Source organism: Quercus lobata, chromosome 8 (genome assembly GCF_001633185.2).
Source record: "Quercus lobata isolate SW786 chromosome 8, ValleyOak3.0 Primary Assembly, whole genome shotgun sequence".
Lineage (NCBI taxonomy): Eukaryota > Viridiplantae > Streptophyta > Magnoliopsida > Fagales > Fagaceae > Quercus > Quercus lobata.
Window position 1 is genome coordinate 3,847,658 of NC_044911.1, and position 59,167 is coordinate 3,906,824.

Consider the following 59,167-nt stretch of genomic DNA (forward strand, 5'->3'; position numbering starts at 1 on the left):
GGCATTTCCAAAATACTTATTTATTTTGAAAGCAAAAAAAAAAAAGACTTTTTTATAGCTCTTTAAAAGCACAAAGGATGCTTCCCAAATGCAAACAATACTATTTCTTTATAACAACTACAACAAAAGCCTAGGCATTCAAACAAGATCTACTAGTGGTAGAGAACAAGTCCAGGATGACAATCATTCAAAATAATTTGGATGTATTCCATGAAGCTAACTTCACATGAAGTCCCAGCAAAGGACATATACTGCATTGCCATTGCCATGTGAGAACAGGCAATGCTCCTAACTTGATCTGCACTGCCATTGCTTCACATAGATATGTCATATGTGAGCATAGGTGTTCAATTTGATGGTGTGTGTGTGTATGGAACGGGAGGACAGTATACACACGAGGAAACAGTCAGATACTTAAAGAAGTTTGTAAATTTATAAAATAATTAAAAAAAAAAAAAAGTGCCAAAAATTTGAATTTATACATGCATTATGGAGCATCTCCAATAGCCTCTTCAAATTTTTGTGCTACTTAAAGAGTGAACAGATTATTTTACCTTTTGTCTACTTACTTTTTCAAATACACTTTCCAACAAATTCTCTATCCTTTTTCTATCCTATTTAAATATTATTTCTTCATTCTTTTTTTAATATTTTTTTTTCAATCTTCCTTCATTCATCATAATTTTCAAATTCTCAACAAATATATTTTTTAAATCTCCCAACGGTAATATTTTTAAATTTTCCAATGATGTTTTTTTAACAAATCTAGTGGAGCACTTGTGGTAATGATATAATGAGTTGTAGAATCATCTAATTTTAATGAGAAGTGCTACGTTCTTAACATTTTTACAATATTTTCACAACAAATCATATGTGGTAAGTTGTTACTGATTTTAATTTGAACACACCACTTAAATTGTTTTTTTTTTCTCACCAGTATTAACTAGTAACAACCCATCACTTAAAATTTATTGTGAAAGTATTATAAAAATATTGTGGTAGCATTTCCCAATTTTAATTTCTTATTCTTTATTTTGTTTTTCCTTGATCTCTTTATTTTGTTTTTCATCCACATGTCTCTTTATTTTATTTTTTTCCTCTTTTTTTCTCCTCCACGCACGTATTCTTTTCCTTCTCTATCTTCACTTTTCTTTTTGCTTTTCTTCTCTACCACTCCAAGATAGACCAGATGCTCTCTCTCTCTCTCTCTCAAAGATCACCGACAGATGACAAAGGCTAAAGATTTTCTTTTCTTTTTTTTTGTTCTAATTTGATTAGTTTTAAAATTGTGATTTGAGTTTGTATTTTGATTGACATTGAGTTTAGATATGTTTGAGAGAGAGAAAAGATCTAGAATGGTTTTGTTGACACAATTGTGAATATTGAGTAAAAATTAAATATTTTAATCGGTGGTTGAATTTTTTATTCGAATTAATTCTTTTGCTCATGAACAGTAGGTCATTAGACCAAGAGAGTGATTGTTCATTAGCCAACAATTTTTTTGCTAATTTTGAATTATGAACCGAGTCAATTTCCCTTTATTGTTCTATATGGACTTTGATAATTGATTAGACCATCTCTCTAAAATGGAATTATGTAAAATTGTCCATTTGACTCTCTTATTCAAGTTGTGCACCTCTTGTTTTATTATAAACTCTTAGGTCTATATTTTCTCCTCTTTCACATATGGGTTTAGTACATAACATAGACCTTGCTTCCATAGAAAGAAAACCTTTTTACTTCTATTAGGACATATGTGATTTAATGTTAGGAACATATATCAAATTAGAATTGACTAATCCTTCGACAAAACGCACTTTACTTGTAATTAGGTAGATCTAGGATGTGTTTAATGCTTCAAGGAACAAGGTTTCAAGATCAAGTGTTAAAGTCATGCAAGTCTGTCCAAAAAACAAGTGAAGAAGTGCTGGATTTTAAAGCTCGACAGCTAGTATCTATCGAGGTTTAAAAGCTGTTGAAGCCTGATGCTCGACAGCTATCTCGACAGATAAGCTATCTATCGAGGTTTATGAAATTCATTTTTTTAGAACTGATTTCAATACAATCCGTGAATACATGTTTGGGCTTTCTTTTCTCACAATCCTAAACATATATAAGGATTGTTTTAAGGGCTGTCAAAAGTTACGCAATTGTGAAGCAAAGTTGTGTTCATGCAAATTGTGACCAAAGACAGAATTTGTCCTAATTCATCTTTCTTTTTAAGAAGCTGCTGTATTTATACACCGTAGGGTTTGTAACTAAGGAGTTTCGTGATCTTCATCGTGTGATGAACTAAAGAACTTTGCAGCCAACATCTTTCTCAAGTTGGTGAGTAAGCCACGTACTGGGATCCGCGTACTGGGATCCGCGCATTGAATTGGTTAGTCACGTACTGGGAGCCGTGCATTAAAATAAGAGATTTTCACTATAAAACAAGTCCAATTGGGTATTGGGGTAAGGGTTCAACTGTAGGTTGGTATAAGGTACTAGGATTCCTTTACTTGTAACCGCTTATTGTGATAATAGTGAATTCTCGGAAGTGGTGACATTAAAATCACCTGGTGGGGTTTTTGCCGTATAGGTTTTCCCCATTAGTAAACAAATCACTATGTCAATTTATTTTCTGCTACATATTAACTTAGTTGATTTTTTTTTGTGCTACTGCTACCACGCTTATTGCATGTTAATTGGATTAATTAATTAACTTGTCTAATTAATTGGTTAATTCATCACAATGGATCAATACATTCTTGGCCTATCAACTTCTTCTTTTCATAGATAAAATCAAAATTCAAATCTCCTTTCCTACTTGTTGCACAAAAATAAAAATTGTAGACTTGGTTCAATTTAAGCAAAATGGACAGAACCCACCTAAAAATTTGGACTAGGTTCAATTTCCACAACTTTCACTAGTCGCTATTGGATCCCACTATAGATTAATTGGGCCGCTATATTTGGACGGTATTATATATTTTCTTTTGCTGAGAAGGACAGTATTATATTGTTTCGGTAGACATCATTGTTGAACATGTACCAGGCATAAGAATCACAGATAAATATTTGAAACTCTCTAAAAAAAAAATAAAAAAATAAAATAAAAAGATTCCTTTAATTTGAACCGCTTTAAATATACCAGTACAATAATAGAACAGTAGCTGAAGAGAAACACAGAGACAAAGATGGGACGTGATGGGTATCTTCCATTGTTTGAAACAAGGAGAGCTAAGGGTAGAGTCCTCTATAGGCTCTTTGTGATTTCTGTGTTTTTGGGCATATGCTTGATTTGGATTTATAGAGTGAATCATATACCAAGAAAAGGTGAAGATGGGAGATGGGGTTGGATTGGTTTGTTTGGAGCTGAGTTCTGGTTTGGACTTTACTGGGTCCTAACTCAAGCCCACCGGTGGAACCAAGTCTATAGGTGCACCTTCAAGGACAGGCTCTTTCAGAGGTTTGTTTTTGCCTCCCTCTGATATTAACCTAATATATTTATGCATATTTCTACTTAAAAAGCATAGTATTCTATGTATTTGTTAGTTGAGGGTGAACTTTTTTTTTTTATGAAATAGTTGAGGATGAACTTGTTTCATATGTCCCTATGCATTTCATGAAAGTCTTATTGCTCAACTTTAAATGGACTGTGCTTTAGTGCAATGTACAAGCATTAAGAACTTTCTTTCGATCTGCTCCTCAAAAAAAAAAAAAAAAAAAAAGAACCTTCTTTCTACTTTTCTTGATGAAATAGTTATGATAAAGCAATTACTGGTAAATGATTGAGGATATTTTATTGAAAAGGTACAATTCCACCTCTATATATGTATTTGTCGTCACTCTTTTTTTTTTTTTTTCAAAGATTCTATCCATGAGAAGTGACAACCATGCATAGAACCAATTTATTGTCGGTACTAAATTTGCTGTGAGAACTACCAAAAAGTCAAAAATAAAATATGTGAGTCTAAAAACTTTGAAGCCGTTCTGTTTAGATACCGATTATTGCTGAAAATTAAAAATGCTGTAGTAAAATAATTTCTAAATGTGTAAATAGTACCGTGAAACCCAATTTTGAAGAAAAATTTGTTGAATTAGACAATTTGTGGGTCTTGTAAACAGTGTACAAGACCCACTATATTGGATGCAAACGCACTGAAACTGAATTTCAGCGCAATCCAAATGAAGGCTAAAAGTTTTCTTCATCATCTATATATACTTGGAACTCCATTGCCATACTTTCATATCACTTACCTAGATGAAGTAAAAGTTACGAGCAAAACGAGAAATATATATATATATATATATATATTGCAATGGGAAAAAAAGTTCAAGACAAGATAAAAGATTGAAACTTTTTTTTTTTTTTTTTTGAAAACTTTGAAACTTCTATTCGACTTGAGAATTTGAAACTACATCCTGAGCACACGCGTGCTCAATAAGGCTAGGAGTTTCCTCCAACCAAACAGCTAAGTTCCCAATCTTTTTAGCATATTGGGCTAAGATATGGGCAGGTTTGTTACCCTGCCTCTTTACATGTGAGACATCAAAAAATCTATAGGCCTAGGCTTGACGCAGGATGTTGTCCGTGATTGTCTCCACTAAGGCAGCTGTTGTTGACACTCCTTTCAAAGCATTATGCAAACTTAGGGAGTCTGTTTCGAAGGTGACCTCTCTGAATCTCATTTCCAACGTCCACTCCACAACTAATTCTATTGCTTTTGCCTCCGCACTTAATGCTGACAACAGGACAGGGATTTTCCTGCTCAGGGGTGCCATTACCTGTCTCTGACTGTTGCGAATTACCCGGCCCATGCCCAACGCTTGTTTCTCGGTGAAGGTTGCACCGTCGACATTAGCTTTATATCTCCCTTCCCTCGGCACTATCTAGTAGATTTCTTCCTTATCTCTTTGTGGAAGGACCTCATCATTGAGCAGCCCAATATTCCTCCACTTGATTGAGTGCCATCTTCAGGACCTGGTACCCCTTTTTGCCTGCCCCTCCGTGCCTCACAACATTCCTGTTTTTCCAGATTTCCCAGCATATCATTACAGTCTTTCCAGCATTCCAAATTCTTTTGGGGCATACCTTATGACATTCCAGACTATATCAATGAACTCCCAATTTTCAGCTATTATGAAAGGAAATACCATTTTGCTGCCATTCCAAACTTCCTTAGCCTTTTCACAGAACCAAAACATATGGCCACTAGTCTCCGTTGCCTTATTACAGCTCATACACAGATCATTGCTTGTGATGTGTCACTTCCTCAAGTTCATCTTGGTGGCCAGGATATCTTTGCAAGCCCTCCATGTGAAATTTCGAACTTTGTTTGGCATCCTCATGCCCTAAATTCTTTTCCACAGTAGCTTCATCATTGCTTGGTTAGAGTTTTCCCCCAGGACACCCTTTTCACTATCCTCCATAATTAATATGTAGGCGCTGCTGACCGTAAACTTGCCATTGCTTGTGCCATCCCATTTTCTCTTATCTAGGGGCAAACTTAAGCTTAGGGGTATACTTATAATGGTCTCTGTTAGGTTTTATATGTTTAGAACAATTGGCAAATCGTGAACACAAACTTGTCTAGATATAGATCTTAGAGTCTATAGGTTTTATTAGACAATGCTCAAGGTGATTCAAGTCAAGATTCAAGAACATACAAGTTGCAGGAAGAAGATTTCATAATCTGTCTGGTTCGATCGATCGAAAGACAGGCTCGACCGATCGAAAGTCGTATCTGCAAAATTTTAATTAAGCCCAAACAGCAGTTCAAGCCCATTTAGGATTAGGGTTTCTAATCTACTTCTCCCAGTATATAAAGGAAACCCTAAGCACGTTTTTGTGTGGCTTTTCAGAGAGAAAAGAGAGTGCCTCGTTTGTATTTAGGGTTTTGTTCCTAGAAAGCTCTCTTATGTCTTCTACCGGTGCTATTCCTTGAAGAATCTCAAGATCCGGTATTGTAGAAGTTGCAGCCTTCTCTTGTCATCAAAGGTGATGATGATCTAAACCTTCAAGGGTGGTCTTGGAGTCACAAACAGGAGAGTTTGTGTTGCTAAACCTTTGAGTGGGATCTCAAAGTCACAAACGGGGGTGTTTGTGTTTTGCAAAGGCCAAAGAAAGAAGGAGCTCGAGGATTCGGAGCTTGCACGTGGTCGTGTCAGTAAGTTCTACTGGTTGGTAGCAATAAGAAGTCGAGCGTGGGGGCTTGTAAGTCTTATTGTATAAACTTTGATTCTTCTAGTGGATTTGCTTTTTACCTTGAGGATAGTTAGGTTAAATCCTCCCCAGGTTTTTTACCGGTTTGGTTTTCCTGGGTTATCAAATCGTTGTGTTATTTATTTTTCCGCTATTTTATATGATATGATCTTTATGATTGTGATAACCTAGATTTGTTAAATTGGACTAAGTAACAACTTGGCTAATTACCTAGGTTAATTCAATTGTGTTTTAAGGGGTCTAAAAAACTAACAGTCTCAACTTCGTGGGGAAGGAAAACTTGCTTAATCAGGTCCATGTCCCATTCCCCAGCTCCTTCTTTGATGAGATCTTTTACCTTTGCTTCTCTGCTCAACAGTCAAGGTGGGGAGGAGATTTTGTATGTGGATGGATTTGGGATCCACCTATCCCAACAAATCTATATGTTCTCACCATTACCTACCCTCCAAACCATACCTTTCTCCACTATCTTCTGGCTTGCCATTATATTGCGCCAAGCATAGGATGGATGTTTACCCATGGCAGCATTTACAAAATCACTGGTGGGAAAGTATTTTGCTTTGAACACTCTCGAAAAAAGCAAGGATGGATGATTTTGAAGCCTTCACCCCTGCTTAGCCAAGAGAGCTAAATTGAAGCTTTTTAGGTCTTCGAACCCCATACCTCATTTGTCCTTTGGTTTGCATAGCTTTTCCCATCTCATCCATACCATCTTCCTCTCTTTTCTTTTCTGACCCCACCAAAACCGGCTAACAATGCTCCTTAGTTCATCACAAATGGCGTTTGGGAGCTTAAAACAGCTTATGGTGTATGTTGGGACCGCTTAGGCTACTGCCTTAATGAGAACTTCCTTCCCTGTGGCTGAGAGTAGCTTCTCCTTCCATACAGACAACTTTTTAGCTACCTTTCCTTTCAATTGAGCAAAAGAATTGGTTTTTGATCTCCCAATGAGTGAGGAGAGGTCCAGATATGTTTCATGTTGCCTAATTACCTGAGCACCAAACATAGTTTTAATTGTCTCTTATGTCCCCACATCCGTGTTATGGCTAAAGTAGAGGGAAGTCTTTTGCTTATTCAACTGCTGACCTAATGATTTCTCATATACCTTTAGTATTCGTGTGATTTCAAAGCTTCCTCCATTGTTGTCCTTCTAAAAATCAGACTGTCATCAGCAAAAAAAATGTGTGATATTTTCGGCCATTTCTGCAAGCCGATATGCCTTTCAACTTCTTATTTTGGACTGCTTGGTGGAGTAAGGCAGATAGACCCTCCACACAAATCAAGAATAGATAGGGTGAGAGAGAATCACCTTGGCAAAGGCCCCGGGTACGTACAATGTGGCCATAGGGATGTCCGTTTATCCGGATTGCATAAGAGACTGTCATAATGCACTACATCATCAAACCCACCCATCTCCCACTGAAACCTAGCTTGATCATGATCTTCTCCAAGCAATTCCACTCCACCCAGTTGTAAGCCTTACTCATGTCTAGCTTTAGCACTATCTCCCCAACCTTGCCCTTCCTTTTTTGGTTGATGTGAAACATAGTTTCTGATGCCACTAAGATGTTATCTATGATCAGCCTTTTTGCCACAAATGCGCTCTAGTTCTCACACACCAAGTTTGGGAGCCAAGGTTTCAACCTGTTTGCTAGAATTTTTTAGGCGAGTTTGTATGCTACATTGCACAGGCTAATTGGGCGAAAATCCTGCACTTGCTTTGGATCTTTTACTTTTGGAATTAACACTATGTGGGTCTCATTAAATTTATGAGGACTGATACCAACATTTAGGAAATCTAAAACAGTTTTAATCATGACATTACCGACTGTCGACCAAAATTGCTGGTAGAAGAGGGGGGGCATCTCGTCTGGCCCCAATGCAGTGGTGGACATCTGCTTCAAGGCCCTATCCACCTCCTCTACTCTAAACTCCCTAGTTAGGATGGAATTCATATGGGCTGACACCTTCGGGTGAATGGCATCAAGCAGTTCCACACTCACTATTGGGTTAGATGATGTAAACAATGATTCATAATATTCTAGGAAAACATTCTCAATATCCTTCACATCCTCTTGCCACACTCCATACTTATCTGTAATTACCAAAAGTATGTTGTGTTAGTACCTGCTTGATGCCTTAGTGTGGAAAAAGGAAGTGTTTCTGTTGCCTTGTTTAAGCCAAGCTATGTGTGTTCTCTAATGCCACATTGCTTCTTCCATGTCCAACATCCTGTTCAGTTCCCTTCTCGTGTTTTCAATATCTGCCATTAAGTGGGGAGTCCCTTCCTGACATTCAAGATCTTGGAGAGATTTTTGGAGTTTGGCAATTTTATTTCCGACATGCCCGAATGTTGAGGTGTTCCATGATGCCAGTACAGAGCGGCATTCCTCAAGACAACTTACATAAGGGGAATCAAAAGCTCTTGCCATGCCTCTTACCCACGCTTCCTTCACCACATGAGTGTAGGATTCTTCTTGGAGCCACATTGATTCGAACCTGAAAAGTTTCTTCCTTTGTCGTGGTGTGCTCTCTGGGGGGGGGGGGGGGGGTCTTTGAGAAGCAGGATGCAATGGTCCAATGCTAAGTTTGCTAGGTGATACAGTTGGTGTGTGGGAAAGCACTGTGCCCACCCCATTGATACTAGTGCCCTGTCTAGCCTCTCCCTAATCCAACCCCTGTCCCCAAACTTGCGGCACCATGTAAAATTCTACCCCACATAGCCCAAGTCTCTTAGTTGACTCTCATTCACGGCATTAACAAAGCAAGCCATTTGCCTAGCTGGCCGAGTGTTGCCACCTTCTTTTTCACCACCATGCATCAACTTGTTGAAGTCACCGATGCAAACCCAAGGTAATGTGTTGCCCCTTGCCAGCCTAGTGAGGAGGGACCATGACTCCTCTCTCTTGTTTGTTTCCGGGTTTCTGTAGAAGCCTGTGAGCCTCCACCTTGGGGAATCACCCTCTGGCACAATAATGGCATCAATGTAGTGCTCGGAGTAAGTTTGAATCTCCACCTGGATTTCCCTCTTCCAAAGGAGTGCTAACCCCCCACTTCTTCCTTTGCTGGGCACCACCAATCTCTCAGGTCTATCAAGAGTTTCCTGTATACCAACCATCTCAAATACAAACAACTTAGTTTCCATAAGAAAAATTAAATTGGGATCTTGTGAAGTCACTACCTTCTCTAATGCACGGACTGTTCGGCGGTTCTCAAGCCCCCGACAATTCTAGCCAAGTGTTTTCTCTATAAGCCTTATCCCAAAGTTCATTTCTATATTTTATATTGTAGTAAATCCAATGTCTTTGAGATTTATTTTATTTTATCAAGTAAATTGCAAACCAAACTTGGACCAAATTTATTGATCTTTTATTATTGAATGATGTTACATTACTTTCGCACAGTCCCACCACCATGAACATCATTTTTATTACAAGTCAATCACAATATTTCAATCTAATCAATAATGAACATTTTTTATAAAAATTGTGTCACTAAACTTGTTGATCACAAAATTGTCCATTTCATAACAATCAAAATTGTTCATGTCATAACAATCTGCGTAAAATTTATCTCACTTTATTATAATTATGAATGTTTTGCACAACAGGCATGAAAAAGAGTTGCCCAAGGTGGACATATATGTGTGCACTGCGGATCCAGTGATCGAGCCACCAGTGATGGTGATCAATACTGTTCTATCAGTAATGGCATATGACTATCCACCAGAGAAGCTAAGTGTGTATCTTTCAGATGATGGTGGATCAGATCTTACCTTCTATGCTCTCTTAGAAGCCTCTCACTTTGCTAAGTATTGGCTACCATATTGCAAGAAATTCAAGGTGGAGCCAAGGTCACCAGCTGAATATTTCAACTCAAGTGATGACCCACTTGATGCTAATCAGTCCAAAGAGTTGGTGTTTATAAAGGTAAATTAGATTGTAGCAAATGATTTTTTTTTTTTTTTTTTGGGTTTTAAAATGAAGGGCGGTGGTTCAGATGCAAGGATATATATATATATATATTAATTAAGAAGTAGTATCCAAGCGTCTGGTTAAAATACTCTAATTCCTACCTACGAAACTTTTTGCAAATCCTATAAATCAATAGTCTGATAATTAGAATTTGAGATTTTCTCTTCTCAAAAAAAAAAAAAAAAAAAAAAAGAATTTGAGATTTCCTATTTATGACACATCTTCCAAATTTATTGAGCTCACATCACAAAAACCTGTCACAATATTATAATAGTCACAATTTTGATGCTTCCTACAATAATAGTGTAGTCCAACTATTTTTATTATACTAATATATAGCAATGGAGTCATCCATGACGCATTGTGAACAAGTTGATCAAGGGCAAAGATTTGATTCACACTTTTTTTCTTTTTTTGTTTTTTGGGATAATGATCGTGTTGACAACTATATATGCATGCTGTTAAAATATTATTGTAACGGTAAGTATTATTACTATCATAGCAATGGAGCCATGCATCCAAAAGGCATTGCGAGGAAACTCATCAAGCGCGGTTTAATTAGAAAGTATAGTTTTAAGCTTGAACTGTAAATCCCTAAAATAAAATTTTGAAGTTTAAAATTTTAATAAAATTTTTAGTGATAAAAAGTTTTTATTAAAAAGTTGTTAGTGTTCGACAAAACTATAATTAGATGTTTTAATGCTTTTACGCTAAATATATGGTAACCAAACTGATTTAAAGCTTTTAAATGTAATAAATAACAATAGATAATATTATAAAAGTGTGTTATTGACTTATTATTTTACAAGTACTTATTTTTATATCTGAATCCAATTAGATCAATCAAAGGTCTAGGTGTAGAGAGGTGTTCGGTACCAAACAGTTCAAATTCCTACTAGAACTCTTTTGGGCCCTAAAGCTCTTTAAGAGACTTTTAAGTTTTAACACAGCCCACACACTCTCAAGTATATATTTATCTGTAATTGTTCTCTTACCCTGGTTGAGAGTCCATAATTTCACGAGTGATGTCTGCTATTTTTTAGATATCCATATTTTATTAAAACGTAATTGAATTATGTGTATGGACAATGTATAATAAGGAGCATGAAATAATTAATGGCCTATATTTATATTACATCTCTTGAAATAGAAAATGATTTATTATTTATCATTTTTCATTTGTTTAGGAGATAGTATTTGGATGTGAGGATTTAAAATCAAGGAATTTAAAGAAGAAATATTAGTATAAATTTCTGTAGTTTAAAGGTTTCTCAAAAAAAAAAAAAAAAAAAAAAAATCCCCATATTATCAATTTTAATATATCCATGAATATCATGTCATTAATAGAATATATATCGAATAAGAGATCTAGAGTTCAATCCTCGTCTACATTAAAAACTAATCAATATCTTGGTCTGATAATAAAGAACTATCATCAAGAATGGACACCATTGATTAAAATTGTCTCATATATATATACACACACACGTTTCATACTTTATTTAAACCATTTAAACTATTTCTGAATTTTAAATCTATCTTTTTAATTACTTCCTTTCAAATCAATTATAAAGAATTTTAACCATCAAGATTTTACTTGTCTTTTAACTGTTGACACATTGTTAATTGAAATTAATAGTCACTGCTATATCCATGTTCATGTTGTAGAAATTATATGACGAAATGGAGAATCGAATAAAAAATGCAGCCAAGCTAGCTCGAATCCCAGAAGAATTACGCTCAAAACACACAGGATTTTCTCAATGGGATTCATATTCTTCTCAACGAGACCATGACACAATTCTTCAAGTATGTTATTACTATCACATTAATTCTAAAAGACCAATGTGTAATATTATTTTTCTTTGGTCAGCATATAAAATTTGAACACATTTAGTTTTCTAGATTTGCCAAACCAAAATTCTATCTTTTTTCATAGAACATGAAAATCAAGTACGCTATACACCTATGAATTTTATAAGCACTTTCAAGCAAATCATTTTGCTTTAAGTACTGTTTAAATTTTGAACCTTTTTTTTTCAGATATTAACTGATGGGAGAGACCCCAATGCCAAAGATAAAGATGGGTTTGTGTTGCCAACTCTGGTTTATTTGGCTCGCGAGAAGAGACCCCAACATCACCACAACTTCAAAGCTGGAGCAATGAATGCATTGGTAATGTGCATTCTTGCAGACAAATGACACGCATTGTATGAAAGTATAGTTATTTTCTCAGTGAAATAAGTTAGTTATATAACCATACAATTTAGTTACATAAAATATAGGCACAGAATTCCAGACCTACTAGGAATAGTACTGCTAATCCTATGACTAATAAGACTACTAAAACAAGCATAATGATAATAATGATAGCACAATGGGCAGGCAAATATAACAGTTATGCTGACAACGTTTTCAATTCTGTAATCTTTAATATTTTCTTTCAGTGAAAGTACTCCCAAGTTTGGCACTAAACTTGAAGGCATGTTATCTTTCTCTTGAATATCCAGTCATCAACCTAAATTGTGGTGAACTTTCAAGTATCACTGATTTTTTTTCGTCTAATGTTTCACTGTGCAGATAAGAGTGTCATCAGAGATTAGCAATGGACCAATCATTCTTAATGTGGACTGTGATATGTACTCAAACAATTCACATTCTATACGAGATGCATTATGCTTTTTCATGGATGAAGAGAAGGGCCATGAGATTGCTTTTGTTCAGTTTCCCCAGAATTTTAAGAATGTTACTAGGAATGAAATATATGATGCTGCAATAAGAGTAATAAACGAGGTGGGTAAATACTTGTGGAATCAAAGAATTTTTAGATCATATTGATTAAATTGCTAATCTGGCTAAATTCTAATGCTTGGTGATAAAGGTGGAATTCCATGGTTTAGATGGTTGTGGAGGCCCTTTATATGTTGGAACTGGATGCTTTCACAGAAGAGACACTCTATGTGGGAGGAAGTTCAGTAAGGAATATAAGACTGACTGGAGTAGTTTGAATGACATAAGGAGAAAAGACAGTGTTCATGAATTAGAAAAAAAATTTAAGGGTCTTACAAGCTCTACCTATGATAAAAACACTCAATGGGGAAAAGAGGTCACTCTCTCTGTCAAACATACACACACACACACACAACAAACAGAAACACATTCTTACTTTACATATATTGATGTTTGATTGCAGATGGGCTTGCTATATGGATGTCCAGTAGAAGATGTGATAACCGGATTATCAATCCAATGTCGGGGGTGGAAATCAGTCTTCTTTAATCCATCAAGAAAGGCTTTCTTAGGAATAGCTGCAACTACACTCCCTGATGCACTTGTGCAGCATAAGAGGTGGTCTGAAGGCAATCTCCAGATTTTGTTTTCTAGGTACAGTCCTGCATGGTATGCACAGGGAAAGATTAGCTTGGCCCTTCAAATGGGATATTGCGCCTATTGTCTTTGGGCTCCTAATTGCTTGGCAACACTATATTACACTGTTATCCCTTCACTTTATCTCCTTAAAGGAATTTCCTTGTTTCCACAGGTGTGATTCCTTGCTTCTTATTTGTTACAATGTTTTGACTTTTTTTTATTTGCTTTACATTATAAGGGGGAACTGTGGGCAACAAATTCTACTTTTCCCCTGATCTTAATATTGCTATCTGAAAAATAAATGTAGGAACACCCCCCTCTCCTCCCCCTCTCCCCCCCCCCCCCCCCCCCCCAAAAAAAAAAAGTACAATATAGAAGTATAAATATTGGAAATAATAATTTACAAGTGAACATAAGAATAATAAATGTAAGAGAAATGAATGTTCACAATATTTTCACAACAAATTTTAAGTAGCAGGTTGTTACTGGTTGTTATTGTTGACGCAAAAAAGTAATCTCAGTAATAAGTTCAAATTTGAACTAATAACAACTAACAACCTATAATTTGTTGTAAAAATATTGTGGATATAGCACTTTTCTAGATATAAATGACAAAGTAAACCATAAAACTTTACATTTTTTTTTTATGCTTTTTTATAAGTAAAAAGAAAATGAAAAAAAAAAATTGTTTATATCCTTCTATCTATTCTTCTTCTTTCTTCTTTGGATAAATTACAAATTATAAACTTTGACTCATTTTTAATTTTCGTTTCAATCATTAACTCATATTTGTTTTTTAATTTAGTCATTGTGTCTAGTTCTACATAATCTAGTTATTAGTTTTAGTATTATTCACTTTCCAAAATGACATTATTTTGGTGGACTTAATGGTGAAATTGAATAAAAAGGAGAGAGAGAGAGAATTGAAAGTAGGTCAACTTAGAGGGGCTAAATTGAAATTTAGCCTCTTTTTCCTTTTTCTTTTTTATATAACATTCAAATTTATTACGTGTAACACACTTGATCAAAAGTCTTCATCTTTTTCTTTTTTTTTTTTTTTTTTTTTTTTTTTTTTTTTTTTTTTTTTGAGAAACCACTTGATCAAAAGTCTAGTTAAATAAAAGGTAAATATGATATGGTTGTAGTGAAATATTGAGGATCAGGCTACATATCATCCAGGTCAAACTCAATGTATAGAAACTGCATATTTATATTTTTAGATGAATAAAATTTCATATTTTGGTTTATTAGAAGATTATTTATAGTTCTTATTTTTATTTTTTTAAATGTATGTGATAAAGTTTTGTGTTGTCAATTCAGATCTCAAGCCCATGGTTCATACCATTTGCATATGTGATATCTGCAAAAAACATTTGTGCCTTAGCCGAGTTTCTGTGGTGTGGGGGTACAATCCTAGGTTGGTGGAATAACCAAAGGATGTGGCTTTACAAGAGAACAAGTTCCTATCTCTTTGCCTTTATGGACACCATTTTAAAGTTACTAGGCTTTGCTGAATCAGGATTTGTAATCTCAACCAAGATAGCTGACCAAGATGTGTCCCAAAGATATGAGAAAGAAATAATGGAGTTTGGAACTTCCACTCCAATGATCACAATATTATCAACACTTGCAATGATAAATTTAGTATGCTTTGCTGGGATGTTGAAAGAAGCATTGATGGGTAAAGGAATCATAAGAGTTTACGAGACAATGAGTTTGCAATTTGTTCTTTGTGGGAATTTGGTTCTCATCAACTTCCCTTTGTACCAAGCCCTTTTCCTGAGGAAGGACAAGGGTAAGCTGCCAAGCTCCTTAGCAGCCAAATCAATTGTATTAGCTCTATTGGCTTGTATCAGTTTTACATTATTGTACTAATCTTCTCAGTTTCATATGTGAAATAAGGGCTATTTGGCTCTAAGTGTGTCGTGTTCTGATTAGAACAGAGCACATATTTATATATTGATAATTTGATGTAAATTTACATGTATGGTTTTAGTTTTACACGTGGCGAATAATTCAAAAATATGTACAAGTCAAACCTGATATTTAGTGTGTGTTTGGATACAGTTTATTTTGTTAAAAACTGAAAACAATAAAATTAAATTTTTTTTAAAAAAAATTTACTGTTTGACACTGTTCATTGACCTAAATTCACTGTTCATGACCAATGAACAGTGCATAACACGCTGGTTAAAAAAAAAAGAAAACCCAAACGCAAATGTGGACGTGAATCCAAACTGACCTTTATAGAGGTACAATTTTTGCATGTCAATGTTGCATAACACCACCCCTTGATTTATGCATGAACTTATTCTGTTATTACCCCTACAAACCCTTTTTCTTTTAATAGTTATTACTCCCTACAAATTGATTGGCAAAGGAGACATCGATTTAGAGTATAAAGTGGCGAATGCATAAATTGGTACACCATTGGTGAATATGTCAGTAGGATAAACTGAACCTGAAAGACTATAGTTGACTATCCATTAACGAACAAAGTGAATACCAAATTATAAATATTGTCACTGTTATTACACTATCACTTGAATTCTAATGAATCAGAAGACTTGAAGTTCAAGAAATAGTCTTGTGGTAATAGTACAATTTATGAAGCCCTAATATGCTTGGAGCAAGGATTGGTAACCAAGTCTTGTGGTAATAGTATAATTGTCACTATTACTCATTCTCTCTCTTAGAGAGAGAGAGAGAGTAATTATTTAGTGCTCTAGGAATACAATAAATGTGTACTTCTTTCTCTTATGTAATAATGGATCTTACTAATTAAATTCATAATGGAGCTTATTATATGTTAGAGAAGGGAGTACACATTTGTTGTGAACCAAGAGCACTGAATAATTACACATATATAGTGAAGAGGGAGAGATGGGTTTGAATCACAAATATAAAATAGGGGAAATTATACTTTACCACCCTAAACTATACTCCAAATTACATTTTGCACTCTCAACTTTTCGAATGCACATTTTGCACCCTAAACTATAATCATTGTTACACTTTGCACTCTAACATCAAGTTCATTGTTAACTTGGATAGAAATCTAAAGTTTAAGGTGAAAAGTGTAATCAAGAATATAATTTAGGATGGTAAAGTGTAATTTCTCCTTTGGTTTTTTTCTTTTTCTTTTTTAAGAGATTGATAAGAAGGGCAATTTACCATTTTCATATGAAACCATGTTTTTCCATCTAAGTTAACAGAAAACTTAACTTTGAGGTGCAAAGTGTAACAAATAATATAATTCAAGGTACAAAATGTACATTCGAAAAATTTTGGATACAAAATATAATCATGAGTATAATTATAGTAGTAAAGCCTAATTTCACCTCTAAAATTCTAGAAAGGATGCCATTACCCTTACCTTAAACCTCAGCAACATTGATATTATTATCATAATAATTAGTAAATAATCTATTAAATATTCCTAGAGTCTTGTGAACCCAAGTGCTATTGAGTGGACCACCACACATTCTTGATGCGATGGTCACTCCACAAGTATAAGTGCTTATGAGGTGTGGGGGGTAAGGGTCGAGGTTCAAGTCTCCAGGAGGGGGTTTCATACACATATATACTTAGATTAGGCTAGAGTAGAAATTATATCTTGTATATCAAAAAAAAATGCTATTGAGTGGTAATGGTATAATCAAAACAGCCAATCAAAACCGTCCAACACATAGACAATCATGTGGGCCACAATGCCATTCATGCATCCCAAGTTCAGACAATCATAGCTTTTTTAAACCGTTAGACATCAAACTAAACTCAAACAGTTCCTGTTCAAAATTTTTCAGGTTTGAAACACACAAACCTAGGATTTTTGTTATGTTGCCCAAAAGGCAAACATAGGCCAAAGGGCAAAAAAATCCCACAAACCTAAGCTCATGCTCTTGTCCCCTTTGAAACACTCTCTACCAGAGTGCTTATCAGATCGTTCAAATTTTGAATTTTTGTGCCTTTTCCTTTCTGGGTTTTATCAGATTGTTCACATTCAAAGGTAAAAATTTCTACTATTTAACTTAATTTTTTGAATTTGATGTCCTATTGGGTTTTCTGAATTCTAAAATATAGAATTTTTGGGGGGGAGTTGAAGTTTAAAGGTTTCTCATGATTCTTCTTATTTCCTTTGTGTTCTCAGCCACCTAACTATGCATGAAATGAGAGCTAATTCTTGTGTTTTGAGTTTTATTATGAAAAAATTTGTTTCTTTTGTTCATTTTGTGATTATATAATTTCTCATTGTTAATTGTGGGTTCTTCTGGTTAAGCTCTTATATTCAACTAGTAAGTTACCCATGCGATGCACGAATAACGTTGTAATATTTTATATAAGATGATTAGAAGAATGTTGTATATGTATTATATTTATAGCATAATTGTTATAGACCCTTATTAGTAATGAGTTCATCATAAAAAGTAACAATTATAAATTGCACACACATATCCATTATAATTATTTAATTGAAAAAAGAAATTGGAGGAATATTATAGAATAAAAATTGATATAAAATGTGACTTTGTCTTTCTCCTTAATTCTAAAACAAAATATATATTTCAAACACCCACAGTCAATCACATCTACATAATTTACAAAGCCCACAAATCTACAACTTCCGACCTTAATATCAAAATCAAAATTGTTGTTGTCACTCAATATAAAATGCAAGCCCCTCTTCTTTGGTTGTAGCCAACTCATACGGGTTAGGATTAGATGAAACAACAATGTTAGAACTAGATAGGTGCCGTCGAAAAATTGAAGGTAAATGACATCATCTTTTGTACGTGTGTATTTGACATGGTATGACATGAAAGGCTATGGGTAGGTATATATAGTGGGGGTAGAAGTGTAAGAGGTGAAAATGGTGCATATATTAAAATGCAAAAAATTTTGAGTGTATGTGCGAGAGATGAAAAGTCTTGAAACATTGAACCAAATGATACAAAAATTATTATTTTTTAATTAGAAAAGTCTTGAAACAATGAACCAAAATGAAATAAAAAGTCAATATTTAATTTGTTCTTATTTCTAATGTGATACTTGACAATATTTTAATTCTCTTTGCATAGAATATGCCACTTGGCAGAATCTCATGTTTTCTCACATGAGATCTCTGTTATATATATAATTAGACAAAAACAAATATGTCTTGAAACATTGAACCAAATGATAAAAAAAAGTATTTATTTTTTAATTAGAAAAGTCTTAAAACAATGAACCAAAATGAAATAAAAAGTAAATATTTAATTTGTTCTTATCTCTAATGTGACACTTAAGAATATTTTAATTTTCTTTGCATAGAATACGTCACTTGGCGGAATCTCATACTTTCCCAAATGACGTCTCTGTTATACATACATACATACATATATATATATATATATATATTGATTTAATTAGACAAAAACAAATATGTCTTGAAACATTAAACCAAATGATATAAAAAATATTTATTTTTTAATTTGAAAAGTCTTGAAACAATGAACCAAAATGAAATAAAAAGTCCATATTTAATTTGTTCTTATTTCTAATGTGACACTTGAGAATATTTCAATTCTCCTTGCATAGAATACGTACACCACTTGACAGAATCTCATGCTCTCCCACATGAGGTCTCTACTTTTATATATATATATATATATATATTGAATATTAAGGTAATAGATGGTTGTTTGTGGAATTTCTATTTGATTTTCAAGTACTTTATGTTCACCATCATGAACATGAAGTATTTTTTATCAATAAAATATCTATTACTTATCAGCAAAAAATAAAAATGGTTGTTTGTGAATTTTGGAGAAAATTATATGATGCACCTTAAGTTTGCTTAAAGAGTTAAAGTTAACATTTACTACTTATATTATGCATTGGGTACTAGATATTCGTTGATTAAATTTTATGTGTCATGAGCCTTGATTCTTTTTTATTTCACAAATTCTTTGAATTTTTAAGTTTTTCGTGTCTTATTCCACCCCCTTCCCCCTTGCTATAGTGTTATCCTCTGTTATGACTTGGAAATCTCACTTTGTAATCAACAGATGACGATTGGGTTGCCGGAATTTGTTGTGTTTGTGTTGTTGGCACTTGGCACTCTTGTCAAGCCTGCAAAATGTGTTTGGCATTAGGTTTGTGATTGATAGAGAAGACTGCTCCTCTCACAATGTTCAATATGAAGTAGATACGGAGCATCTTTCTTTTGTTGTAATTAAGGTCAATGGAGCTTGGCATTATACTCCAGATGGTGTTGATCTTGTGGTAATCTTCCATGTTTCTTTGCTCAAATTTGTTGGTTTTGTTAAGTTCTTCAGTTTTTTTGCCCCTCATTTACACTTATTTACTTCAAAATATTATTAGTACAAATCGGGTGTATGATGGTGTTGATCTTGTGGTAATCTTCCATGTTTCCTTGCTCAAATTTGTTGGTTTTGTTAAGTTCTTTAGTTTTTTTGCCCCTCATTTACACTTATTTACTTCAAAATATTATTAGTACAAATCAGGTGTATGATGGTATTGATCTTGTGGTAATCTTCCATGTTTCCTTGCTCAAATTTGTTGGTTTTGTTAAGTTCTTCAGTTTTTTTGCCCCTCATTTACACTTACTTCAAAATATTGTTAGTACAAATCGGGCGTATGATGGATAGGGAAAAACTTAACTATAATTCCTTAGCTGTATTTATAGTTGCCAAAACATGAATCATATTGTAAATCAATTGTTTATTGTATTGTAATTTGTATCATGTATCATAACGTAGACAAACATTTTATAAAATTTATAGAAAAATTAATGATATATAGATATTAAAGGAATATTTATTATAAATTTGGAACATATTCTACTAATGATTAATTTCATCATCACTTATGCAATAATATTTAACAAAGTTAACTAAATAAAGCAAATTAAAATATATTTATAACTTATACATTCAAATTGGTCAATCTCAAAAGTGATGATACATGATATATAAGCTAAAATAATGTTTTCTTTCTCATCATAATCATATTCATCGATTTGTCTAATTAACCTCATCTCCATAGTCCAAGTCAATCTTATCATCATCTTCTAAAATCATTTCATCATTGACATCTTCTTCTTGTTCAACTTCTTCTTTGTCATCTCAAACATTTATTATCTTGTTGCTCTATTTCAATAACTTTTTCTTTAAAGGAAAGAGAAGACACTAACTAACTATTAATTGATATATTTCAACTCAATCATATATGATCTAACAAAACTAAACTCAAGGTTTTCCTGAAATCATATATGATTGATTTTATATTGAACTTCCTAGCAATTTCTCATTAATGTGCAAAATCAAAGAGTCCGTTAGAAAACTTCTTCCACTTGTTGCAAGGCCTAGTTTTGACAATATCCATGGTTGAAAGTACTCATGTCGTAGTTGTAGTAAAAATTGGAATAGTAAGTATAAGTACAACCACTCTACAAACAAGTTGGTAGGATGAAGTTAAACTAAGAACTCTAGATCCTCATCGCACTCACCAAACCGACGATTTAATTCTTATAACTGAGAGTCAAAAGTCATATGCATTATAAAAAATAAAAAGCCAAACACATTGCTGTCTTAGCCACAGACACAGTCATTTGAATATAAAAAAGTCAAACATTTGATATTGGAATAGTTAAACACACTCAAGTATAAGATTTGTTTTTTTTTGTTTTGTAAGTAAAAGAAATTTAACAATTTTTTTTGGGATGAGACCACTGACCGCAGAAATGGGCCAAGTAGCCATTGTATTTTTGGGTTCTAAAGCCAACTTTCAAATTTGGATGGGGGGATTTCAATTTTTGGAGGGTAGGTATAAAATTTTTGAACATAAACTCCCAAATATTATAGAAAATTAGATTTGAGGGGGGCCATGACCCTACTTCCTCCTCAAGTGGTACCATCCCTGCTTGTAGTTCTATGGTATTGCTTGATTCTTTCCATGAGTAGAATCAATTTCAAATTCCCCTCCCCTATTTGTTAACCAAAAAAACAAAAATTAATATCGACTTGGCTCCATTAATTACAATCAATTGGCAAGGAATTCTCACCTAAATGTTGGACTAGATCCCTGGTTCCCCTGGCTAAAAATATCCACAATTTAGAAAATTCATTGTTCACATTGGAGCCCAATATACTATGCATGGGGCTGCCATATATGGTTAGTATTATATTATTGCTGTAGACATCATTAATTGTTGAACAAGTAACAGGCATAATATGTTAATAATGATAAATTTACTTGCATTGAACCTTTTTAAATACCACAGACAATAGTAACTAAAGAGAGACAGGGGGCAGAGATGGGAAGTGATGAGTATCTTCCATTGTTTGAGACAAGGAGAGCTAAGGGTAAAGTCCTATATATGCTCCTTGTGGTCTCTGTGTTTGTGGGCATATGCTTGATTTGGATTCATAGAGTGAGTCATATACCAAGAAAAGGTGAAGATGGGAGATGGGGTTGGATTGGTTTGCTTGGTGCTGAGCTCTGGTTCGGTCTTTATTGGTTGCTTACTCAAGCACACCGGTGGAACCCAATCTATAGGTGCACCTTCAAGGATAGGCTCTCTCAGAGGTTTGTTTGTCCCTCTCCTCTCTCTCCATCTCACCAATGAATATGCACGTCAGCATGTGATATAAATTTATATTTGTACTTAAAAAGTTCATTTTATGTATTTGTTAGTTGAGGATGAACTTATTTCATATGTCCCTATGCATTTCGTGAAATTCTTGCTTACTTTAATGGCTTGTTTGGATTGAGGAGGAGGGAGAGAGAGTAGAGTAGAGTTACCGGAAATTAAATATACTTTAGTGTAAGGTTTACAAGCAGTAAGTATTTTCGTTGTACTTTCTTTAATAATAAGGTTGTGATCAAGCAATAACTTTTCTTTAATAGCTATTAAAGGTAAATAACTAAAGGGTCCTTTATTGAAAACGTTATACATTTATAAGGAAGTATGGCTGTCCAAGGACCCACTGGAATCAACCCACCCACTGTCACCGACCAAACCCAACCCGCCATCGACCGAATTGACTGCTCCAGCGATTAGCAATGGATTTTATTCTCCAAAATCCAAGATCAACGGGCCGAATATCGGATCTCCTCCTCTCAAATCCGAGAAACCCAATCCGACTGACCCATCTATTTTTCCGGTGAGAAGGTGTATATTTGGCATATTTTGGGATTTTTTCCGGAAGATTTAGGCTAGATCTAGTGAGATTTCACTAGATCTAGCCAAGTTCTTGCCAAAAATGGCCGAGATCTCGCTGGATCTGGTGAGATCTGACCAGATTTTTGTCGTTTTTCATCTTTTCTTCTCTGGATTCTTGTCGTTTTCCAAATAATCAACCCCGACTGATCTGCCTGACATCCATGGAAGCTCCAACCCGCCCGATCCGATCAACCACTCCGGTCCGACCGGTGGATTGGCCTATAAGGAAGCAAAACAGGGTTAGAATTCCATGTTCACCTCTATATCTGTATTTGCCATCACTCGTTTACCGTGACAAGTGAGAATTAATGAACTATGCATAGAAACAGTTTTTTTTGGGAGTGGAAAAACAGTTTTGATGGTAGTGCTATATATATATATAAGATCTTCTATTGGTAGTGCTATATTTATAGTGAGAACTACCCAAAAAACAGGAGAAGTTAAAAACTTTGTAACTATTAAAAGTGCCAATCATCTATCCCTGAAATCCATTATTTGTATTTTTATATTTTTACAGCAAAAGCTAAGTGGACTACATCTTCAGTGAATCAAGCCTGCACTCAACAGGAGTACCATCCAACTATTGTACTAAGTGATTTCATATCTAAATTTAGTAAAAGTTAACTAGAAAAAAGTGAAATTTATGCTGAAAGAAAAAAATTTAAAGAGGACCTAAAAGATTGAAACTTTCTTAACCAAAAGCTGGAAATAAAAGATGCTGTAAACCTTTTAAGTTGGCATCTTATCCTAAAGTTCATTTCTTTATTTTATAATATCAAATTGTATCCAATAACTTTTATTTATTTATTTATTTAAAATAGTTGACCAAATCCATTAATCTCAGAATTCAGAAAAGCAATACTAAGGATACACCATTTTTCATAAATTATTTCACAAATTGTTGATATGTCAAGCTCTGAGTGATGCTAATTTTCACACGATCTCACTGCAAGTATCACATTGAAAAAAAAAATGTTAAAATTTTGTGTCACTAAATTTATTGATCTCAAAAATATTATTATTATGATAATTTACATAACAGGCATGAAAAGGACTTGCCCAAGGTGGACATATTTGTGTGCACAGCGGACCCTGTCATTGAGCCACCAGTGATGGTGATCAATACCGTTCTATCAGTAATGGCATATGACTATCCACCAGAGAAGCTAAGCGTGTATCTTTCAGATGATGGTGGGTCAGATATTACCTACTATGCTCTCAGGGAGGCCTCTCGCTTTGCTAAGCATTGGCTACCATTTTGCAAGAAATTCAAGGTGGAGCCAAGGTCACCAGCAGCATATTTCAACTCAAGTGATGACCCACTTGACGCTAATCAGTCCAAAGAGTTGGTGCTTATCAAGGTAAAATTAAACTCCTTTAGTGAAAAAGAATTAATATTTTTATTCTAAAATGAAGGACGGTGGGACTCTACACGCACTCAAAGAGTTCTGAGTTGTGACACATTCAAAGAGTTGATATAATATTGTTTTGGTAGAAAACATGGTAACTATTGTTTTGCTTCTTACAATATTATAATGGCAACTATTTTATTATAGTAGCAATATATAAAGTCATCCGTTACCCATTGTGAACAGGCTGATTATGTGCAAAGAGTTGACTGGTATTATTATAATGGCAACTGTTCTTATTATAATATTTCGGTCAATTGTAATTTATGTTGTAATAACTCTTCCTTCCCTAATGTTGTTTGGGATACTTGGAAGAAGGATGTTGTTTGCTACTATACTTAACAAAACTAAGGATTTATAAATAAATAACAAATAACAAATATTTTTATTATAATAGAAATAGAGTCATTCATACGGTATAGCGATGAAGTTGATTAAGCGTGGCTTGGAATTGTTGTAGAAAGTACATTGTTAAGTTTGAACAGTAAAATTTTAGTAGAGTTTGAGCAATAAGAATTCTTTATTAAAAAGTTATTAGTGTTTAACAAACTATAATTATAAAGTGCTTTAAAGTTTTTACATTATATTGGTGACCAAATGGATTTAGATCTTTTAAATGTGAGAGAAGCGCCCCCCCCCCCCAACAAAAAAAAAAAAAGGAGAGCCTTACAAAAGTGTTTCAATTTTATATTATAAATACTTATTTTCATGGATTATTATTTTATTTTCTGGCACTTCATAGTATTCATGAAAAGGCTAAATTGAATATTGGGTAATAATTTAAAAAATAAACCCATTTTGTCCAAACTGATCTCAAAGCTCTTTAACAGCCCTTTAAAAGCTCTGCTCAAAATTTTCCTACTAACCCTAAATTAAGCTCTTTAAAAGCCTTTTCAATACAGAGCGCTCTAAAGCGTGGACTTATCTCACATCTCTTGAAATTGATGGTTATATATTATTTATTATTTTTTTAGGAAGATGGTATTTGGATGTGAGGATTTAAAATCAAGGAATTAAAAAAAAAATTTATCATAAATTCCTATATATGAATTTTAACAAAATATGATGAGTTTGTGTTTTGATGATTTTGCTCTAATACTTGTGATATGAAGTTGAAATAATATATGAAGCCTAATGATTTTATATCCTCTTTTTATAAAAATTTGAAATTTAAATCCATTCCTGAATATCATTTCATCAGAAGAATATACATACTTCCTTTGTCCCAAATTGTTAGTCCTCTATTCTATTTTGGAATGTTCTGAAGTGAAATCCTCCTTAGAAAGTAAATAAGTAATGTTTCTGTAGGGGAACAATTTGGTGGCCCAATCCCTGTCACTCAAGTCTTGGTCCAAAAGGTCCCACACAATGAATTTTTGTAGAGTATGGGCTAAAGAACTCGGTTTTAGTTTGTTTAAACGGTTTGATGCATGGGTTAAGGGAATACACAAACAAGAACAAAAATGCCACTCTGTAGAAAGGTCTCCCCAAATGATAAGGCTAAAAGCTTGATTAATAGATACCGATCAATGCAGTGAGGCTTCTCTACAGTATTCTCTCTTTCTTTTTCACCGTCCCCTCTCTTGGGGGACCTTTACATATTATATAGGCCCTCATATCATCTGAGCTTTACACTTGTTGATCATCCAAACCCCTACTTGAGCACCTGTCCCATCAGATACCCCTCTCAATTCTTTGTGAGTTGCGGTAGCCAAGGTAGCACTGTTCAGGGGTCTTCTCCTCATTAATGCGGCCAGGAGAGTAGTTGTAATGCATTTAATGTGGTGGTGGCAGCCTTTGCTGAGATATTTCGGGTTTCCTTCCTTTTTACGTATTGGGAAGATGGACTATAGTGGCTAGGATGTACCTTTGCTCCGGAATTTGCAGCATCTGAGAAGAAATTACTCCTCGGACATGTTCTCTTTGCCCTAGTGGGCCTGAATAAGGATTGCTTGGACCACGCTGACTCCTCGGACAGGCTGCATCCTCGGACGGGCCTAGGGTCTAGCCAGCCTATTATTTTGGGCCAGTCCCCACAATAGCCCCTCAAAACTCCGATTTTTGATCTCCTTTCGAGGAGAAAATCGGGGTTTTGATATTACAAAGAATGTAATTAATTAGCTCCTGATTCACACGTGTGGGGGCAGTTACTTTTGACACGCTACAATTTACGAAGCGCAACTATTTATTCCAGGCGGCTTCATGTCTCCCTTATCCAACGGCGAGGTGCGGATCCAACAGCTGACATTCTTTCCAGAATTCTTGAGCGGGAGTGATTTCCTTTTTCCCCCTGGCTATGTAAAGCCCTAAAAAGACTCGTTTTTCTTTTTTACTAGCACATAAGAAGTCCAGAGAACTCCAAAGAACTCCAGCGCCCAGAGATTCACGAACATTTCCGACCTTCACATTTCTGTAGCCGTTTCTGTGAAGCACCCTTCCTCGAAAAGATTTCCAAGCGTCTTGGTGATTGTTTGTGAGGACACCCGTAAGTTCTGCTTTCTTCGTTGCTTCAAATTTCTTCTCGGCTCTCAATTTTCATCTCGGTTTTCTTTCCGTCCCTCCAGTTTAGCTTAGATGGGTAGATTCAAGGATCTAGTAGATACCCCGGCTACCATGGAGGCTTTTAGGGCAAAATATCATATCCCACCGGGTGTGGTTCTGTAGTACTGTCCCCCAGAAGGAATATTAACAAATAGAGACGTGGGTCAAGTTGTCATTCCCATGATTACTTTTATAGAAGGAGGAATGACACTTCCCATGCGTACGATTACCCGGGACTACTTGTTCCACCATAGGTTGACACCGCATTAGTGCGCTCCAAACATGTTCAAGATATTAGGCAGCATAGATGCCCTGAACGAGCGGATGGGTCTAGACTTTACCTGGCGCGATGTGGTTCCTCTGTATGAGTGCCACTACGTCGAGAAGGGGGGTTATTATCTTAAATCTCGATCCGAGGTCGTTAGGCTAATCTCTTGCCTCCCCATATCCAATAAGACTATGAAGGATGATTTCCTCATTGCCTCAGGAGAGTGGAGCGATGGTTTTCATTGTCCAACTCGAGCAGGAATTCCAGGTGCAGCGCCTCTAGGGCCAATCCTTTAGGGAGAGGGCTTAGCTCTTTAGATTCATTTCCCCCCCCCCCCCTTTTTTTTTTTTTTTTTGCTTAAGAATCAAAAAATTTTATAACCTAACAATAATCTCCTCCTCGGCTATTTTGTAGATAGAGCTCAAGTTGCTCCTCGGCTGAGCCACGTGAACGCTCCGGCCTTGAACTATCTTTTAAGGTCAGAAATCTATGTGAACGACGACGGGCAACTACGTGCAGTTCATCTGGTTTTGGGCTACCAACCCTTATCCCAAGCTTTCCAAGACATTGGCCACGCCATAAGAGCTGGTAGTCCGAGGTTAGCTAGGATTGACGTGTCCAAGCCCAAGTTTTTGGCCCGACAAGATCTCAAGCCAATCGTGTTACCTGGCATTCGGAATCCTCCACCAGTTGCTCAATTGCCTCCACTAGACAACCTTGAAGTTGCTGTGCAAGTTGAAGGAGAGATTGAATCATCTCGTCTTTCTCTTGAGGAGGAGATAGACGAGTTCTATTTTGAAGAGGAGATTCCCAAAGCTCCTTTGATTGAGCTTTCAGACCCTGAGGGAGAGCAGGATCGAAATTCTGTGGTCGGCGCCCCAATTATTATAACCTGCTCGGAAGACTCCTCAGACGACGAGATAGATAACATGGCTTCCAACAAAGGAAAAAGCCTTCGAGAGTTGATGGCCACCCAAGGCAAAGGTCAATCATCAAAAGCGCCAACTCAGTCGTAGACCCCTCTTCTTCCTCCAGTTGCCCCTCAGCTCCCTTCTGATCTCGGCCTTAAGGTTAACCCGGACCTAAAGAAGAAAAGGCCAGTTGAAACCCCTAAGGAAGGCGAGGTGGTCCCCCCGCCCGAGCAAGCAGCAAAAAACCACCCAAGGACAGAAGAATAAAATGGCTTCCTCCGTAGAAAGCCGGGAGGAAGAGAACCGGGCCGAAGTGCACGTTAATCCACGCACTTGGAGCCCGAAACTCGAGGTAGACGGGGTCGCCATTCCCTACACTGCCTCGGTCCAAGAATACAATAGGGGCCGAACAGAATATATAGCTGAGGCCTTAGAGCAGCCAGTGCTCCTTCACCTAGACATGGAGGTCTACAGGCGATTCTCTCAGCCTGAGCTCTTTATATCCCTCAAGAAGGACCTCGCAATGGTAAAGTAACTCTTCTAACCTTTCATAAAATCATTAGACCTTGTCGCATTCTAAGATATCGTTTTGTTGTTTTGTGGGCAGATTACTTAACAGGTGTTTGTGGCCGAGGAGTACTACCGCAACAACCGCAATTTGGCTAAAGCTGAGGCTCAGTCTCGTGCTGAGGTGGAGAAATCTATAGGGTCCCTCAAGCAGGAGAATTTTGAACTCTCAGAGAAGTTCAAAGAGGCAGAGAAAGCCCGCAAGAGCGCCCTGGCCGGACTAAAGAACGCTGAAACCCAAGCCAAGGACTAGCTCCAGAAATTGTTCGTGACCGAGACCAGCCTAGCCACTGAAAGGCAAACAGTGTTGGATCTCAAGGCGTGTTACAGAAAGCTGAGGAGGAGGTCTGGCTGGCTAAAGAAGAGGCTCAGCTAGTTCGGGAAGTAGCCGAGGCTGAAAAGAAGGCTTCTTATCAGCTTGGGGTGGAGGAGACTGAAGCCAGGCTCTCTGAGGAGCTTCCAGAGGTATGCAGGGATTACTGCAGCATCTCATGGGCTCATGCCCTTGATGCTGCAGGGGTCCCTGCAGACTCGACCTTGAGGTTGCCCAAGAAGGTCTTCTTCCCTCCTGAGATCCGAGAGATCCCTGACGGCGCCCCTGAAGCTTCTGAGCAGGCCCTGGTTATTCTTGATGCCATCCCTTTGCTTGATAAGGCCAAGGATCCTGCCAAGGAGTCCGTCTCCGAGGGTCTTGGGGCAGATTCCCAAGCCAAAGAGGTTCCTCCTCCTCAGCCAAAGCAGAAAGAGAATCCTCCTGCTGAGGCTTAGCTTCTAGGGTTTTATTACTGTATTTTCTTTAGGACGAGGGCTGTCTTATTTTTTGTTCTTTTATGAAGACTTCCCTTTGTATTGATCTCGGCTTATTAATACAGAATGTTCTTTTTTCCATTTCTCTTTTGGTATTTATGACTGATGTTGATATAATTTCATTATCTTGTTCAAAGTTAATATTGTTCCTCTAGTTAATGTTTGCAACAATATAAACAAATATAAATGAATGAGAAAAGGCAGTGCCGTGCGGCGAACTTAGAACAATAGATGCAATTATACTAAACTACGAACGTACCTTAAAATCGCACAGGAGTTCTAAGTTGTTAATTTCCCCTAAGTCTGCGGTCCGAAGAGCCAGGCAGGACTTAGGTTCTGTTTAAAACTTGGATAAATGTCATAAGTTGTTAATTTCCCCTAAGTCTGTGGTCCGAAGAGCCATGTAGGACTTAGGTTCTGTTTAAAACTTGGATAGATGTCATAAGTTATTAATTTCCCCTAAGTCTGTGGTCCGAGGAGCCATGCAGGACTTAGGTTCTGTTTAAAACTTGTAGAGATGCCATAAGTTGTTAATTTCCCCTAAGTCTGTCCGAAGAGCAATGCAGGACTTAAGTTCTGTTTAAAACTTGGATAGATGCCATAAGTTATTAATTTCCCCTAAGTCTGTGGTCCGAGGAGTCAGACAGGACTTAGGTTCTGTTTAAAACTTGTAGAGATGCCATAAGTTATTAATTTCCCCTAAGTCTGTGGTCCGAAGAGCCAGGCAAGACTTAGGTTCTGTTTAAAACTTGTAGAGATGCCATAAGTTCTTAATTTCCTCTAAGTCTGTGGTCCGAGGAGCCATGCAGGACTTAGGTTCTGTTTAAAACTTGTAGAGATGCCATAAGTTGTTAATTTCCCTTAAGTTTGTGGTCCGAAGAGTCATGCAGGACTTTGGTTCTGTTTAAAACTTGTAGAGATGCCATAAGTTGTTAATTTCCCCTAAATCTGTGGTCCGAAGAGTCATGCAGGACTTAGGTTCTGTTTAAAACTTTTAGAGATGTCATAAGTTATTAATTTCCCCTAAGTCTGTGGTCCGAAGAGTCAGGCAAGACTTAGGTTCTGTTTAAAACTTGTAGAGATGGAAATGGACCAATGGGTATGCAATGATCATGGAACAAAACATAGGCAAAGCTGTTTTCATTAATAATAATATCTTCTTAAATTATTTACATTCCACGGGCGAGGTACAGTTTTTTCATCCAAGTCTTCTAAGTAATAAGCACCTATTCCGGCCACAAATGTGATGCGATACGATCCTTCCCAGTTGGGTCCCAGCTTGCCCCAGGAAGGGTTCTTAGAGCTGCCGAGAATCTTCCTCATCATGAGATCGCCTGGACTCAAAGGTCGCAGTTTTACATTAACATCATATCCCTGCTTTAGCTTCTGGTGATAACAGGCCATATGGATCATTGTTTTTTCCCTTTTTTCCTCAGCTAAGTCTAGACTTCTCCCCAGTAACTCGTCATTGTTTTTTAGGGTAAAAGTGACAGACTTCAATGTGGGGAAGCTATTCTCGATTGGGAGTACGGCGTCAGCCCCATAAGTCATTGAAAAAGGAGTTTCGCCCGTTGACCGTCGCGACGTCGTTCGATAGGTCCATAAAACGTGAGGGAGCTCTTCCACCCATCTTCCCTTTGCATCATCCAACCTCTTTTTCAACCCGCTCACTATGACCTTGTTCACGGCCTCGGCTTGCCCGTTCCCTTAGGGGTATGCAGGAGTGGAATATCGATTTGGATCCCAAAGTCGCAGCAGTATTCCCTGAAGTTTTTGCTATCAAACTGAAGACCGTTATCCGAGATGAGGGTGTGAGGAATTCCGAAACATGTAATAATGTTTTTCCAAATAAATTTCTTGGCATCCACGTCCCTGATGTTGGCTAAAGGTTCAGCCTCTACCCATTTGGTGAAATAATCGGTGCCGACTATTATGTACCACTTATTCCCTACTGCTTTAGGAAAAGGGCTGACAATATCAAGACCCCATTGAGCAAACGGCCAGGGGCTGGAGAGGGGGTAAAGGACTCCCCCCGGTTGGTGGATATTTGGGGCAAATCTCTGGCATTGATCACACTTCTTTGCATATTCTTGGGCCTCTCTCTGCATGTTCGGCCACCAGTACCCTTGGGTGAGTGCCCTATGCGCCAGTGATCTTCCTCCTGTGTGACTTCCACAAATCTCCTCATGTAGTTCTTCAAGCAAGGACTCGGATTCCTCTGGGTGTATACATAATAGGTATGGGCCAGAATAGGAACGCCGGTATAGCTTGCGGTCCTCTGACAACCAGAACAGAGGAGCATTCCTCCGTATCTTCTCGGCCTCTAGTTTTCCTTCTGGTAACGTATCGTCTTTGAGGAAGTTCATTATAAGATCCATCCAGCTGGGATTCTTTCTAATCTGATGGATCCGGGCTGTGCCTCTTCCGGTTGAACTTGTCTGGCATAAATCCTCAACAAGGATCATTCGTGGCAGATCATGTGCAGAGGATGTGGCAAGAGTGGCCAGGGAATCCGTATGTGTGTTCCCACTTCTAGAAACATGCGTCAGGTTAAAGGATTCAAAGTCTGACTGCAGGCGTTTGACTCGACCAAGATACTCTTGCATTCTAGCATCTCTAACTTCTAACTCACCCATCACTTGGCCAACGATCAATTTGGAGTCCGAGAACGCTTCCACTGCCTTTCCACCCAATTTTTGAACCATCATCATTCCTTGAATCAAGGCCTCGTACTCGGCTTCGTTGTTCGTAGCTGAGAACCCCAGTCTTATTGATTTTTCAATGGTAATACTTTCGGGCGATATCAGAACTAGCCCGATCCCAGATCCTTTTTGGTTTGCCGCGCCGTCCACATAGACCTTCCAACGCGAGGTTTCTTGAGCCGAGATTGTGCCAACCGATTTTCCATCCATGTTTTCCTTTGGTGTTATTGTTTCCACAGAAGGCTCAACGAATTCTGCGACTAGATCCTCGAGGACTTGACCCTTTACAGAGGACCTAGGCATGTATTTAATGTCAAAAGCACCCAAGAGCGCGCTCCACATGGCGATTCTTCCCGTGTAATCGGCGCTTCGTAGAACCGATCAAAGGGGAAGCTAGGTTAGAACAATGACCGTGTGTGCCTGAAAGTAATGAAGGAGTTTTCACGTGACATGCACCACTGCCAGAATTGCTCTCTCCAAGGGTAAGTAGCGCACTTCAGCCTCATGTAATGATGTACTTATGTAGTACACTGGTCGTTGTATTCCATTATCATCCCGTATCAGTACCAAGCTTACAACATGAGGGGCTACTGCTATGTATGCGAACAGTACCTTGTCTGCCTCAAGACTAGACATGATGGGTGGTCGCGACAAGTATTCTTTGAGTTGCTAGAAGGCCAGGACACAATCCTCCAACCACTCAAACCCTTTCCACTTATTTATTAAGAGGTAGAAAGGTCGGCATCGGTCTGCAAATCGTGATATGAACCGGTTCAACGCTGCGATCATGCCAGTGAGTTTCTGCACTTCTTTCGGATTCCGAGAAGTCTGTAGGCTATTAATCGCCTTGATTTGATCTGGGCTTACCTCTATTCCTCTGTGAGTTACCATATAACCTAGGAATTTCCCAGATCCGACCCCAAATGAACACTTGGAAGCATTGAGCCGCAACATATGCTCCCTTAAGATGCCAAAGATGATCTCCAGGTCTTTCATGTGCTCGGATACTACCTTGCTTTTTACCACCATATCGTCTATGTAGAATTCAATAACCTTACCTAGCTGAGGTTCGAACATTCTGGTCATCATCCTTTGGTAGGTTGACCCTGCATTCTTTAGTCCGAAAGGTATCACCTTATAGTGGTAGTTTCTGACGGGTGTCATGAACGTCGTTTTCTCCTAATCCTTTAATGCCAGTGGTATCTGATGATAGCCCTGGAAGGCGTCCAGAAAGCTCATTCGAGGGTAGCCTACAGTTGCATCTACCAGTCGGTCTATTCTAGGTAATGGGAACGGGTCTTTCGGGCATGCCTTGTTCAAGTCTGTGAAGTCCACACAGACTCGTCACTTCCCCGTTTTCTTCCTTACCACCACCGTATTTGCCAGCCATTCGAGGTAAAAAACTTCTTTGATAGCCCCTGCCTTCTTCAGTTTCGTCACTTCGTCTCTAACGGCACTGGCATGTTCTTTCGAAGGACGTCGGGGTGGTTGCTTCTTTAGAATGGGAGATGGGTTAACATTCAAGTGGTGAAAAATGAGACTAGGGTCAACCCCCGAGGCATCGTACGTGTCCCATGCGAATACGTCAACTTTTTTCCTCAGAAATCCAACCAGTTCCTCTTTTTCTTGAGGAGGTAACTCTGAGCCGACCTGGAAAAATTCCTCTGGATCGTTTTCAACGGTAAACTTTTCCAGATTTTCACACCTTATCTCCTCGGCTAGCCCACTGATTTGCCCTGCCGAGGTGGTTGATTGCTATAAGTTTTCAGAAGTCAAGGGCCCAGCATTGGACTGACATGAGATGGCGGCCACCATACATTGCCTAGCCATGGCCTGATCTCCACGAATCTCTTCAACTCGGCCTCCGGATGGGTATTTTACCTTTTAATGAAGTGTAGAAGATACGGCCTCTAGGGCATGGATCCATGGCCTGGCTACTATCGCTGTGTAGGGCGAGTAAGCATCGACCACGATAAAGTCCACCTCTATCACCTCTGACTCGGTCTGTATGGGTAATCTGATCTGCCCTTTTGGTACAACAATCTTCCCTTCGAAGCTGATAAGGGGAGAGTCATAAGCCGTTAAATCCTCCGGCCTTAAGTTCAGCCCCTTGTATAGATCAGGGTACATTACCTCTACTGCGCTGCCCGGATCTACCAGTACCCTCCTCACATCGAAACCTCCGATTCTCAGCGTAACCACTAAGGCATCGTCGTGAAGTTGGATAGTTCCCTTCTTATCTTCATCCGAGAATCCCAATATTAAAGAACTTCCCTTTTTAGACCTTTTAAATTCTCTTTCCCTATCCTCGGCGGAGAGCTGAGCCACAGACAGCACCTTAGAAGGAAATGACCTGGTTCTTCCTGGAGCGGCGAGGATGACGTGTATCATCCCCGTGGGAGGTCTCAATGATACATCTTTTCGAGACTCTTGCATTGCCTGGCCCAGATGACCGCTTGAGGGGTGTAAAAAGTGACGTAACTTTCCTTCTCTGACCAGCTGATTTAGGTGATTCCATAGACTCCTGAAATCCTTAGTGGTATGCCCATGGTTCTGATGATAGTGACAATACAGGTTCTGGTTACGTTTCGAAGGGTCCCCAGCCATTTTTCCCGGCCATCTGAAGAAGGGTTCGTTCTTCACTTTCTCCAAAACTTGCTGTACTAGCTCTCTGAACACGGCATTAACCGTTTGCATGTTGCTTTGTCCAGCTTGTCTCGAAAAATCTCTCCTCGACTGGTTATGGTTATATTGTTCCAACCTGAAATCATTCCCTTTGGGGGGAATGATCTTCTCCTTTCCCTTTCCTTGTAGCTGATCTTCTTCCACCCTTTTGTACTTGTCAATCCTATCCATCAACTGATGAACGTTGGCAACGGGTTTACCAGTGAGAGATTTCCTTAAGCCATGCTCGGTGGGAAGACCGCTTTTGAATTTGCTGATAGCGACATCATCGTGGTTTCCATCCAACTCGTTATTCATCTCCCAATACCTATCCGAGTACGCCTTTAGGGTCGCTCCCTCGCGCATGGACAAGGATAATAACGAACTTAGGGGTCGAGGGACTCTACTATTTGTAATAAAGCAAGAACAAAAAGCCTGAGTGACCTGCTTATAGGAGCCTATGGAATTTGTCTTTAGGCTGTTGAACCATCTCATCGCCATTGGCCCCAAGCTGGACGGGAAAACTCTGCACATCAGAGCCTCATTTTGGGAGTAGATGGCCATTCTTTGGTTAAACTGGCTCACGTGCTCCACCGGGTCTGCTCGGCCGTTGTAGATGGCAAACGTTGGTTGATTAAAACGTCGGGGTAATTTAGCCCCTTCGATTCTGTGCGCGAAGGGTGATATAGAGATCTGATCCAATGCCTTTTTCATGGCATTATTACCCAATCCCTTGCTAGATGGGCTCTCATACCTTCGTGCAGGGCGAGACTCCTAATATGAAAAGGTCTCACTTGGGGGTGTTCTCGACCTCTGTCGATAACTCACCTCCTCCTCGTTAGAGGATGCATCTGAGCAGGAGGGAGATCGCTTTCGCTGCGCACGTCGTAACTTTCTTTTCAGGTCATCTATCTCTTGCTGCATGGCCTGATGGTTATTTCGCCTTTGAGATACGTGACTACCTATTTGGGTATGACTTTGGCTCGTCTGGGCAGTATATACGCTTCCCTCATGATTCCTTTTGTTGCCTAGATTTGTTCCCGGGTTGGGAGGATTATTTTGCCGTTGAGAGCTAACAGGTTCCATCAGTTGAGGGTCAGCTTGGTGGGGCTTCTCCTGGTGTGGACCTAATTCTGCCATGCCTAACCGTTGCACTTGCCAACACTTAAGTTCTTCCCACAAACGGCGCCAATTGTAGGGGAACAATTTGGTGGCCCAATCCTTGTCGCTCAAGTCTTGGTCTAAAAGGTCCCACATAATGAATTTTTGTAGAGTATGGGCTAAAGAACTCGGTTTCAGTTGGTTTAAACGGTTTGATGCATGGGTTAAGGGAATACACAAATAAGAACGAAAATGCCACTCTGTAGAAAGGTCTCCCCAAATGATAAGGCTAAAAACTTGATTAATAGATACCGATCAATGCAGTGAGGCTTCTCTACAGTATTCTCTCTTTCTTTTTCACCGTCCCCTCTCTTGGGGAACCTTTACATATTATATAGGCCATTTCATATCATCTGGGTTTTACAATTGTTGATCATCCAAACCCTCACTTGAGCACCTGTCCCATCAGACACTCCTCTCAATTCTTTGTGAGTTGCGGTAGCCAAGGTAGCACTGTTCAGGGGTCTTCTCCTCATTAATGCGGCCAGGAGAGTAGTTGTAATGCATTTAATGTGGTGGTGGCAGCCTTTGCTGAGATATTTCGGGTTTTCTTCCTTTTTACGTATTGGGAAGATGGACTATAGTGGCTAGAATGTACCTTTACTCCGGAATTTGCAGCATCCAAGGAAAAATTACTCCTCGGACATGTTCTCTTTGCCCCAGTGGGCCTGAATAAGGATTGTTTGGGCCACGCTGACTCCTCGGACGGGCCTAGGGCCCAACCAGCCTATTATTTTGGGCCAATCCCCACAGTTTCTAACATATCCTTTACTTTATTTTCACTAAAGGTGTAAAGGTTAAATTAAATAGGGTAGTTTTGAAAACTTGTACCTTTTTATATAAAAGAAAATGCATTAAATAATATTCTCTTAAAATTTTAGATTTTCTAAACAAGCCTAACAATATAGGATGAAGGAGTACTTTTCATACTTTATTTAAACCATTTAAAGTATTTCTGAAATCTGAATCTTTCTTTATAAATACTTCCGTTCAAATCAATTATAAAGGATTTTACCTATCAAGATTTTACTTTAAAAATTGCAGTAGTCACAGCTCTATCATATGTTCATGTTGTAGAAATTATATGAAGAAATGGAAAGTCGAATAGAAAATGAAACCAAGCTAGCTCGAATCCTAGAAGAAGCACACTCAAAACACAAAGGTTTTTCTCAATGGGATTCATATTCTTCTCAACGAGACCATGCCACAATTCTTCAGGTATGTCAGCACTATCACATATTCATTCATAAAGAACATATTGTAATATTATTTTTTCTTTGGTCAGCTTAATTAAAAAATTTGGACACATTTTGTTTTCTAGCTTTGCCAAACCAAAACTTATCTATTTTCATAGAGCATGCAAATCAAGTACAATGTACGCCTATGGATTATAAGCACTTTCAAGCAAATCATTTTTGTTCTGAGTATTTTCATTTTCAACTTCTTTTTCAGATAATAATTGATGGGAGAGACACCAATGTCACAGATAAAGATGGGTTTGTGTTGCCAACTCTGGTTTATTTGGCTAGAGAGAAGAGACCCCAGCATCACCACAACTTCAAAGCTGGAGCTATGAATGCATTGGTAATGTGTATTCTTGCAGACAAAATGACACGCATTTTTTGAAAGTATATTTAGTTATTTTCTCAGGGAAAATAAGTTGGTTATTTAAGTTATAACCATACAATTTAGTTATATAAGCATAGGGACAGAATTCTACACCTACTAGGAATAGCAGTGCTAATCCTATGACTAATAAGAATAGTACAACAAGCATAATGATAATAATAATAATAGCGCAATGGGCGGGCTAATATAACTGTAATACTGACAATGTTTTTAATTCTGTAATCTTTTTTTTTTTTTTTTTTTTGTGAAAGTATTCCCAAGTTTGGCACAAAACTAGAGTGTGTGTTATCTTTCTCTTGAATATACAGTCATCAACTTAAATTGGGGTAAACTTTAAGGTATCATTGATTTATTTTTCCTCTAATGTTTCATTGTGCAGATAAGAGTGTCATCAGAGATTAGCAATGCGCCAATCATTCTTAATGTGGACTGTGATATGTACTCAAACAATTCACATTCTGTACGAGATGCATTATGCTTTTTCATGGATGAAGAGAAGGACCACGAGGTTGCTTTTGTGCAGTTTCCACAGAATTTCAAGAATGTTACTAGGAATGATTTATATGATGCTTTTTTGAGAGTAAGCTCTGAGGTGAGTAAAGATTTATAGAATCAAAGAATTATTTTTTTACCATATGAGTTTATTTGATTTCTTTATTAGTAAAATTTGGTACTATATCAATTAAATTTTCTAATCTAGTTAGATTCAATTGCTTGGTGATGAAGTTGGAATTCCATGGTTTGGACGGTTCTGGAGGCCCTCTATATATTGGAACTGGATGCTTTCACAGAAGAGACATTCTATGTGGGAGGAAATTCAGTAAGGAATATAAGGGTGACTGGAAAAGTGTGAAAGATATAAAGAGAGAAGAAAGTGTTCTTGAATTCGAAGAAAAATTAAAGGGTCTTGCAAACTCTACCTATGACAAAAACACTCAATGGGGAAAAGAGGTCTCTCTCTCTCCCTCTCTCTCACACACACGTGTGCATTTACCAATAACTTTTTCTTTTGAATTTTAGCTTATTTGCTTACGTAGAACTTTTTAAATTCTCACTTTTTCTAGGTACAATTATACTCAGAACCAACTTTCAGCAAAAGCTGCATCCAAATAGACCAAACACAAACACATTCTTAATTTTCATATATCAATGTTTGATTGCAGATGGGATTGCTATATGGGTGTCCGGTAGAAGACGTGATAACAGGGTTATCAATCCAATGTCGGGGATGGAAATCAGTTTACTTCAACCCATTAAGGAAAGCTTTCTTAGGAGTAGCTCCAAACACACTCCCTGATATACTTGTGCAGCATAAGAGATGGTCTGAAGGCGATCTCCAGATTTTTTTTTCTAGGTATAGTCCTGCATGGTATGCATATGGAAAGATTAGTTTGGTCCTTCAGATGGGATATTCTGCCTATTGCCTTTGGGCTCCTAATTCCTTGGCAACACTATATTACTCTGTTATCCCATCACTTTATCTCCTCAGAGGCATTCCCTCATTTCCACAGGTTTGAATCCTTGCTTCGTATATATTTGTCACAATGTATTTATATTTGTTTGTTTGCTTTACATTACTGTTGGAAACTATAGGCTACAAATTCAACTTTTCCTTTGTTCCATATGTTTCTAAAGAATACAATATAGAAGCATATAATTGGAAATAACATTTTACAAAAGAACACGAGGGAAAAAAAATGTAGATGAATGTATTAATGATATGCTAAGCCATAGTTTTGTTCTCAGTTATCAGTTTGAAGGATTTTTGTTTTTGTAATATAATTTTTCTACCTTCTTATCAAATATATATATATATATATATATATATTTATATATAAATTTTCTACATTTTGGTGTTGTCAAGGTTTGTCTCCTAAAAGGAATAAAAACAAAAATGAAAGGAAAGGAAAAACTAACTTCTTACTTAACAAGGAAGTGACAAAATAAACGCTCTATTTTTTTCTTATATTTTGCACCCTAAACTTTCAGAATGCACAATTAACACCCTAAAGTATAACTCTTGTTACACTTTGCACTCCGACATCAATTGTACTCTTATTTTGGATGGAAAACCCAATCACATGCGAATCACGTGACTCATTTGGATCTTTTGACTTTGTGCCACTAAAGCAAGAGTCACATGTGAATGTGATTGGGTTTTCCATCCAAGATAACAACATAATTAACGGCAGGTTGCTAAGCGTAACACGGGTTATAGTTTAGGATGCTAACTATGCATTCCGAAAGTTTAAAGTAGAAAGTGTAATTTAGGATATAGTTTAGTATAATTTCTCTTATTTAACATGGTTTTCAACGATGTAAAAAAGAAAATTTTAAAATTTGTCAGTTGTAACACATGTGAAAGTCTAGTATTAAATCAAAATTAAATACAGTAGGGGCATTGTGGTACATCAAGGATCAGCCTACACATCATCTAGGTCAAATTCAATGTGTACAAATTGCATATTTATCTTTTGGAGATGAATGAAATTGTTTTTTTTTTTTAAGATTATTCATGGTTCTTATTTTTATTTTTTTGAATGTACGTGATCAAGTTTTATGTTTTCAATTCAGAACTCAAGCCCATGGTTCATACCATTTGCATATGTGATAACTGCTAAGCACATTTGTGGCTTAGCCGAGTTTCTGTGGTGTGGTGGTACAATCCTAGGTTGGTGGAATAGCCAAAGGATGTGGCTTTACAAGAGAACAAGTTCCTATCTCTTTGCCTTTATAGACACCATTTTAAAATTACTAGGATTTGCTGAGTCAGGATTTGTAATCTCAACCAAAATAGCTGATGTCCCAACGATATGAGAAAGAAATAATGGAGTTTGGAACCTCCACTCCAATGTTCACAATATTATCAACACTTGCATTGATCAACTTGGTATGCTTTGTTGAGGTGTTGATAGAAGCATTGATGGGTAAAGGCATCATGAGAGTTTATGAGACAATGAGTTTGCAATTTGTTCTATGTGGGATACTGGTTCTCATCAATTTGCCTTTGTACCAAGCCCTTTTCCTGAGGAAGGACAAGGGTAAGCTGCCAAGCTCCGTAGCAGCCAAATCAATTGTATTAGCTCTATTTGCCTGTATCGGTTTTACATTATTGTATTAATCTTCTCAGTTCTTATATGAAATAAGGGCTATTTGGCTGTAAGTGTGTCATGTTCTGATTAGAACAGAGCATACATTTATATATTGATGATTTTGATGTAATAATTCAGAACTATATAAAAGTAAAATCTCATATTTATAGGCATAACATCTAGAGGTATAATTTTGCATATCAATGTTACATATCACCATCCCTTGATCTAAGCATGCACATATTCTGTTAAAGTACTTTTTTTTAATATGACTTAAGGACATTTGTCCTCAATCTATTTCGTTATTACTTTCATTGATATTAGCTAAATACTTTTTATATTACATATTTTTTTATATAATCCATGATTCATATGAACATATCTATAATCTATATCTATCTATATAATATCTAAAAACTGAAGCATAACATTTATTATTACTACACTCATGTTAAACACTTAAATCACATCAATATAGCTTTCAGTCCATTCGGTTTATTTCAGTCCACTTTGATCCATTCGGCCCAATTCGGTCTACTTCGTCCAATTTCGTCTACTTTGGTCTAATTCAGCCCATTTTAATCCACTTTGGTCCATTCAGTTTATTTTGGACTAATTGGGCCTAAATTGATTTTTTTTTTTTTTTTTTTGGGGTAATTGGCCTTTTCAATTTTGGGTTCAAATTTTCAATTTTTTTCTCTTTAAATTTTGGGTTGAAAAGTATGAAATTTTATTCTATTTGAGCCAAACTCTTTAGTTTTGGACTAAAAAATACAAACAATATAGGCATTAAAAAGTAGAGATGTTGGCCCTAAAAAAAAATTATAAATATTCACAAGTCTACCTTAAAATTCAAGTTTCAATAATATAGACATTATACTTATATTGGAAAGAAAAAAGAATGTAATGATTCTAAACTTGTATAATAATTTAAATTTAATATGACATGTCACATGTGTTCCGTGAAATGAGAGTGTACATTTTTTTTGTATATTCTTGGATATATTCAAATTAGTCAACCGATTATAGTATATTTTAAAAAAAATTAATAACATTATTCTCCATTTATATAAACAATATTATAATTATGTAATTTAAATATTTTTATTATATTACATTTTATATATATATATTGTGGGGGCCAGCCAATCAACAGGCCCATTAAGGTCAGGATCGTTGGGCTTGCAGCCCATCCAAGGATGCACATCCGTCCGAGGAGGCCAGGTCAGGTCATAACCGAGGGAGGGTGATGGTCAATATCACGAAAGTAGAGTTCCGTGTTTGTCCGAGGACGCCATACTCCTCGGCAGTATGTGTCCGAGGACGATCAGGACACGGTCTTATTACAACCGGACCTCGGAATTACGTCACCACTAAAGATGGGATAACAGACCAAGGGTAAGAAAGAAAAGGCAAACAAATATCTATAACTACAGCTGCCTCCGCATTAATTATCTCTCAATCAACTCTCTGGCCACATTAATGTGGAGGTGATACCTGAACAGTAAGGAGGCAGCCTTACAGCTGCCCATAGGAAGTTCCAAAAGGTGCTAGATGGGACAGAAAAAAATCCCCCGAACCCGACCTACACGTGTGTGGTGAGGATGGAACACAGAGGGCGGTATATAAACTGAAAGAAGAACATGCAAAAGGGGGGGGGGGATCGAAACAAAAAAGAAAAGAAAGAAAAGCAAAGACTGAAGAAGGAGAACGTAAAAAGCAAAAGAACTGTATCGATTACTAGAACAAAACGATCGTTGTACCAGCTTTAAACCTTCAATATACGTGAGGGTGAACCTTTTCATTCCACAAAAGTTAATCTAATTCTTAAACACCCACGCTTTACAAATTATATTGTTTGGGCCTATTTACGTGCGAACCCAGCATCGTTTTGGGTCGTTACAAATCGTGTCCTTACATATATATATATATATATATATTATGTTGAATGCAAAATACATTATATGTTTCATTACATAAAATTTGTAAAAAAAGAAAATATTTTTAAATTACACATGCACTATTTAACCTACAAATTTTTTATTGGCCTCACAATATTGTGCCACATAAGCTTTTAAGGCCTCACAATTTTCACAACATCATTCTAATTTATATTTTTAATTAAATTTAAATTATATTCTATATTTAAATCCTTAATTAGAATCTTAGAAATACATATTTTATTTAAATGATTAATATATAATTTCATATACAAACACAAACATAATATTTGCCTAATACTAAAAGAGTTTGAATTCGATAAAAACAGGGTGTAAAACTCATATTTTACACCATCCAAATCCAATAAGAGATTGTCACATCAAATTTTTACTTAAAATTTAATAGATCCTACCACAAATAATAACATCTCAATAAACTCATAGTTAAATCTGATTTTCAAATGAGTTTGATGAAGGAGGGTTATGTCTATTCTTTAAAATGTAATATAATGATGTGGCATATTGGGATTGGAGGCGTAGAATTTAGGTTTTACTCCACGTCATTATAGAATTTAATCTCATACTAAAATATATAATTCAATATACAAACACAATAATTATTTTAAAAAGTAAATAAATATGAGAATAAAAATCATATTATGTAAAAAAAAGTATGTATTGCATGAGTTACCAACAAGTTAATACAATGAAAATTTTGATTAAAAAATAATAATAATACAATGAAAATTGATAGACCAAAAGGGGGCATCAAGCTCTCCATTTAAGAATATTTAAACAATGTTGTTTGCTAATAAATTTGGATAGAAACTGCCATATTAACTCGTTTCCATAAAGTAAATGACTAAATTAATAAAAATTTAAATTTAAAAATTAATTTAAGAATAATGTTAGAGATACAACCTATTTTATAAAAAAAATTTATAAACTGCTAACGTGATAAGTGATTATTGGTAAATAAAAAAATAATATTAATACTGAATCTAGATAAAAACCAATAAGAATTTGGTCACATTAACATTTTGTAAAAATGTTATAAAATAATTTGTGAATATAACATTACTCTTAATTTAATAATTAAAATAAAATTCAATATTAAATTGAATTTAATCCTCTTTTCTTCTCTAATACAAATTGGATAATATTACAAATGAAAATTTGGACAATACTACTAGATTTTTTTTTGGGATAAACTTATTTTTAAAACAAGTTTTGGGGATAAACTTGGACTATGCTAATAGATTTGAACACACTAGAATCTATACATCATAAGTACATCTTTGGAAGGTAAAGACCAAACAACATCGTACTTACGTGGCGAACTGATACATCAAAACAGCCAATCAGAACCGTTCAACACGTAGACAATAAATGTGGGGCCATAGAAACACCCATACATACAAACGAAGTTCATATAATCACAGCCTTTTAAACAGTTTCTGTTCGAAGTCTTTCAGGTTCGAAAATAGACACAAACCTAAGCTCGTGAGCTCTTGTCCCCTTCGAGAGACTCTCAAATCAGAGTGCTTCTCAGATCGTTCAAAATTTTCAATTTTTGTTGTCATTTCCTATCTGGGTATCAGATTGTTCAAATTCAAAGGTAAAATTTTCTAATTTTTCAACTTTTTTTTTTGGTGATCAATCTAGCATGATGGGAAATTTTTGAATATGATGTCTGATTGGGTGTTCTAAATTCTAAAAGATTGAATTTTTTTTTCTGGGTTTTTTCGTGGGGGTTGAATTATAAATGTTTCTGATGATTTCTCTTATTTTTCCCTTGTGTTCTCAGCAACCAAACGGTGTATGAAATGAGATCTAGTTCTTGTGCTTTTGATTTTGTTATGAAAAATTGTTTCATTTGATCAGTTTTTTTTTGTGATTAGGATTATATAATCTCTCGGTGTTAATTGTGGGTTATTCTGGTTAAGCTATTGTAGTCAATAGAATATAAGGTAATTGGGGAATCTGTTCTTTCTGTTCTCTGTTTTTTTTTTTTTGTTAAATTTTTCAGGAGAAGGGGGAAAATTTTCTTTGAAGGCTTCCTCTATGGCAATAGATAGCTTGTTGTGAAATGTTTAGAAAATTGCATAATGCACCTTAAGTATACATAGATGGATTGTTTGTGAATTGTGTAGAAAATTATATGATGCTCCTTAAGTTTGCTTAAATTTGACAATTACTACTTATCTTATACGTTGGGTAACAGACTTTCCTTGATAAAATTTTATGTTTTGTGAACTTTGATGCATTTTGATTTTACAAATCTTTGAATTTTGCAGTTTTTCATTCCTTAGATCCCCCCACCCCCCTTTTTCTTTCTTGCCATTAGTTTTATTCTTTCTTATGACTTGGAAATGTCACTTTGTAATCTACAGATGAAGATTGGGTTACAGAAATTTGCTGTGTTAGTATTGCTGGCACTCTTGTCAAGCCTGCAAACTGTGTTTGGCATTAGGTTTGTGATTGATAGGGAAGAGTGCTTCTCTCACAATATTGAATATGAAGGGGATACGCTGCATATTTCTTTCGTTGTAATTAAGGTTGACGGAGCTTGGCATTATACTCACGATGGTGTAGATCTTGTGGTAAGCTTCCACATCTCTTTGCTCAAATTTGTTGGCTTGTTACCTATAAAAAAAAAAAAAAGAGGTTTTGTGAAGTTTTTCAGTTTTTTAATTTTTTTTCCTCTTGTACACTTATCTACTTCAAAAATATCATTAGTGTATATCAGCCATATGATAGATAGGGCAAACTACAATTCCTTAGTGTTGTATCCATAGTATTCAAAATGTGAATCATATCATGAATTGATTTTTAATTTTCTTGTATTGTGTCAATGTATCGTAACATACACACCCTGTATAAAATTTATAGAAAACTTATAGATATACTTATATGAAAGGAATATTTATTATAAAATTGGAACATATCCAACTAATGATTAATTTAATCATCAGTTATGCAATAATATTTAACAAAGTAACCTAAATAAATCAAATTAAAATATATTTATAACTTCCGCATTGAAATTGGTCAAAGTTAAAAGTGATGATACATTATACATAAGTTAATACAATATTTTCTTTCTCATCATTTTCATCATTATCTAATCAACTTCATCTCCATAGTACAAGTCAATTTTATCATCCTCTTCTAAAGTCATTTCATCATTGACATCCTCCTCTTATCTATATTCTTCTTCATCTCCAACATTTACAATCTTTTATTGTTGTTCTATTTTAATAATGTTTTCTTTATATTCTTGTTGCCATTCAAGTTTCTTGAACTTATAACAAAAATAGCAATATGTGATATTTACTGGTCCAAGAGCACCCCCCATGAGTGAATGTTTCCACAGATATTGTTCCTCCATTGATCAAGAATTTTCGACCTTTCCTACAATGATGTTGTCCATAGATCAAATTATTTCGTGGATTGGATTTAAAAAGTGATTATATTGTCGTTAAATATGTTATTGATAGTATTGAAAAGAAATTTGTAAACGTGAAAGTGGAATTTCAAATGTGTAGTCCAAATGTAGAAGAGGGAGAAGGGGAAAAAACTCATGGACATGGTATATTATTGGCCTCAACCAAGTAGCCCAATAATGTTTTGATAAAAACAAGTCCCACAACCTGTTGGACTTAAGTCACAGCACATTTTTATTTGTAAAAAGCCCAATTTAAACCCACATGTACATGCATTGTCCAATACATACAATTGTACAATGCATGAGTATGGTCAACACGTATCAACAATATGATACCCTTTTTTTTGGATATGTATTGTGTATTGTGTATTGTTATGATACTAACATTTATGGTTGTACCATAGGTTTCCCAATTTAATGTAACCACATGGTTGCATTGACTAATGAACCACATGGTTGAATTTATTGTCCTTGAAGAAAGATAACATTGTTTGTGCTGCATTTGGCAAACAACTATGTAATTGAATTTGGTTGAGGAATTTAAGGTATAGCACAAAAGGAATTGTACCTAAGTTTTAACTCGATAGATATCTTGGGGTAAGAAAGCGTTCATTTCATGTCTTTGTTTAATTCATAGCAGCAAGATGTTTTCCATAACAGATGTTAACCTGGCAACACTTAATACGTGTCAAGCTAAAAATTTCAATTGTTTTATTTCCTATTACTTCTTATTATTGCCATGAAAAAACCACCATTGATTCTACAACCTTGTTGAAATCTTCAGGTGAAAGGACCTTCTGGTGAACAGTTACATGATTTTCGTGACAAGACAAGTGAGAAGATTGAGTTTGTGGCTCAAAATAAAGGAATCCACCGTTTTTGCTTCACTAATAAATCTCCCTATCATGAGACAGTAGACTTTGATGTACATGTTAGCCATTTTTCATACTACGACCAGCATGCAAAAGATGGTTAATCATTCTTCACCGTTCTTAGTCCTTTTCTGTTTTTATCAAGCCCTTGAATTATGGATTTGGACTTACTGGCTTGCATATTTGCAGAGCATTTTAATCCTTTGTTAGATCAAATATCAAAGTTGGAGGAAGCTCTTTACAACATTCAGTTTGAACAGCATTGGCTGGAGGCTCAGACTGAACGCCAGGCAATAGGTATCTGTTGATTATCTGAATTCCTTCTGTAGTAATGTTGAATAGAAGGAAAGCATGGTCCTTTAATGGTTTGATGCTTGTGTTTATTCCCCTCATTCAATCTCTTTGTGCTACAATTAGATTCTCTGAGTAGTCCAGTGATCTGATTATCATATCTACCTGGTGTTTTCATTTTTCAAGCTTGATTCTGTTGTGATATTGCATCATATATTTGGTGTTGCATAAAGAAGCCTTCTATTTTTAATTTTAAAAAATGAATAAATAAAAAATTGCTGATTTGATTAGACTAAATAGACTATATAATATTGATCAAGAGTTCCTACACATGACAGAATACACACAATAATGCGCACACGTTGTCAGCATGACACTAATAATAACATTTACTGGCTAGGTAGACTTTTAAATGAATTTAGTTTGTCAATCATTTCGTAATCTAATCTTTTCATTTGAAAATGCAGTAAATGATGCAATGGGTCGGAGGGCTGTTCACAAAGCCTTTTTTGAATCAGCAGCACTTGTTGGTGCCAGCATTCTCCAAGTTTACCTTCTGCGCCGCCTCTTTGAACGGAAGCTTGGGATGTCCAGAGTTTAAATATGGAATTGCTATTGAATATTTATCATAAGTTATCAGTTGTAGAATTTCAAAGTCAGACTCTTGCCTGAAGCTTTTGTTTTCCTTTTTCTTAGTAACCAAGGAGAAAAAACATACATAGAAACCAATTTGCTAACTCTCTGGCAACCTTTCCTTCGAGTAATGATTTTCATGAGGCACAAATACATGCATTTCAGCCCAACCCGTGGATCTATATTAGATTAGCTGCCAATTTGACCAGTCTATGCACCAGAGGCCATCCTCAGCCACTGGATGCAACCATATTCATTGGCTACATTGTACCGTTCATTGTTGCACTAGGCTAGTATGTGCCTGGCAACAATGACGCATAGAAATAACATGGCAGTAGAAATGCATGGCTCATCATTTAGTAACATCAAATATTATGCGAATTTGAAGCAGTTTTAAGGGCATTAGAAAAGAACTCTCAACTCTATGGCATACATTTTTCTCCTAAATGTTGTCTTTTGAGTCTGTAACAACCATTCTTGTCCATCTGGTTTACCTAAAGCTTGCAATCTTGAACGTGACCCTATCAAAATAAACTTTATAACAATGGCAAAAATCAATATTTCTGTGTTCACATTCACTCTTGCCAAGAAATCTTAGGAGAATGGATTTTAAATCTTGCAATGAGATACTAGATGATGATACTGTTCAAATGGTGCCCAGGTTTTGGCCCTCGATTATCAAGTTTTGTTTGTTACCACAGTGGTTGCACTAGCCACAACTTGTTGGGATGACAAGTTGTGGAAAAAATAATCATGGGAACTTTTGTTATCTCTAGTATTGCTCATATTCTGTAGCTCTCATCTAAATCCCAGATTTCTTCTTCAGCAAGAAGCATCAATTTTATTTTTTAAGTGGCTTTTAAATCTCTTAGAACACATGACTATTCACTGAGTATGCATGTGTAGTTTATTCCTTACATGTAGATAATTACAAGGAAATTCATTGGGATATTCATTGGGATGACTCCAAAATACTAGTTAAAAGTTTTAATCCTAAGACCTCATGAATCTCGAGACCTTAGTGAGTAATTATACATATTTTCGGAGTATGGTAACGTTCTCACATTCACGATGGGTCCTAGTAATTAAATACATAGTGGGATCTACCATGAATATGAAAAGAGAGAGCAACACATCACCATTTCTCAAGAGTGTCTAATAATCTTCTAACTTTAGGTGCCAATAAACCAACACTTTGGGGTTGGCGAGGTTTGTTTGAAAGTGTTCTCTAATTTTTAACCTTCTCTACACTGTTGATTTTGCTCAATGGTACCAAGCTTGTTTGTGTGAAGGCTGTCAATATCCTTGTGATCTGTATTAGGAGAAACTTTAGAGAGTTTTTCACATGTATTATAAGTTATGAATTAGAAAAATATTACTTCGAGACTTTAAATTATGCCTTAATCATAAACAATAAAAATAAAAATAAAAATAATAAAAAACCATGTTAACAGTTTAGTAAAAAATTGTCACTAAATTTATTGATCTCATAGCAATCCTAATGACAAAAAAAAAAATTACAATTTTTTCTCACACCTTATTGAAATTGAATCCACCACAATACTACTTCCGTTGTACACCATAATCTTATCATTTTTTTTCACAACTTAGTCAGATAACTAGTTGTAATGAACCCAACACTATGCTTTTTACCGACACCAATCATTATTGTTAAAAATATAATGTGAAAATTTTTTTGGATCATTAAATTTATTTAAATGTTTTTTAATATAATAGAGTTTTGTTTCCCCTCTCTGTCAGTCATATTCACAGGCTTTTTATCGTTTGGGGGAAGCAAAGCTCCTGCAGTTGGCCTTTGCATAAAGGACAGGAGAGGCACTTCAATTCATCTTTACAGGTGATGACAGGAACATACTAGAAAAGAATCATAATTTGAAGAGAACCGATTGATTAGCACATGGGCACACGCTTCTACTATGTTATTTTTTATTTGAGTAGCACACTCTCTGTACTATGCTAGGATTTTCTTCTTTGTCTCTTCATTTCACTTCTAGGTCTTAACTACAAAGTAAAGACAAAGGTATTTGCAAAATACTGGTATTCAATTCCCATACCTTGTCTATTCCTGTCCTGGAGTGTGACCGTATGAGGAAGGACTTGTATTTCAATTTTTCTCCTTTCCTTCATATGCAAGTCCACTTATACAAAATAAGTTATAATTTTTTTTCAAGAGAAGTGCCCATGACATTCGGGGTTAAATCCCTCTTCCTACCACTGTAACTATCGAATTTTTTAAAAAGTAAATGATATATAATAAGAAGAAAAGAAAAGCAAAGCGAGCCAATGTACAAGTGATGTTTACTTAAACTGCAACTTCCTACCTTAACTAACTATGAAAAAATTTTAACAAAGCAAAAACAAAAAATTGTTCCTAATTTACTTACCCTTTATTTCCCTTAGGAAAAAGTTTAGCTCCAAACTTATTTGAAACTATCTGCCTAACCTATCATGTGGTGATTGAAGAGATCATCCATGTGTAGTTTTAGTCACATAACTTTTTTAATAAGTCATGTAACTTGTTTAAATAATACATATGAATAGTCTTATAAATCATCACTTAGTAAGTTGGAGAAGATAGTTTGGAGGTAAACTATCTTGATGACTCCAAAATACAAGTTAAAAGTTTTAATCTTAAGACCTTATGAATCTCATGAGACCTTAGTGAGTAATTATTAGGTATTTTCGGAGTATGGTAACGTGGTATTCCTTCTTCTCACATTCACGATTGATCCCAATAATTAAATTTATAGTGAGATCTACCAAGAATGTGAGAAAAGAGAATATCACATTGGCGATGTCTCAAGAGTGTCTAAAAATCTTTTGAAAGAGCCAATAAACCAACACTTCGGAATTTAAAGCATAATCTCTTCTTCTTCTTTTTTTTATCGGAAAAGAAGAAAAGAACAAAATATCTGACTAATCTGAGGTAGATGGGCCTCCTAAGGGGTAGAGAGTGTGAAAGCAACCTTCAGATATCCTTTGCCTTTAGTGCTCAGCGTGCTTTATATCGACGTTTCACTACAAGAAGATTTCCATACTCAATTAAATATCAACTTTATTCAAACATCTACACACCATTTTCAAACTGTGTTTGAGAACGAGAGAAAACACTATGCTTCTTATCGACACCAATCACTATTGTTAAAAATATAATGTGAAAATTTTTTTGGATCATTAAATTTATTTAAATGTTTTTTATATAATAGAGTTTTGTTTCCCCTCTCTTTCAGTCATATTCACAGGCTTTTTACCGTTTGGGGGATGCAAAACTCCTGCGGTTGGCCTTTGCATAAAGGACAGGAGAGGCACTTCAATTCATCTTTACAGGTTATGACAGGAACATACTAGAAAAGAATCATAATTTGAAGAGAACTGATTGATTAGCACATGGGCACACACTTTTACTATGTTATTTTTTATTTGAGTAGCACACTCTCTGTACTATGCTAGGATTTTCATCTTTGTCCTCTTCATTTCACTTCTAGGTCTTAACTACAAAGTCAAGACAAAGGTGTTCGCAAAATACTGGTATTCAAATCCCATACCTTTGTCTATTCCTGTCTTGGAGTGTGACCGTATTAGGAAGGACTTGTATTTCAATTTTCCTCCTTCATATGTAATGTAAGTCCACTTATACAAAATAAGTTATAATTTTTTTCTAGAGATGTATCCATGACATCTGGGATTCAAATCCCTCCTCCCACCACAGTGTAACTATCAAATTTAAAAATAAATAAATAAGTAAAGCAATGCCAATGTACAAGTGATGTTGAATTAAATTGCAACTTCCTACCTTAACTAACTATGAAAAAGATTTTAACAAAGCAAAAACAAAAAATTGTTCCTAATTTACTTATCCTCTATTTTCCATAGGAAAAAATTTAGTTCCAAACCAATTTGAAACTATCTCCCTAACCTACTATGTGGCGATTGAAGAACTCATTTATGTATAGTTTTAGTCACATAACTTTTTTAATGAGTCATGTAACTTGTTTAAATAATATATATAAATAGTCTTATTAATCATCACTTAGTGAGTTAGAAGAGATAGTTTGAAGCTAAACTATCTTGTAATGTCAGAATTTGTGTTTCCTAGATAAAAAAAGACATAACAAACTTTGAAAAAGAATAATATCATAAACGACGCCAATTTGATAGGTAATACAATACAAATAAGAAGAGAAAAAAGATGTCACAAGCAAAGCTCTACAGATCTAGAGTAATACAACGCCCAGATGGGGAGAAATAGCTCACATTCTAATAAATAAACCACAACATCAGTACATATAGATACAATAAGTGTTTGTCTTCTTTACCTATTCCCTCACAAGTTCTACAACAGCACACACTAAATTCCAGTAGAGCGCATCATGGCTCTTCAACTCCCATCTTTTTTGGGGCAATATGGTGGAGCTAGTTACAGAAAAACATGCCTCTTAAGTTGAAGCACTGACCTTCTCAGGATTGTGTAGGTGGTTCTTGAAAGCAGCAAAACCATTTTTTCTGAAAATCAGTGAATCATCCACATAATACAAATCAGCTTATGCAAAGTGTGTGGCTGTGGCAGAAATGACAGTGCAATCTCACACCACTTTTTTCCCCATTCTAGGGATATAGAAAGCAAACACAATTGATTGGGGTGGGGGGAATGGAATAAGAACAGCCAATTTATATAAACAACTACATATGAACTTCACAGGATAAATTAGAGTTGCTAACATTTCTTTTGATGGTCACAGTCTTTCTATTTTGTTTGATAATTCAATAGTTAAAGCAGGGAAAGGGAAATTTGAACCCTAGATGTATCATTTCGAAACACTAGGAGGTGCCAACCAGTTGAGCTACAATGCTCTTGTCCAATCTTTTTATTTTGTTAATCGTACTCTTTTTTATTATCTGAATGGCATTTGTAGACCTAAGAAAAATCCTTTGAGTAACCCTGAGGTGTGATACATGACCAAGATTCTTTTAGCACAACTGTACTCTGTAAGAAAAAAAATACAAAGTTCTAACGATTAATCAAACTTTTACTTATCAAAAAAATAATCAAGCTTTCTACTTATGATGTAGCAAAAATAGGTAGCAGTTGGCCACCTTAGGAATATATTAAATTGCAGAGAGAGAGGGAGGTGCAATAGCATCTTACAGCCTGAGGCTTGGCAGTATCAACTCCAGGCTTGATTTGAGAATCACCCTTTCCTGGTGACTCTGGTTTGCCACCCGTTTTCTTTTCATCCCTAGCCTTATTAAAAATCACAGTAAATCCTTCAGCTGAAGCAGGATCATTGACATCCCATTCACCAAATTTTGGTAGTGGTTGACCCTTGTCCTGCTGAAGAACAGAAAGGTAAAAAGAGCTTATTACATCTCTGATTGCTGTTTAAGGTAAAGGACAGCCACTTAACAATAAATAAATGATCATGTTCACAAATGTCATTTAATCAATCACTAAGTAATATGGACCCTAAAGGGTAATACTAAATCCTGATTGTCCTCCCCTGATGAACTTTAGAAATGGAACTATAATTAACCCCATCACAATTAGCAAGAAAAGTCATTTAATTCAACCCAAAAACTTCTCACGTTCTCAGGTAGAACCGTACATAAGCACAACAATAATTCAATATCTAGAGACGAGAAAGAGATGTTATGGAGGACTCTCCATCCACCATGAAGTAGGATCAGCTTCGAAAAGGAATCAAACCCTCATGCAGTCATAAACAGAGTTTGAATATGTTTGTTAAAAAGCTGATTGCCACAATTCAAGCATGCAAATTTCCTAAGGCAAAGCATGATATAACAGAGCAAGGTACATATATTAATCATGTCATTACTAGTCCCATCAAGTCTGCAACAGGCATCAACGTGATCATTTCCAGGAAAGAAGCAGACTACTTAACACACACATCCAAAAGTAAAAGCAAAGCGTAAGACAGATAGATTCATCATTTTACCTAGGTTGATTGGGCAATCATAAGACTGCAATAAGTATTGATAATCCTTCCATAAAGCTTTGGGATGCCTCAAACGAGAGGCATTCTTTTATTACATGACCTCAACATTATATTAGGCATCTCAGCCCCACTGAGCAATCATACAATGAATGGAGTAGCTACAGCTCTATACACCTTGCAAAGCATCCAACCAACACTAGCAAATTCACCTCATCCTAAGCATCCACCCCCTTGACTTGCTAAATTACTTTAATAGATTGTAACTTCAGTTTGAATCACTACAAAAGTGTAATACCAAAATTGCACTGCCAGCCCATTTATTTTAGCTTTACATACACTTCTGGTTGATTATTTTGGGTAAAGGTAGACTTGAAATGACCCAGGTTAGTTCAGCTCTGTGAAATCTATTGAAAGGTTTATACAAGATATTAAGTAATTTTCCTTTACTTTCCAGTGCCACAGGATTTCTTGCATACTCTATAGTTTTCGAATACGTGGCAATTTGTTGTTTTTCACACCTTAATTCAGCTTTGGGTCATTCCAATCGCAAATATCAGTGGTGATTGCTCATGTGCATAACGAAAAATCGTCTTATGTTAAAAATACCATGCAACACCAAATACATCTTGAAACTAAATAGATTATTCACTGGGCTCAAAACCAGCACAGCTAGTCATGGATTTAAAATCAGTCATTCATTCCCAGTTTACCAAAATTCATCATAAAGACCAAAGATAAGGAATTACAGAATTAAGTAACAAAATTTGGTATCCACAAACAATCTAAAGGATAACTGGGTCAGCCAAGTAACATATCCTCTTTTGCTAAAGTGTTTTGTAGGGACAGGGTTTATGAGTGAAATGTTAGGTGATACAAACATGTATAATCAAGAAATCCCACATACAAAACACTAGACTACTGCTTAACCATATAACAAAGCCTCAAAAACAGTACTCATTAATAAGCATTCACTAAAACAGACCAAAGCAGCAAATTACCAAGCGCAATTCTGTCAAATTATCAGTAATTTACAAATTCAATGAGTTGCTCTTTGGACTCTCGCCCCAAGTCAATAAAACCCACCGGCAACTGACCCCACTTTCCAAAACTAGTTACCGGGTAATCCAAAGGCATTCAACCCTGACAAACCCATAAACTCACCCTCCACCCGTCAACTTTGAAAGGGAGGAAGTGCCCATTTGAGCCGGAGCTCATCGACACAATATCAAGAGCAATTTACCAGCACAAAATCACAGCCATATCATCATAGATCCACACAAAGCTCCTCTACATAGCAAACAGATATTCAAATCAAGTCATTAACTTACTTAATCAGCACTTAACAACCAAACAACAAAAAGCATTTAGCTAAAACTAAAAACACAAACTCAAAGCTCTTTCCTTTCCATTCTTTACTAAAACATTTAACATTCGAATTAATTCATTAACTTAATCTTTCTTTCTTTTTTTCCTTTTTTGGTAATAAACTAATAATTCATTAAAAAAAAAATTCTCAAAAAAACAGAAAATTGAAATACCCACAAACCATTGACTTATAAAAATCGTGAATTTCAACAAAAGAAGCTAATATAACAAATAAAGATTCAGGAAAAAAAATAAAAATTTACTCAAATGTTGCTTAAATTTTTTAAAATAAAACAAAATAAGAAAAGAAAGATTGTATATTTAAATTACAATACTAGCATAACCAAGAGGATCAAATCAAAATATTCAACAAGAAACCAAAAACTGAAGCTGAGGAATCGATCAAGAATTGTATCAAATCGAGCACAGAGAATCAAAGACACAAACTTTTAGAGAGAGAGAGAGAGAGAGAAAGGACGTACCGACATGAATTCGAGAGAGAAAGAGAGAGCTTGCCTTTCTGGGAAAAGAAAAATGACAACAGACCAATAAAGCTAAAGAAAAAAAAAAAACCAGAGAGAGAGAGAGAAGTTTTTTAGTGAGAGAAAGGAAGAGTCTTTTAGAGAGAGAAGGGAATGTGAAATTTGGGCCAAAAAAATGGGCCTACTGTAATAAACGTCTGTGGAAACGGAACGGCGTAGAGTGGGGTTTAGATAACGGCGTTATGTTTTATGGGAACGCCCGTTAATCCGGCGTCATTGGTGACGTGGGCAAGCACTCAAAAGTAAGAGAGTGTGTTGAGAGGTTCTAGTGAGACAAACTAGTGCACAATTTTGTGCACAACTTGTCTATGTGGTGAGTTGTAGTTGGTGGAAGAGTGACCACCATCACCCTTCCACCAACCGCAACTCACCACATGGGCGAGTTGTGTATAAAATTGTGCACTAATTTATAGCACCAGAATATTTCAGATGTGTTAAAATATTGACATCAGGTGGTGTAAAAGTTCTTATCTATTCTTTACGTAATACGGTACTTGTTTTTCAAAATACTTCACGTTAAATTATTTATTTTAAACTATATTTTATTAATATATTAATTTTTCTTGATTTTTTTTATTATTTTTCTTTCTTTACAAATAACAGTCATCATTTGTAAAGAAATACTCATTATTAGATTATCTATTTTATACTATATTTTATTGAAATATTAATTTTTCTTTATCTTTTATTGTTTTTCTTTCTTTACAGTTAACAATCATCATTCACTTTTTTCCTTCATCTTCAATATACATAAAAGTAAATAAATAAAATAAACTAACCTCATTATATGCGCTTTGCACATGCAGTGAGGTCTTTTTTTTCTAGTGTTATAATTTCCTTTTTTTTAATTTTGAATAAGTTTGTTTTGAAAATATAAATTACTAGAAGAGTGTAATATTTTGTAGGCATTTTAAGTAGAATTCAAGATATATTTTTACATGTTATCCTCAAATTTTTTTCCCTATTTAACGTAAGGTTTACTAATTGAAGGAATGTAGTAGAGTTGGAGCAATTCAATTTTTTGAACATTAAGTTTGAAAACCAGCGGGGAGTTGTCCTATTTAGTAGACTATATTTTAGGTGAGAGCTAAAATTTAGGAGTTTTTAAATTGACAATTTTATATATATAACCCTTTTAATTTAAGTTTTACAAATTAGTAAATTTGATAATATTTTGTACATCAAAATTCAAAATATGAAAAACTCTTTAAATAATAATATAAATAATAAAAAATAAATAGTGCCATCTTTCATATCGGAATACGTAAATAAATAAATAAATAATATTCATGTAAATTTACCAGTACAATATATTTCTTTTTCAGGTAAGAAGTACTCATTACCAAGTGCTCTAAATAGTAACGGAAATGGAGGGTGGTGAGCTGGCAAACGGAGTTAAGGGTGGAACTGTTAAGACTGTACTGGCGCACAAAAGAGTGTACGTTCTTGACTTGCTGGCAATGCGTTTTAAGAGTCTTTAGGCTTTTCCACGTCTTAAATAAATAATTAATTAACTTTTATTTATAAAGACTTTTAATAGCTTAGGCAAAGAGATTCATTTATTAAAGTAAAAGTAAATTAGGAAGTTTTTTAGTTGAATAAAGGTCAAATCCTCCACACTTGGCTAAACATCATTTTTTTTAGCTTAATCATTAAACATCATTTTCTTAAAATTTTATTAGCTCATCAATAATTTAAACTAATCAATGACTCATATGATGCATGGAAAGTTTAATCAACTGTGATTTTTTTTTTCTCTTATTTTTGTTTAAATATGAAATTTGATAATTATAAAAACTATTAATAGACATTTATTATAATTATGCTTGTATATATGATATGTCAAGATTTTAATGAAGGGTTTATATATAGAATAATAACGTGTAAAATTGTGAGGTTTCAAAAGTTTACGCGACAAATTTTTAAAGTCAATCAAAAATCAAACGTCGAACAAAAATAGGTCATTGTGTTAGTTTCAACATTGGCCCTTTTAGGTATATGGTCAATCTGAATTTTATAAAACTCTGCAAAAAGAGTTTAGGGCTCTTTTTGTGTGTTGTTGCTACTTTGTTACGATTACTTGATACTTAGCAATAACTTGTCTCACAACTAGTTGAAAATCACCCTTATTAACATTAACATAGATGGATTGTGTGCTTCGCATTTGGGCAGGCAAGAGAAATAGATGAGCAAAAGGTGTCATGGCAGGGAGTAAGGAATAGCCCAAATCTCATGTAAGACAACGAAATGCACCTTGAGGTGCTACCAAGGAACTAGGGAACATTCTCGAGCACATAATAGGCAATTGAGAGATATTATAGATAAGTACCAAAACAATGCTAATTAATATATATTTAAATAATAATTATGAGTAAAATTTTAAAAATCTTATGAAATTTTTTTTTCCATGCTTAAAAAAGGTTTTGAGTTGTGTCAAACGTTTGTAAATGCAAAAAATACCAGAAATTTTTTTATGTTGAAATGAATATAAACATTTTTTTAATAGTTTATAAGCATTTAAATCTTCAATTGTATAGGTTCCAGTTAGCTCAACTAATAAAATTAAAATGTATTAATTAATTATGTATTAAAAAATACAGTGAAGATTTAATTGATTTTTTTTTTTTTTGAGTATAAAATAGGTGATCCTCCTCTCACCTACTAGTAAATTCTTAATTTATTTGGTATGGGGAATAATTTTATGATAACAATTAAGTTTGCCTACAATATTGTGATTAAAGTTATTTAAGGAGGATATAAATATGCACTTGTTTGTTGGCCAAATTTTGATAAAGACAGTCCATAGCCAAACTCAATACAACTTAACAAGATTAAGCTGTCGTGGGGACTTTTCCTACTTTCATGTCATGTCTCCCATTTAATTGATAAGGATGTACATTCTTTTCGACTTTCCCATCGACCTTCCCTTCCAACACCGGTACACCATGTAACTTTAATGAAGTCAATGAATAGTATGTATTGCTTTCTTTGCATTTGTTATTAAGAGTTTTCTTTTTCCTTTTTCTTTTTCTTTTTTTTTTTTTTTTTTTTAACACCAATTCATTGAGTGTTCTCTTTTTTCTTTTCTTTAATGTAAAATGGGAGACTTATAAGTCACAACAATTATGATGAGCAGGTCAAAGGTTCAAATATTCAAGGAGATTAAAGAAAGGGTAGCCAAGAAAATTATGTGACAGAAGGAAATATTGATATACATGGGGTAGAGAGGTATTAATTAAAGCAGTGTCTCCGTATATTCCAACCAATGTAATAAGTTGCTTCAAACTCCCGGCTATTCCAACTTATGTAATGTAATGAGATAGAAGCCATGACACAGATTTGGGTGGGGGCAATTGTCAATTTATCATAGACACAAAAAGGTTGAAAAAGTTGGATAGAATATTAGCTAGCTTGTAGCTTCCCAATATAGGTGCTTAGATTTCAACATTTCAATTGTTAGAAAGTAACCCCTTGCAATCTAAAACCAAAATTTTATAATAAGGAGGACTAGAGATGTTACACATCATATAATTGTAAACAAATAATAAATCAATTTGTATTCTCAAAATAATA

General features: G+C 35.6%; 3 protein-coding genes and 1 pseudogene across 5 annotated transcripts; 3 read left to right on the top strand and 1 right to left on the bottom strand.

The window, feature by feature from the left end:
- The first annotated feature begins 3,112 nt into the window (after window positions 1-3,112).
- LOC115958143 (cellulose synthase-like protein E1) lies at window positions 3,113-15,508 on the top strand. Its single transcript, XM_031076508.1, has 8 exons — window positions 3,113-3,451; window positions 9,819-10,137; window positions 11,851-11,991; window positions 12,226-12,357; window positions 12,763-12,975; window positions 13,064-13,288; window positions 13,376-13,723; window positions 14,872-15,508. The coding sequence occupies exons 1-8, from the start codon at window positions 3,180-3,182 to the stop codon at window positions 15,424-15,426; spliced, it is 2,205 nt and encodes a 734-aa protein (XP_030932368.1). The 5' UTR covers window positions 3,113-3,179; the 3' UTR covers window positions 15,427-15,508.
- Window positions 15,509-21,868: 6,360 nt separating this feature from the next.
- LOC115958404 lies at window positions 21,869-40,557 on the top strand (annotated as a pseudogene).
- Window positions 40,558-43,896: 3,339 nt separating this feature from the next.
- LOC115958406 (transmembrane emp24 domain-containing protein p24beta2-like) lies at window positions 43,897-48,117 on the top strand. The gene is made up of 5 exons (XM_031076825.1): window positions 43,897-44,086; window positions 44,862-45,071; window positions 46,701-46,887; window positions 46,978-47,085; window positions 47,547-48,117. The coding sequence occupies exons 2-5, from the start codon at window positions 44,862-44,864 to the stop codon at window positions 47,678-47,680; spliced, it is 639 nt and encodes a 212-aa protein (XP_030932685.1). The 5' UTR covers window positions 43,897-44,086; the 3' UTR covers window positions 47,681-48,117.
- Window positions 48,118-51,862: 3,745 nt separating this feature from the next.
- On the bottom strand, window positions 51,863-55,601 carry LOC115958259 (protein NOI4). Of its 3 annotated transcripts, none has more exons than XM_031076668.1 (3): window positions 55,535-55,601; window positions 52,880-53,065; window positions 51,863-52,236 (listed from the first exon to the last, which is right to left on the bottom strand). In XM_031076668.1, the coding sequence occupies exons 1-3, from the start codon at window positions 55,538-55,540 to the stop codon at window positions 52,192-52,194; spliced, it is 237 nt and encodes a 78-aa protein (XP_030932528.1). In that variant the 5' UTR covers window positions 55,541-55,601; the 3' UTR covers window positions 51,863-52,191. The 3 variants fall into 3 exon arrangements, with proteins under 3 accessions (XP_030932528.1, XP_030932527.1, XP_030932526.1); XM_031076667.1 differs by lacking the exon at window positions 51,863-52,236 and adding an exon at window positions 52,248-52,717 and having other exon boundaries at window positions 52,880-53,062; window positions 55,535-55,569; XM_031076666.1 differs by lacking the exon at window positions 51,863-52,236 and adding an exon at window positions 52,248-52,717 and having other exon boundaries at window positions 55,535-55,569.
- Between the last annotated feature and the right edge of the window lie 3,566 nt (window positions 55,602-59,167).

Bases quoted from the DNA above. Each gene is read 5' to 3' on its own strand.
- LOC115958259 (XM_031076666.1), bottom strand. The intron at 52,718-52,879 runs GTAAGATGCTAT...TTTTTCTTACAG, and splicing joins ATACTGCCAAGCCTCAGGCT to AGTACAGTTGTGCTAAAAGA.
- LOC115958406 (XM_031076825.1), top strand. From the start codon at position 44,862: ATGAAGATTGGGTTACAGAAATTTGCTGTGTTAGTATTGCTGGCACTC. The intron at 45,072-46,700 runs GTAAGCTTCCAC...TGAAATCTTCAG, and splicing joins ACGATGGTGTAGATCTTGTG to GTGAAAGGACCTTCTGGTGA. The intron at 46,888-46,977 runs GTTAATCATTCT...GCATATTTGCAG, and splicing joins CGACCAGCATGCAAAAGATG to AGCATTTTAATCCTTTGTTA.
- LOC115958143 (XM_031076508.1), top strand. From the start codon at position 3,180: ATGGGACGTGATGGGTATCTTCCATTGTTTGAAACAAGGAGAGCTAAG. The intron at 3,452-9,818 runs GTTTGTTTTTGC...TTTGCACAACAG, and splicing joins AAGGACAGGCTCTTTCAGAG to GCATGAAAAAGAGTTGCCCA. The intron at 13,289-13,375 runs GTCACTCTCTCT...GTTTGATTGCAG, and splicing joins ACACTCAATGGGGAAAAGAG to ATGGGCTTGCTATATGGATG.